This window comes from Triticum aestivum, chromosome 4B, assembly GCF_018294505.1.
Source record: "Triticum aestivum cultivar Chinese Spring chromosome 4B, IWGSC CS RefSeq v2.1, whole genome shotgun sequence".
In the NCBI taxonomy this organism is placed as follows: Eukaryota; Viridiplantae; Streptophyta; class Magnoliopsida; order Poales; family Poaceae; genus Triticum; species Triticum aestivum.
Window position 1 is genome coordinate 139697201 of NC_057804.1, and position 62910 is coordinate 139760110.

At 44.4% G+C, this 62910-nt stretch overlaps 2 protein-coding genes across 2 annotated transcripts; one reads left to right on the forward strand and one right to left on the reverse strand.

Annotated features, from left to right (window-relative positions):
* The first annotated feature begins 38014 nt into the window (after window positions 1–38014).
* On the forward strand, window positions 38015–42159 carry LOC123091497 (signal recognition particle 54 kDa protein, chloroplastic). Its single transcript, XM_044513031.1, has 15 exons — window positions 38015–38246; window positions 38337–38442; window positions 38524–38591; window positions 38682–38783; window positions 39160–39312; window positions 39402–39479; window positions 39663–39788; window positions 39896–39998; window positions 40326–40426; window positions 40875–41012; window positions 41091–41234; window positions 41319–41394; window positions 41488–41573; window positions 41678–41806; window positions 41921–42159. The coding sequence occupies exons 1-15, from the start codon at window positions 38085–38087 to the stop codon at window positions 42011–42013; spliced, it is 1665 nt and encodes a 554-aa protein (XP_044368966.1). The 5' UTR covers window positions 38015–38084; the 3' UTR covers window positions 42014–42159.
* A 1522-nt stretch (window positions 42160–43681) lies between these two features.
* LOC123091498 (signal recognition particle 54 kDa protein, chloroplastic) lies at window positions 43682–49205 on the reverse strand. Its single transcript, XM_044513032.1, has 15 exons — window positions 48929–49205; window positions 48709–48814; window positions 48254–48321; window positions 48057–48158; window positions 47679–47831; window positions 47520–47597; window positions 47225–47350; window positions 46637–46739; window positions 46130–46230; window positions 45537–45674; window positions 45301–45444; window positions 45093–45168; window positions 44397–44482; window positions 44182–44307; window positions 43682–43962 (listed from the first exon to the last, which is right to left on the reverse strand). The coding sequence occupies exons 1-15, from the start codon at window positions 49097–49099 to the stop codon at window positions 43876–43878; spliced, it is 1665 nt and encodes a 554-aa protein (XP_044368967.1). The 5' UTR covers window positions 49100–49205; the 3' UTR covers window positions 43682–43875.
* Between the last annotated feature and the right edge of the window lie 13705 nt (window positions 49206–62910).

A 62910-nucleotide genomic window follows, 5' to 3' on the forward strand; every position in this document is an offset into this window, starting at 1 on the left:
TACTCATGCGTACGTACGGCCAGGGCTCGTGTACATGGCTGGGTCGAAACAGAGAAACAGCATCATCGTCGTGTTCATGGGGAGCCAACCGGCTGGGTCGGAACGGAATGCGTCGTTGTGTTCATTGGGAGGGCTTGGACGGAACAGGCGATGGAAATAAGGCCTGGCGTACCGCAGAACGGAGGAAACGTCCTTGTGTTCGACCGGCCACGTTCAAAACGGGATCCTGTTCATGGGGAGGGGTCTGGCGTACCACAAAATAGAGGAAACGGACCTCCTACAGTCGAAACGGGGGTCCTGTTGATCGGAGGGGTCTGGCGTACCGCAAAACAGAGGAAACGGACCTCCTACGGTCGAAACGGGGGTCCTGTTGATCGGGAGGGGTGTGGCGTATGCAAAACGAATGAAACGGACTTGTGTTGGAGCGCTACGGTTGAAACGGGGGTCCTGTTCATCGGGAGGGGTGTGGTGTACCACAAAACAGGACTCCACGGGATACTGTTCATCTCCACCGTCGACCTCCTCCAGCCTCCACGGGCTACTGTCGACCTCCTCTAGCCTCCACGGGCTCCTGTTCATCCAGCCTCCACCGCGCGCTACTCCATCGGTTGCTGTTCAACCACCCCTCCGCTATCTACTGTTCATCCAGCCCTCCACGGGGTCGTTCTGTTCATCCAGAGGCAATGCCACGGCGTCCTGCATCCACCCCCACCGCTCACTGTTCATCCAACCCCCCCTCCCCCCCCACCCCCGCAACGCTCAATGTTCATCCAATCGATCAGCTTCAGTTAGCAGCAGTAGTGAAGGAATCGCTTGATCGGGTTCAGTTAACAGCCATCGATCGATCGCTCGGCTTCAGTAACGAGTAGCCTGCAGTGCAATCGCTCGGGTTCAGTTAGAGACCAACGCCCTCGCTCGAGTTCAGTTAGAGCCAATGCCTCACACACACGCGCGTACGTGTACGAGCGAAACGTGCATCGCTCGGCCCCCGACCTCCCACCGTAACCGGGAACTCCCCGAAATTTTCCTCACCCTCGCTTCTACCACGGTTTTTTCCGTCATGGACGGCCCAAAGAATGTCATGCAGCTGCGTCTCTGGCCCGCCCAGGACGAAAAGCCCATTTTCTGTCATGATTTTTTGTCATAGAAGTAGGAGCCAACCACATCTATGATGATACCGGGTTTTGTCACAATTATCGTCATAGAAGTGTCATATGTATGACAGAAAAAAGTTCCGTTGGCCCAAAATGTCACGGATGTGTCTTTTTTTGTAGTGTTAGAGCAAACACCTCAGGGCGTAAATAGGAGTGGATGACTCCCTCTGAATCCCCCTCTGAACAGTTATCTTCCTTTGGAATACAATCTGGAATGGCAGGAGGGGGGCCCACTTCGCCCACCACGGAGCGACGTCTGCATGACAATATATCCCACACAACGGTCTTCTCTTTTTCTCTACATGTCCAGTATGATTGTGTACAATAACTGACATGCATAATAAAAAAACATAGTTATATTATGTAAGGCCTAGGGGATGCATGCAGAAATCAAGATTGATGGTAGCAAACGAGTGGATAGATCCAACACTAATGATAGCAGGTATATTGTAGCTTCAGTTTAAAAAGATCGACGATGGATAATCTACTATTTGTTGCCCACCCAACATGAAGCACATAGAAGAGCCCAGATGAACCAGATAGTAGATAGATACTATTCATTTTTGCCTTGATATGTGCCCCACAGGCATTTTAAAACTCAAGTTTGAACATTAGTTCAGACCTGACTCAGAGTCTAAGAGGTGAGCAGGACAATCAATTAGTAGGTAATAATAACCGATGTATAACGTAAGCAGACATGAAAGAGTGCGACCTCTCTTCCAGAACTGTGTAGTCCTCAGGTTCATCTGCATAGTCGATGATGGTAATGCAGTTGGCATGGCTGCCGGCAACGGGGAAGATGATCTAAGGCGGTGAAAGAAAGTTTGCAGGGGGAATCTCTATTGCAGTGAACGCTTCCATCAATGGTGCACATCAGGTGGGGTGGATGACGGCACTGCAAGAGCAGGACATATGACACAGAATTTTCTTTGACACCTATCTGAAAATGAAGTAAATCTGTAAGGGCTTCTTAGAATTGGAGGATTATATAAATGCAGGGACAGGAAAAACACAGGAATAGGATAGGAATGCACGTGTAAAACAGAGCATTTGCAAACATAGGATTTCTGTCAACCTGGGTGTTTGGTTCACATGAATTGGAAGAACACAGGAATGGAGAAACATGGTCAAATTAAAGTCAAACCACGTGAAAATGGAAAATTAAGAATCTTATTATGCCAGTAATGCAATTAGTCCTGTTCTCCATGCATATTAATTTGAAAAGGACGTCCAAGCGGATATTAAAATTCCTACATTTTTTTCTTTGAAAGAGACACCAAAGGAAAAAAAAAATCCTCCAGTGTTGCTTTGCTCCATTCCTTCTAATCAAATGCATGAATAGTAGTACCAGAGTAAAGTTTCCAATTCCTATGTTTTCCTTCACTTTTTCTTTGAACCAGTGGCGATTCTAGTAGGCAGTCTTCAACAGGCTGAAGCCTGACCTCAAAATATTTTTTGAGCTTACGTTTGGTCCACATTAGTACCAAATAATGGCTATCTTGCTAAACCGATTAAAATCATGGTTCAAAAGAGCATTCAGTTTTCTCCATGTTAACTTTGTGACCACGATTCATTTATTTCTAGATTTGCAACTGCTTTGAACCAAAGGATCCCTAAGGGATCGACATGAATGCAGAGTAACAAAGTGATGCGATGAGTGTACAACCTATTTGGCATAGCCTTGTCGAGCTCAACATCATTGGGTTGGACGTGGAGGATGGTGATGCTGGTGTGACTGTCGGAGGCGGGGAAGAAGATCTGAGGCCTCTGGATACGATGCCGAGGGTACTGCTCCACTGTGATGGATGGTTCCGTCGTTGGAGCAGCTCCGGTGAGGTGTACGACGGTGAGGCTGAACCAAAACAAGACAGACAACGTTAATCTGAAGTGGGACTCTAACATCATCAGCAATAGATGATCTAAAATACATCAACAAAAAGTGCTAGATGTAAAATGCATCAGCCGCGCCACGGCCACTCCGACAGATGTTGTAAATACTGTTCACTCTAAACTTAACTGAAGAAACTGAACTTTACAGTCAAAATGGAATTTTACTGTCAAAATTGATTGAACTAGTAGCAGAGCATTGCAATAGATGTTTAGGGCGTTCGAGCACTAGTAGCAGAGAAGAGTGATCTAAATCAGCAGCCTCTCGAGCAGGGGAACGCACTAGAAGAGAGCAACTCGTGCAGCAGCACCGCGAGCGAGTGCTAAAGAAGCAACTCATGTAGCTGTCAGAGGTCATGCAGCAGTAGCAACGCAAGCGAGAGCAAGAGCATAGCAGCAGCACGAACGAGAGCAAGAGCGGAGCAGCAGCGTGACCGACAGCAATAGCAGAGCAGAGCAGCAGCACAAATGAAAGCAAGAGCAGTGCAGCAGCGCTACCGACAGCAAGAACGGAGCTGCATCATGAGCGAGAGCCGGAGCAGCAGCAACTAGTGCCGGTGTGGAAGTCGCCGCCGAGGAAGCAAGATCAAATAAAAGATAAAATGCATCAGTGAGTGCAGAACCTCCATGGTGGCGCCGAGTAGGCCTCGTCTTCATCGGAGGAATTGGTGAGGCTGTTGCGGTTCCGGTGGGGCAGGTCAAGACGGCGCTGTGGGGATGGAGGTGGCACGATAGACGAGGCGAGCATCGGGGCAGCTCCTTGGATGTGGAGGGCGGGGCAGCTGATCCGACGGGACGACGATATCGACAGCAGATCCTCATCTGGTGCGATGGATGAGGGACGACAAGATGTTGCGGTGGAGGGTGTCTTCCGGGAAGAGTCTCCGGCTGGGCGGCGGTCGGGAGGCTGACGGAGGAGCGTGGGGTTTCGCTGGTTTTGGCGGCCTTGGTGTATGAATGGGGGGTGAAGGGGAAGGTAGGGGGAGCCATGGCTTAGGGACGCGCTTGTCCGAAATGTAGGGTAAGTTATGAATGTACCCCCACCGGTTTTGACCACGCGACGTTGATACGGCATTTCCGGCTGAGGGGTAGAAGGGGGATTTCACGTGCTTGGGCCGCGAGACTGATTTTGGATGAGGAGGGAGTTTTCGCGTGCATCAAAATTTCAGGATAACAAGGCGCGACGCGGGTTGAAGAGGCGGGAGTTTCACAGCGTAAGAGACAAAATATACTCGAGCTTAAAATTTCGGGATACCAAGGCGTGGAACCCATGTTCGGCGGAATAAACTTAACATGTACAAAAAGACAATCCATACAAGACACAAGAGAGTCATGTCCCTTTTACTATATTGCTATAAATGCCATTGAAAGACTATAAGAAAAATGTAAAAAAAAATCGGCACAACAACATTACCCTGTACAGTACCAAATCAATTCGCACTTCCCTCAACAACAAGAGAAAACAAATCAATTCCCACCACAAGAAAGAGTCATGCCCCTTTTTATATGATTACAAATGCTCTAGTGCACCAATGTTTACATTTTGTTAAATTTTGGAATTATTCCTGGTTCGTTTGACCTTTTTTATACATTAATTGAGTTTCTGGACATTTAATGTGCATACTTCAAATTTGAACTGCAAGCACATGCTCTGGTGCACCAAAGTTGGTTGAAAAATCACATGTGTGTCCTTGGGTGAATTTCTAGGTCCCATGCAAGAAATGGGAATGAAATTCAAACATCTGGGCATCATGACTCGGCCGAGAACAATGAGTAACTTGGTTTTTAAATTCCTGTAAATCCAAAACTCGCCTGGAAACCATGAAACTTGGCATGGTGTCATGTCATGTCACAAACATGTTGTGGTAAAAAGACTTGGCCAAATTAGAACAAGTTTGGTATAAGCTTTTGCAAACCGAAGCTTCTCTCAAGAAGGCTTGTGATTCTGAGAGGGAACGTGTCACCTTTGTGTGTGAAACAATATACGTTGCCCCCCTGATTTTCTTTACAGAGGCAACATAGAACTATATGACTATCGTGTTACATTTTGGAATTAGTCCGGGTTCATTTGGCCTTGTTTATACATTAATTGAGTTTCTGGTCATTTAATGTGCATAATTAAATTTTGAACTACAAGCACATGCTCCAGTGCACCAAAGTTGGTTGAAAAATAACATGTGTGTCCTTGGGTGAATTTCTAGGTCCCATGCAAGAAATGGGAATGAACATCAAACATCTAGGCGTCATGGCTCGACCGAGAACATTGAGAAACTTGGTTTTAAAATTCTTGTAAATCCAAAACACGCCAGAAAATCATGAAACTTGGCATGGTGTCATGTCATGGTACTATCATGCAGTGGTAAAAAATTTGGCCGAATTGGAACAAGTTTTGGTATAAGCTTCTTGCAAACTGGTGCTTCTCTCAAGAAGGCTCGTGGTTCTGAGAGGGAACGTGCCACGTTTGTGTGCAAAACAATATACGTTGCCCCCCTTGATTTTCTTTACATATGCAACATAGAAATATATGAGTGTCCTGTTAAATTTTGGAATTATTCTGGGTTTGTTTGGCCTTTTTTATACATTAATTGAGTTTCTGGACATTTAATGTGCATAATTCAAATTTGAACTACAAGCACATGCTCCAGTGCACCAAAGTTGGTTGAAAAATCACATGTATGTCCTCGGGTCAAATTCTAGGTCCCATGCAAGAAATGGGAATGAAATTCAAACCTTTGGGCGTCATGGCTCGGCCGAAAACATTGAGAAACTTGGTTTTTTAATTCCTGTAAATCCAAAACTTGCCTGGAAATCATGAAACTTGGCATGGTGTCGTGACATGGCACTAACATGTTGTGGCCGAATTGGAACAAGTTTTGGTATAAGCTTCTTGCAAAACGGAGCTTCTCTCAAGAAGGCTCATGGTTCTGAGAGGGAACATGTCACCTTTGTGTGCAAAATGATATACACTGCCCCCCTTGATTTTCTTTACAGAGGCAACATAGAACTATATGACTATCGCGTGTTAAATTTTGGGATTAGTCCGGGTTCATTTGGCCTTGTTTATACATTAATTGAGTTTCTGGTCATTTAATGTGCATAATTCAATTTTTGAACTACAAGCACATGCTCCAGTGCACCAAAGTTGGTTGAAAAATTACATGTGTGTCCTCGGGTGAATTTCTAGGTCCCATGAAAGAAATGGGAATGAAAATCAAACATCTAGGCATCGTGGCTCGGTCGAGAACATTGGGAAACTTGGTTTTAAAATTCTTGTAAATCCAAAACACGCCCGAAAATCATGAAACTTGGTATGGTGTCATGTCATGGTACTATCATGTTGTGGTAAATTGGCTGAATTGGAACAAGTTTTGGTATAAGCTTCTTGCAAACCGGAGCTTCTCTCAAGAAGGCTCGTGGTTCTGAGAGGGAATGTGCCACCTTTGTGTGCAAAATGATATACACTGCCCCCCCCCCCTTGATTTTCTTTATAGAGGCAACATAGAACTATATAGAGTGTCGTGTTAAATTTTGGAATTATTCTGGGTTCGTTTGGCCTTTTTTATACATCAATTGAGTTTATGGTCATTTAATATGCATAATTAAAATTTGAACTACAAGAACATGCTCCAGTGCACCAAAGTTGGTTGAAAAATCACATGTGTGTCCTTGGGTAAAATTTTAGGTCCCATGCAAGAAATGTGAATGAAATTTAAACATCTGGGCGTCACGGCTCGGCCGGAAACATTGAGAAACTTGGTTTTTTAATTCCTGTAAATCCAAAACTTGCCTAGAAAACATGAAACTTGGCATGGTGTCGTGACATGGCACTAACATGTTGTGGCCGAATTGGAACAAGTTTTGGTATAAGCTTCTTGCAAAACGGAGCTTCTCTCAAGAAGGCTCGTGGTTCTGAGAGGGAACATGTCACCTTTGTGTGCGAAATGATATACACTGCCCCCCTTGATTTTCTTTACAGAGGCAACATAGAACTATATGACTATCGCATGTTAAATTTTGGGATTAGTCCGGGTTCATTTGGCCTTGTTTATACATTAATTGAGTTTCTGGTCATTTAATGTGCATAATTCAATTTTGAACTACAAGCACATGCTCCAGTGCACCAAAGTTGGTTGAAAAATTACATGTTTGTCCTCGGGTGAATTTCTAGGTCCCATGCAAGAAATGGGAATGAAAATCAAACATCTAGGCATCGTGTCTCGGTCGAGAACATTGGGAAACTTGGTTTTAAAATTCTTGTAAATCCAAAACACGCTCGAAAATCATGAAACTTGGTATGGTGTCATGTCATGGTACTGTCATGTTGTGGTAAATAATTTGGCCGAATTGGAACAAGGTTTGGTATAAGCTTCTTGCAAACCGGAGCTTCTCTCAAGAAGGCTAGTGGTTCTGAGAGGGAACGTGCCACCTTTGTGTGCAAAATGATATACGCTGCCCCCCCCCCCTTGATTTTATTTATAGAGGCAATATAGAACTATATAGAGTGTCGTGTTAAATTTTGGAATTATTCCGGGTTCGTTTGGCCTTTTTTATACATCAATTGAGTTTATGGTCATTTAATGTGCATAATTCAAATTTGAACTACAAGAACATGCTCTAGTGCACCAAAGTTGGTTGAAAAATCACATGTGTGACCTCGGCTAAATTTCTAGGTCCCATGCAAGAAATGTGAATGAAATTCAAACATCTGGGCGTCATGGCTCGGCCGAAAACATTGAGAAACTTGGTTTTTTAATTCCTGTAAATCCAAAACACACATGAAAATCATGTAACTTGGCTTGGTATCATGACATGGCACCAACATGATGTGGTAATTTTGTTGTCTGATTTGCGAAGGCGCACACATTAATAATCAACAAAGTTCTTTTGGAACAAGTATTGTCACGTTCAATCGAAAACACAAGTATTATTAAAACCGTGGGTGTTCTACTTACCATTTATGTACGGCCACGCGCCCCCTTTTCTTATTAGCTAGGAGGCGCCATGTAGGGTAGCTATTTAAGTACAGGAGGCATGCGATCAGACCCCTGCGCGTGCTTATCGTGAGGAGAGCCCTTTGACATCCATCTGCCGCCCACCTCTCTCCCAAGGTCTCCATTAATGGTGCCCGAGCCCCTGTTTAATGGCGTGGCTATGTCTCACTCGACTGAGATTTAAGAGAGAGAAAAGAAAATCTGAAAAGAAAATTTTGCACAAATCTTGATGTAAGATCCGACGGACCTATATAGCATCTACTACGACTTATAGCAAGACTGATGAATATATAAGGACGACGGTAGTGGATAATAATTGTCTTACATATCTAGGAAGATAATTAAAAAACCACATGTGTCTATGCCCAAAATACACAAGGGCAAAAGAAGAAGGAAGACGCATACAACGATCTGGCTCATTGATCACTACTTTCTTGATGCGCTGCAGGTTGCGAAGACTAGTTCTCGCGGCGAGCGGCGATGATTTCTTTCATCAGTTTCATGTCCTTAATATGCTGGTTGGCAGCAACCATGAATTCCTCCACCAGCCTTTCGCGCTTGATGCGGAGCATGGCATTCTCATCCATAAGTTTCTTGACGATGATGCCCGTCCTCTTCAACAAGGTAGTGGTCTCCTTTGTCTGCTTCACACTTCCGATGATCTTTGCCCACAACAGGTCGTGCTCAGCCCAGAGCTTTGCATTGCCCTCCCCTACTTGTCGGATGATTCCGGTAGCCTGTTCAAACGAGTCATTCAGCTCGTCCTGCAGCTTCATCCAGCCAGAGATCTGATCCGTCTAGCTATGGACGATCGCATGCATGTGCCTATAAGAGTCCTTGCCTGCCCGCGAGACATTTTTCCCAGGCCGCCGCGACGTGAGAGGACATCCCTGCTGCATTCGCGTCGCGGCAGGACATCTCTGCTGCTTCCGCGGCATGGTCGGACCAGTCTGCTGCATCGACGGCGCGGCGAGACCTACGTGCTGCTTCGGCGGCGCGGCTAGACCTCTGTGCTGCTACTGCCGTGCGGCGGGACAAGTCGGCTGCTTTCGCGGCTAGGCAGGACATCTCTCATGCTTCCGCTTCCATGCTCGCCTCTCCCTGGTAGTAATCTCTCGACCCAAAACTCACGCTGGCCATGGCAAATGCAAGAGAACGATGTTGAATGACTTGTTTGGTTTTGTGGATGAGCAGTTGAGGAGGAATGTGTAGTCATCTTGGCATAGTAGTATTTATAATTGAATACTACTACCTCCATCCGGGTTTATTAGGCCCTTGAGCAGTCTAAGTGTGTCCCTTCCTATTAGGCCCCGTAATTAAAGTTGCAATTAAGTCACATTGGAAAGTGTTGATTTCTCCTCGGAATCCCTCCCGTTGGTGTGCTGGATGGTTATTTAAGAGGAGAGAAATTGGTGGGATATAAATCTCTTGAGCATGCAGCCAATGCATGCCTAATATGCACGCCTAGGAGCAACTCTAGTATTAAACGTTGATCGTCCATGCAGTTCAATTGGATGCGAGGCGCGAGATATGTACGGGTGCTACCTCTTGAGCACTGCGTTGGTTTTCCCTTGTAAAGGAAAGGGTGATGCAGCAAAGTAGAGTAAGTATTTCCCTCAGTTTTGAGAACCAAGGTATCAATCTAGTAGGAGGCTACACGCAAGTCCCTCGTACCTACACAAACAAACAAGAACCTCGCAACCAACGCGATAAAGGGGTTGTCAATCCCTTCACGGCCACTTGCAAAAGTGAGATCTGATAGAGATAATAATAAGATAAATATTTTTGGTATTTTTATGATGTAGATTGGAAAGTAAAGATTGCAAAATAAAGTAGATCAGAAACTTATATGATAGAAAATAGACCGGGGGGGCATAGGTTTCACTAGTGGCTTCTCTCAAGGTAGCATAAGTATTACGGTGGGTGAACAAATTACTGTCGAGCAATTGATAGAAAAGTGCATAGTTATGAGAATATCTAGGCATGATCATGTATATAGGCATCACGCCCGCGACAAGTACATCGAAACGGTTCTGCATCTACTACTATTACTCCACACATCGACCGCTATCCAGCATGCATCTAGAGTATTAAGTTCATAAGAACAGAGTAACGCATTAGGCAAGATGACATGATGTAGAGGGATAAACTCAAGCAATATGATATAAACCCCATCTTTTTATCCTCGATGGCAACACTTGCTGCCCCTGCTGTCACTGGGAAAGGACACCGTAAGATTCAACCCAAAGCTAAGCACTTCTCCCATTGCAAGATAGATCAATCTAGTAGGCCAAACCAAACTGATAATTTGAAGAGACTTGCAAAGATAACCAATCATACATAAAAGAATTCAGAGGAGATTCAAATATTTCTCATAGATAAACTTGATCATAAACCCACAATTCATCGGATCTCGACAAACACATCGCAAAAAGAGTTACATCGAATAGATCTCCAAGAAGATCGACGAGAACTTTGTATTGAGATTCAAAGAGAGAGAAGAATCCATCTAGCTAATAAGTATGGACCCGAAGGTCTGTGGTAAACTACTCACAACTCATCGGAGAGGCTATGGTGTTGTTGTAGAAGCCCTCCGTGATCGATTCCCCCTCCGACAGAGCGCCAAAAAAGGATCTAAGATGGGATCTCACGGGTACAGAAAGTTGCGGCGGTGGAAATAGGGTTCCGTGGTGCTCCTGGATGTTTTCAGGGTATGGTGATATATATAGGCGAAAGAAGTCGGTCAGGGGAGCCACGAAGGGCCCATGAGGGTGGGGGCGCGCTCACCCCCCTAGGGTGCGCCTCCCTACCTCGTGGCTTCCTTGGTTTCTTCTTGACGTCCACTCCAAGTCTCCTGGATTGCATTTGTTCCACAAATAACTCTCCCGAAGGTTTCATTACGTTTGGACTCCGTTTGATATTCCTTTTCTTCGAAACACTGAAATAGGCAAAAAAACAGCAATTTGGGTTGGGCCTCCGGCTAATAGGTTAGTCCCAAAAATAATATAAAAGTGCTTAGTAAAGCCCATAAACATCCAAAACGGGTAATATAATAGCATGGAACAATAAAAAATTATAGATACATTCGAGACGTATCAAGCATCCCCAAGCTTAATTCCTGCTCGCCCTCGAGTAGGTAAATGATAAAAACAGAATTTTTGATGTGGAATACTACCTAGCATATTTCTCAATGTAATTTTCTTTATTGTGGCATGAATGTTCAGATCCAAATGATTCAAAATAAAAGTTCATATTAAAATAAAAATAGTAATACTTCAAGCATACTAACAAGTAATCATGTCTTATCAAAATAACATAGCCAAAGAAAGCTTATCCCTACAAAATCATATAGTTAGGCTATGCTTCATTTTTGTCACACAAAATACTCCCATCATGCACAACCCCGGTTTCAGCCAAGCAATTGGTTCATACTTTTTAAGCGCTTCAGCTATTTTTAACTCTCACACAATACATGAGCGTAAGCCATGGATATAGCACTATGGGTGAAATAGAATATGATGATGGAGGTTGTGTGGAGAAGACAAAAAAGGAGAAAGTCTCACATTGACTAGGCGTATCAACGGGCTATGGAGATGCCCATTAATAGATATCAATGCGAGGAGTAGGGATTGCTATGCAACGGATGCACTAGAGCTATAAATGTATGAAAGCTCAACAAAAGAAACTAAGTGGGTGTGCATCCAATTTGCTTGCTCACAAAGACCTAGGACATTTTTAGGAAGCCCATCATTGGAATATACAAGCCAAAATCTATAATGAAAAATTCCCACTAGTATATGAAAGTGACAACATAGGAGACTCTCTATCATGAAGATCATGGTGCTACTTTGAAGCACAAGTGTGGAAAAAGGATAGTAACATTGTCCCTTCTCTCTTTTTCTCTCATCATTTTTTTTGGTGGGCCTCTTTGGCCTCTTTTTTTTATTTGGGCTTCTTTGGCCTCTTTTATTTTTCATAAAGTCCGGAGTCTCATCCCGACTTGTGGGGGAATCATAGTCTCCATCATCCTTTCCTCACTTGGGACAATGCTCTAATAATGAAGATCATCACACTTTTATTGATTTACAACTCAAGAATTACAACTCAATACTTAGAACAAAATATGACTCTATGTGAATTCCTCCGGCGGTGTACCGGGATATGCAATGAATCAAGAGCGACATGTATGAAAGAATTATAAAGGTGGCTTTGCCTCAAATATGATGTCAACTACATGATCATGTAAAAGCAATATGACAATGATGGAGTGTGTCATAATAAACAGAACGGTGGAAAGTTGCATGGCAATATATCTCGGAATGGCTATGGAAATGCCATAATAGGTAGGTATGGTGGCTGTTTTGAGGAAGATATAAGGAGGTTTATGTGTGATAGAGCGTATCATATCACGGGGTTTGGATGCACCGGCGAAGTTTGCACCAACTCTCAAGGTGAGAAAGGGCAATGCACGGTACCGTAGAGGCTAGCAATGATGGAAGGCTAAGAGTGCGTATAATCCATGGACTCAGATTAGTCATAAAGAACTCATATACTTATTGAAAAAGTTTATTAGCCCTTGAAGCAAAGTACTACTATGCATGCTCCTAGGGGAAGGGTTGGTAGGAGTTAACCATCGCGCTATCCCAACCTCCACTCATAAGGAAGGCAATCAAAAGAGCACCCCATGCTACAAATTTATCACACAACTTTTACCATGCGTGCATGCTACGGGACTTGCCAACTTTAACACAAGTATTTCTCAATTTCATAATTACCCAACTAGCATGACTCTAACATTACCACCTTTATATCTCAAACAATTATCAAGTATCAAATTGGTCATAGTATTCAATGCACTTTATATGATAGTTTTTATTATACCCAACTTGGATGCCCATCATATTAGGACCAATTTTATAACCAAAGCAAATACCATGCTGTTCTAAAAGACTCTCAAAATAATATAAGTGAAGCATGAGAGATCAATAATTTCTACAAAATAAAACCACCGCCGTGCTCTAAAAAGATATAAGTGAAGCACTAGAGCAAAATTGTCTAGCTCAAAAGATATAAGTGAAGCACATAGAGTATTCTAATAAATTCCGATTCATGTGTGTCTCTCTCAAAAGATGTGTACAGTAAGGACGATTGTGGTAAACTAAAAAGCAAAGACTCAAATCATACAAGACCTTCCAAGCAAAACACATATCATGTGGTGAATAAAAATATAGCTCCAAGTAAAGTTACCGATAGACGAACACGAAAGAGGGGATGCCTTCTGGGGCATCCCCAAGATTAGGCTTTTGGTTGTCCTTGAATTTTACCTTGGGGTGCCTTGGGCATCCCCAAGCTTAGGCTCTTTCCACTCCTTATTCCATAATCCATCAAATCTTTACCCAAAACTTGAAAACTTCACAACACAAAACTCAACAAAAAATCTCATGAGCTCCGTTAGTGCAAGAAAGCAAACCACCACTTTAAGGTACTATAATGAACTCATTATTTATTTATATTGGTGTTAAACCTACTGTATTCCAACTTCTCTATGGTCCATACCCCCCCCCCCCGATACTAGCCATAGATTCATCAAAATAAGCAAACAACACACAAAAAACAAAATCTGTCAAAAACAGAACAGTCTGTAGAAATCTGTAACTTACAATACTTCTGAACTCTAAAAATCCTACCAAAATAGGAAGTCCTAGGAAATTTGTCTATTAATATTATGCAAAAATAATCAACTAAAGAGCACGTTTCTATGATTTACTAAAATTATTCTTGTGCATGCAAAAAGTTTTTGTTTTTCAGCAAGATCAAATTAACTATCACCCAAGATGATCCTATAGGTTCTACTTGGCACAAATACTAATTAAAACATAAAACCACATCTAACCAGAGGCTAGATGAATTATTTATTAAATAACAGCAAAGAAAAATATTGGGTTGTTTCCCAACAAGCGCTTTTCTTTAAAGCCTTCTAGCTAGGCATTGATAATTTTAATGATGCTCACATGAAAGACAAGAATTCAAGCGCAAACAGAGCATCATGAAACACGTGACAAACACATCTAAGTCTAACATACTTCCTATGCATAGGCATATTATAAGCAAACAAATTTTCAAGGTAAGCAAAAACTAGCATATGCAAGGAAGAAGAAAGAGACGGTAGCAATCTCAACATGACGAGAGGTAATTTAGTAAGAAAAAAATTTCTACGACCATATTTTCCTCTCTCATAATAATTACATGTAGGATCATAGGCAAATTCAACAAAATAGCTATCACATAACATATTCTCAACACGATCCACATGCATGTGAAGTTGACACTCTTCCAAAATAGTGGGATTATCATTAACTAAAGTCATGACCTCTCCAAACCCACTTTTATCAAAAATTCCATAAGATTGAACATTCACCAAATATGTGGGCTTCAGATCTAAAGTTGACACTCTTCCAAACCCACTTTCAATATTATTGCAAACATTATCAATCTCATATTCATCATGGGGCTTAAATAAATTTTCAAGATCATACAAAGAATCACCCCAATCATGATCATTGCAACAAGTAAAGGACATAGCAAAACTAGCATCCCCAAGCTTAGGATTTTGCATATTATTAGCACAATTTACATCAATATAATTTATAATAAAATCATTGCAATCATGCTTTTTATTCAAAGATCTATCGTGAATTGCTTCATAAAGTACGTCATCACAATTTTCAGATTCACGATTTTCAAGCAAAACCTCATAAAGATTATCTAGTGCACTCAACTCACTACCAATAGGTTCATCATAATTGGATCTCTTAAAGAGATTAGCAAATGGATGAGGATCCATAAACTTTTAGCAAGCGAAGATGCAAGCAAAAGGAAGGCACATGGTAACACAAGATTGGACGGAAGAAGGGCGAATAAAATGGCAAGGGTTAAGTGGGAGAGAGGAAAATGAGAGGCAAATGGCAAATAATGTAATGCGAGGGAGAAGAGTTTGTGATGGGTACTTGGTATGTCTTGACTTGTGCGAAGACCTCCCCGGCAGCGGCACCAGAAATCCTTCTTGCTACCTCTTGAGCACTGCGTTGGTTTTCCCTTGAAGAGGAAAGGGTGATGTAGCAAAGTAGCATAAGTATTTCCCTCAGTTTTGAGAACCAAGGTATCAATCCAGTAGGAGGCTACACGCAAGTCCCTCGTACCTACACAAACAAATAAGAACCTCGCAACCAACGTGATAAAGGGGTTGTAAATCCCTTCACGGCCACTTGCAAAAGTGAGATCTGATAGAGATAATAATAAGATAAATATCTTTAGTATTTTTATGATGTAGATTGGAAAGTAAAGATTGCAAAATAAAGTAGATCGAAAACTTATATGATGGAAAATAGACCCGGGGGCCATAGGTTTCACTAGTGGCTTCTCTCAAGATAGCATAAGTATTACGGTGGGTGAACAAATTACTGTTGAGCAATTGATAGAAAAGTGCATAGTTATGAGAATATCTAGGCATGATCATGTATATAGGCATCACATCCGCAACAAGTACATCGAAATGATTCTGCATCTAGTACTATTACTCCACACATCGTCCGCTATCCAGCATGCATCTAGTATTAAGTTCATAAGAACAGAGTAACGCATTAGGCAAGATGACATGATGTAGAGGGATAAACTCAAGCAATATGATATAAACCCCATCTTTTTATCCTCGATGGCAATAATACAATACGTGCCTTGCTACCCCTGATGTCACTGGGAAAGGACACCACAAGATTCAACCCAAAGCTAAGCACTTCTCCCATTGCAAGAAAGATCAATCTAGTAGGCCAAACCAAACTGATAATTCAAAGAGACTTGCAAAGATAACCAATCATACATAAAAGAATTCGGAGGAGATTCAAATATTTCTCATGGATAAACTTGATCATAAACCCACAATTCATCGAATCTCAACAAACACACCGCAAAAAGAGTTACATCGAATAGATCTCCAAGAAGATCAAGGAGAACTTTGAATTGAGATTCAAAGAGAGAGAAGAAGCCATCTAGCTAATAAGTATGGACACGAAGGTCTGTGGTAAACTACTCACAACTCATCGGAGAGGCTATGGTGTTGATGTATAAGCCCTCCGTGATCGATTCCCCCCTCTGGCGGAGCGCCGGAAAAGGCTCCAAGATGGGATCTCACGGGTACAGAAGGTTGTGGCGGTGGAAATAGGGTTTCGTGGTGCTCCTGGATGTTTTCAGGGTATGGTGATATATATAGGCGAAAGAAGTCGGTCAGGGAAGCCACGAGCAGCCCATGAGGGTGGGGGCGCGCCCACCCCCCTAGGGCGCACCTCCTTGCCTCGTGGCTTCCTCGGTTGCTTCTTGACGTCCACTCCAAGTCTCCTGGATTGTGTTTGTTCCAAAAATAACTCTCCCGAAGGTTTCATTCCATTTGGACTCTGTTTGATATTCCTTTTCTTCAAAACACTGAAATAGGCAAAAAAAACAGCAATTTGGGTTGGGCCTCCGGTTAATAGGTTAGTCCCAAAAATAATATAAAAGTGCTTAGTAAAGCCCATAAACATCCAAAACGGTTAATATAATAGCATGGAACAATCAAAAATTATAGATACGTTGGAGACGTATCAACGGGGAATACTCCACTGCCTTGGTCCTAGAGTGTGGTGGCTCGCAGGACTAGGAGAAGCTTTCGCTACACGCTCTCCCTCCCGCACGCGATGGACATGCAGCAGTTCATTCGGTGTCAGAGTAGTACCATCATTGTTTGACTTCCCGAAGAGGCGAAGAGCCAAGCGCAACCCGGACGCTCGTGTGGTAGTTTCATGTGTAGGGGAGGTAGTGTAGTGACGTAGTCTACGATAGCATGTACCGTGCCTCTAAGCTTAAAATCATTGGAGTCGGCTCCAGGCCATTTCAAAGCATTTTTTGATCAAAATAATCTTCTGGCCCTACCTGTCATCCTGGTGATTCTAGTTTGCACGCTCATCTAGTCAAGACAGGAATATATACTTTAATTTGTGGTGGGGTAAATGTTAGATGTTGCAGCAAATATATTGTACGCTGCAGGTCTTTTAGCCAAGTTTAGAGGCAAGCATGTGGGGCCAGTGCTATGATGTGTCGCGTCAACTCGTACAACGAGGAGTAGCTTGATTTTACTACTACATGCCCTCTCCCTCGCCCATGCACACGGTGGCTCGCGGAAGAGGACAGACTTTTGCTTACTACAACAAGCTATCCCTCCTCACGCGATGGACGGACATGCAGGAGTTGATTCGATATTGTAGAAGTAGTAACATCATTGTTCGTCTTCTCGAAGAGGCGAAGTGCCAAGCACAACCCAAACGCGGCAGTTGTGAATGCTCGCATGGTAGTCTTTGTGAAGGGGTGGGGCGTGGTGAGGAGCCTTCGAGCACATATAGCCAGGCTCTTGCATGAGACAAAATTGCCATGTAAGCAGGCTACACCTCATAGTACATATTTTTCCGAACCGCAGCTACACTTCATAGTACATATTTTTTCATGCATTTATCCTCCTTATGTACTCTTCTATTTCCACGTGCTCCCTTTCACCAACATGTGGGATATAGAGCATCTGGGTCATACTGCATGCATGACTCGAAGCATATGCAGCCATGCCGACATACTTTAAATTTCAGACCTCATGAATTACATGCAAACCCCCCACGGAAGAATAAATATATAAATGAATTACTACTTGCAAACCCAATTATTTTTATAGAAACCAGAGTGTGGACATACCACACTTATAAAAAACGACCGGACCTAAACCATTCTAAGGGCCTCTTTGATTCGCAGGGTACTGAAAACACAGGAATGGCGAAAGTATGATGGCGATGAACCTGAAGGAAATATGCCCTAGAGGCAATAATAAAGTTGTTATTTATATTTCCTCATATCATGATAAATGTTTATTATTCATGCTAGAATTGTATTAACTGGAAACTTAGTACATGTGTGAATACATAGACAATACATAGTGTCCCTAGTATGCCTCTACTAGACTAGCACGTTAATCAAAGATGGTTATGTTTTCTAACCATAGACACATGTTGTCATTTGATGAACGGGATCACATCATTTGGAGAATGATGTGATGGACAATACCCATCCGTTAGCTTAGCATTATGATCGTTACAGTTTTATTGCTACTGCTTTCTTCATGACTTATACATGTTCCTCAGACTATGAGATAATGCAACTCCCGAATATCGGATGAACACCTTGTGTGCTATCAAATGTCACAATATAACTGGGAGATTATAAAGATGCTCTACAGGTGTCTCCGAAGGTGTTTGTTGGGTTGGCATAGATCAATATTAGGATTTGTCACTCCGTGTATCGGAGAGGTATCTCTGAGCCCACTCGGTAATGTTCATCACTATAAGGCTTGCAATCAATGTGACCAATGAGTTGGTTACGGGATGAAGCATTACGGAACGAGTAAAGAGAGTTGCCGGTAATGACATTGAACTAGGTATGATGATACCGACGATCGAATCTCGGGTAAGTAACATACAGATGACAAAGGGAACACCGTATGTTGTTATGCGGTTTGACCGATAAAGATCTTCGTAGAATATGTAGGAACCAATATGAGCATCTAGGTTCTGCTATTGGTTATTGATCGGAGATGTGTCTCGATCATGTCTACGTAGTTCTCGAACCCGTAGGGTCCGCACGCTTAACGTTCGATGACGATTTGTATTATGGGTTATGTGATTTGATGACCGAAGTTTGTTCGGAGTCCTAAATGAGATCACGGACATGACGAGAAGTCTCGAAATGGTTTAGACATAAATGATGATATATTGGACGATGTTATTCGGACACCGGAAGAGTTCCGAGAGGTACCGCGTAAACACGGAGTGCCGGAGGGGTTACTGGAACCCCCTGGGGAAGCAATGGGCCATCATGGGCCATAGGGGAGAGAGAGGGCGGCCCACAAGGGGGAGACCCACCCCCATGGGGAGTCCAAATAGGACTAGGGGAGTGGGCGCGGCCCCCCTTTCCCTCTCCCTCTCCGTCTCCCTTCCTTCTTCCCCCTTTCCACCAAGGGGAATCCTACTAGGACTTGGAGTCCTAGTAGGACTCCTCCCTCTTGGCGTGCCCTACTGGGCCGGCCGGCCTCCCCCTATCCTCCTTTATATATGGGGGCAGGGGGCATCCCAAAGTACAATAGATAATCTCTTAGCCGTGTGCGGTGCCCCCCTCCACAGTTTAACACCTCGGTCATATTGTCGTAGTGCTTAGGCGAAGCCCTGCGCCGGTAACTTCATCATCACCGTCATGCTGACAGTACTCTCCCTCGTCCTCAACTAGATCAAGAGCACGAGGGACGACATCATGCTGAACTTGTGCTGAACATGGAGGTGTCGTACGTTCGGTACTTGGATCGGTTGGATCGTGAACATGTTCGACTACATCAACCTCGTTACTAAACGCTTCCGCTTTCGGTCTACAAGGGTACGTGGACGCACTCTCCCGTCTTGTTGCTATGCATCCCCTAGATAGATCTTGCGTGATCATCGGATTTTTTTTGAATTACTATGTTCCCCAACAGTGGCATCCAAGCCAGGTCTATGCATAGATGATATATGCACGAGTAGAACACAAAGAGTTGTGGGCGATAATAGTCATACTGCTTACCACCAACGTCTTACTTTGATTCAGCGGTATTGTTGGATGAAGCGGCTCGGACCGACATTACATGACCGCGTTCATGAGACTGGTTCTAGCGACGTGCTTTGCACACAGGTGGTTGGCGGGTGTCTGTTTATCCAACTTTAGTTGAATCGAGTTTGACTACGACCGGTCCTTGTTGAAGGTTAAAACAACACACTTGACGAAAAATCGTTGTGGTTTTGATGCGTAGGTACGAACGGTTCTTGCTAGAAGCCCGTAGCAACCACGTAAAACTTGCAACAACAAACAAGAGGACGTTTAACTTGTTTTTGCAGGGCTTCCTATGATGTGATATGGTCAAGACATGCTGATATATAGGTTGTTGTATGAGATGATCATGTTTTGTAACAGAGTTATCGGCAACTGGCAGGAGCCATATGGTTGTCGCTTTATTGTATGAAATGCAATCGCCATGTAATTGCTTTACTTTATCACTAAGCGGTACCGATAGTCATAATAGCAATAGTTGGCGAGACAACAACGATGCTACGATGGAGATCAAGGTGTCAAGCCGGTGATGATGGAGATCATGGCGATGCTTCGGTGATGGAGATCATGAGCACAAGATGATGATGGCCATATCATGTCACATATTTTGATTGCATGTGATGTTTATCTATTATGCATCTTATTTTTCTTAGTATGGCGGTAGCATTATAAGATGATCCCTCACTAAATTTCAAGGTATAAGTGTTCTCCCTGAGTATGCACTATTGCTACAGTTCATCGTGCCGAGACACCACGTGATGATCGGGTGTGATAAGCTCTACGTTCACATACAACGGGTGCAAGCCAGTTTTGCACGTGCAGAATACTCGGATTAAACTTGACGAGCCTAGCATATGCAGATATGGCGTCAGAACACTAAGACCAAAAGGTCGAACGTGAATCATATAGTAGATATGATCAACATAGATATGTTCACCATTGAAAACTACTCCATCTCACGTGATGATTGGACATGGTTTAGTTGATTTGGATCACGTGATCATTTAGATGACTAGAGGGATGTCTATCTAAGTGGGTGTTCTTAAGTAATATGATTAATTGAACTTTAATTTATCATGAACTTAGTCCTCATAGTTTTTGCATGTCTATGTTGTTGTAGAGCAATGGCACGTGCTACCGTTCCCTTTAATTTTAACGCGTTCCTAGAGAAAGCTAAGTTGAAAGATGATGGTAGCAATTACACGGACTGGTTCCGTAACTTGAGGATTATCCTCATTGTTGCATAGAAGAATTACGTCCTGGAAGCACCGCTAGGTGCAAGGCCTGCTGCAGGAGCAACTGCGGACGTTATGAACGTCTGGCAGAGCAAAGCTGATGACTACTTGATAGTTCAGTGTGCCATGCTTTACGGCTTAGAATTGGGACTTCAAAGACATTTTGAACATCATGGAGCATATGAGATGTTCCAACAGTTGAAGTTAATATTTCAAGCAAATGCCCGAGTTGAGAGATATGAAGTCTCCAACAAATTCTATAGCTGCAAAATGGAGGAGAATAGTTCTGTCAGTGAACACATACTCAGAATGTCTGGGTACCATAACCACTTGACTCAGCTGGGAGTTAATCTTCCTCATGATAGTGTCATTGACAGAGTTCTTCAATCATTGCCACCAAGCTATAAAGTCTTCGTGATGAACTATAATATGCAAGGGATGGCAAAAACGATTCCCGAGCTCTTCGCAATGCTAAAGGTTGCGGAGGTAGAAATCAAGAAGGAGCATCAAGTGTTGATGGTTAACAAGACCACTAGTTTCAAGAAAAGGGGCAAAGGGAAGAAGGGGAACTTCAAGAAGAATAGCAAGCAAGTTTCTACTCCCGGGTAGAAGCCCAAGTCTGGACCTAAGCCTGAAACTGAGTGCTTCTACTGCAAAGGGACTAGTCACTGGAAGCGGAACTGCCCCAAGTATTTGGCGGATAAGAATGATGGCAAAGTGAAAGGTATATTTGATATACATGTTATTGATGTGTACCTTACTAATGCTCGTAGTAGCGCCTGGGTATTTGATACTGGTTCTGCTGCTCATATTTGCAACTCAAAACATGGGCTACGGATTAAATTAAGATTGGCTAAGGATGAGGTAACGATCGTGGTGATACACATGTTCATAATATTGAAGCCAAAAGATGCAAAGTTGATAATGATAGTGCAACTTATTTGTGGCACTGCCGTTTAGGTCATATTGGTGTAAAGCGCATGAAGAAACTCCATGCTGATGGGCATTTGGAATCACTTGATAATGAATCACTTGGTGCTTGCGAACCATGCCTCATGGGCAAGATGACTAAAACTCCGTTCTCAGAAACAATGGAACGAGCTACTAACTTATTGGAAATAATACATACCTATGTATGAGGTCCAATGAGTATTGAGGCTCATGGCGGGTACGTTATTTTCTGACCTTCACAGATGATTTGAGCAGATATGGGTATATCTACTTAATGAAACATAAGTCTGAAATGTTTGAAAAGTTCAAAGAATTTCAGAGAGAAGTGGAAAATCATCGTAACGAGAAAATAAAGTTTCTACGATCTGAGCGTGGAGGCGAATATTTGAGCTACGAGCTTGGTCTTCATTTGAAACAATGCGGAATAGTTTCACAACTCACGCCACCTGGAACACCATAGTATAATGGTGTGTCCGAATGTCGTAACTGTACTTTATTAGATATGGTGCGATCTATGATGTCTCTTACTGATTTACCACTGTCGTTTTGGGGTTATGCTTTAGAGACGGTTGCATTCACATTAAATAGGGCACCATTGAAATCCGTTGAGACGACACCATATGAACCGTGGTTTGGCAAGAAACCCAAGTTGTCGTTTCTTAAAGTTTGGGGCTGCAATGTTTATGTGAAAAAGCTTCAACCTGATAAGCTCGAACCCAAATCGGAGAAGTGTGTCTTCATAGGATACCCAAAGGAAACTGTTGGGTACACCTTCTATCACAGATCCGAAGGCAAGATATTTGTTGCTAAGAATGGATCATTTCTAGAGAGGAGTTTCTCTCGAAAGAAGTGAGTGGGAGGAAAGTAGAACTTGATGAGGTAATTGTACCTTCTCCCAAATTGGAAAGTAGTTCATCACAAAAATTAGTTCCAGTGATTCATACACCAATTAGTGAGGAAGCTAATGATGATGATCATGAAACTTCAGATCAAGTTACTACCGAACCTCGTAGGTCATCCAGAGTACGGTCCGCACCAGAGTGGTATGGTAATCCTGTTCTGGAAGTCATGTTACTAGAACATGATGAACCTACGAACTATGCGGAAGCGATGATGAGCCCAGATTCCGCGAAATGGCTTGAGGCCATGAAATCTGAGATGGGATCCATGTATGAGAACAAAGTGTGGACTTTGGTGGACTTTCCCGATGATCGGCAAGCCATAGAAAATAAATGGATCTTCAAGAAGAAGAGTGACGCTGATGGTAATGTTATTGTCTACAAAGCTCGACTTGTTGCAAAAGGTTTTTGACAAGTTCAAGGAGTTGACTACGATGAGACCTTCTCACCGTAGCGATGCTTAAGTCTGTCCGAATCATGTTAGCAATTGCCGCAATTTATGATTATGAAATATGGCAAATGGATATCAAAACTGTATTCCTTAATGGATTTCTTAAGAAGAGTTGTATATGATGCAACCAGAAGGTTTTGTCGATCCAAAGGGTACTAACAAAGTGTGCAAGCTCCAGCTATCTATTTTATGGACTGGTGCAAGCTTCTCAGAGTTGGAATATGCGCTTTGATAGTGTGATCAAAGCATATGGTTTTATATAGAATTTTGGAGAAGCCTGTATTTACAAGAAAGTTAGTAGGAGCTCTGTAGCATTTCTAATATTATATGTGGATGACATATTGTTGATTGGAAATAATACACAATTTCTGGATAGCATAAAAGGATACTTGAATAAGAATTTTTCAATGAAAGACCTCGGTGAAGCTACTTACATATTGGGCATCAAGATCTATAGAGATAGATCAAGACGCTTAATTGGACTTTCACAAAGCAAATACCTTGATAAAATTTTGAAGAAGTTCAAAGTGGATCAGTCAAAGAAAGGGTTCTTGCCTTTGTTACAAGGTGTGAAGTTGAGTCATACTCAATGTCCGACCACTTCAGACGATAGAGAGAAAATGAAAGTCATTCCCTATGCTTCAGCCATAGGTTCTATCATGTATGCAATGCTGTGTACCAGACCTGATGTGCGCCCTAGAGGCAATAATAAAGTTGTTATTTATATTTCCTCATATCATGATAAATTTTTATTATTCATGCTAGAATTATATTAATCGGAAACTTAGTACATGTGTGAATACATAGACAATACATAGTGTCCCTAGTATGCCTCTACTTGGCTAGCTCGTTAATTAAAGATGGTTATGTTTCCTAACCATAGACATGTGTTGTCATTTGATGAACGAGATCACATCATTAGGAGAATGATGTGATGCAAGACCCATCCATTAGCTTAGCATTATGATCGTTACAGTTTTATTGGTACTGCTTTCTTCATGACTTATACATGTTCCTCAGACTATGAGATTATGCAACTCCCGAATACCAAGGAACACCTTGTGTGCTATGAAACGTCACAACGTAACTAGGTGATTATAAAGATGCTATATAGGTGTATCCGAAGGTGTTTGTTGGGTTGGCATAGATCAATATTAGGATTTGTCACTTCGTGTATCGAAGAGGTATCTCTGGGCCCTCTAGGTAATGTTCATCACTATAAGCCTTGCAAGCAATTTGACCAATGAGTTGGTTACGGGATGAAGCATTACGGAATGAGTAAAGATACTTGCCAGTAACAAGATTGAACTAGGTATGATGATACCGACGATTGAATCTCGGGCAAGTAACATACTGATGACAAAGGGAACATTGTATGTTGTTATGCGGTTTGACCGATAAAGATCTTCGTAGAATATGTAGGAACCAATATGAGCATCCAAGTTCCGCTATTGTTTATTGATCGGAGATGTGTCTCGATCATGTCTACATAGTTCTCGAACCCATAGTGTCCGCACGCTTAACGTTCGATGACGATTTGTATTATGAGTTATGTGATTTGATGACCGAAGTTTGTTTGGAGTCTCGGATGAGATCACGGACATGACGAGGAGTCTCGAAATGGTCGAGACTTAAAGAATGATATATTGGACAATGTTATTCAGACACCAGAAGAGTTTCGAGAGGTACCAGGTAAAAATGGACTGTCGGAGGGGTTATCGGAACCCCCCGGGGAAGCAATGGGCCATCATGTGCCATAGGGGACAGAGAGGACAGCGCACAAGGGGGAGGCGTCCCCCCCATGGGGAGTCCGAATAGGACTAGGGGAGGGGGCGTGGCCCCCCTTTCCCTCTACCTCTCCCTCTCCCTTCCTTCTTCCCCCTTTCCACCAAGGGGAATCCTACTAGGACTTGGAGTCCTAGTTGGACTCCTCCCTCTTGGCGCGCCCTACAGGGCCGGCCGACCTCCCCCTCTCCTCCTTTATATACGGGGACAGGGGCACCCCCAAAGCACAACAGACATTCTCTTAGCCGTGTGCGGTGCCCCCTCCACAGTTTAACACCTCGGTCATATCGTCGTAGTGCTTAGGCGAAGCCCTGTGCTGGTAACTTCATCATCACCATCGCCACACCTTCGTGCTGACGAAACTCTCCCTCGTCCTCAACTGGATCAAGAGCACGAGGGACGTCATCGTGCTGAACGTGTGCTAAACACGGAGGTGCCATATGTTCGGTACTTGGATCAGTTGGATCGTGACATCAACCGCGTTACTAAACGCTTCCGCTTTCGGTCTACGAGGATACGTGGACACACTCTCCCGTCTTGTTGCTATGCATCTCTGAGATAGATAGATCTTGCGTGATCGTAGGAATTTTTTTGAATTACTACGTTCCCCAACAGAACCGAGATGAGGAGGAAGAGGAGTAGTACTGTACATGCTACAGACTGGACTACAGCACATTGTTTTTATGGCCATATCACCACATTATTTTCTATGTCCTATTGCCTGCTGGTTCACTGGGTTGCTGTGGTTCGCACTCCTCTAACGTGAGTAGTATTACTAGTATATACACTATATATACCGCACGATTCTTTGCTCCTTCTTACGTACTTCTCCGATATGTAGGACAGCCAGCATCCGGGTCGACGTGTCATGCACCAGATTAGAATGGGGAACGGATGGGGGGCATCACCCCGGTCGTATCCCCAGTAATTCGTGACTATAGTGAGTAGTCATATCACAAGACATGTCTTTCCAGCAGTAACATGCCGCCAAATCACACAACCCTACCTTTCGAGTAGTAAGTTGAATCTGCTACTCCCTCACCCTCCTCGCCTCTCTGTCAAACCGCCTACGCGAAAACTGCCGCGTGTACTGCCTGGGAAAAGCCCCGCCCACAACTTTTAACTACTCATAGTATAATTTTGTATCAATGAATCCATGGAGCAGAAAACCAAAATAAAAATGTGGTACATGTAAACAAATAGTACAGTTCAAGCTCTAACTAGCGATTCAGAATGTGAACCATGCATATACGTATAGGTTACTTCAAAGTACTGAGTCCATTGATGCAATGTGGTCAAACTGTACCGTCCATATCTCAAAGCCAAAATAGTTCGAGCTTGTTCGTTCTATATAAATACTAGTACTGTATGTTTATTCAACCGTGGGGTTGTTCAATGAATGGAGGGCCGGGGAGCATAATGAAACAATACTACTACTGTACTAGTAAGTAGGAGTCATACAATTAGTCACGTTAAATAGAGAGTTTCTTTCCTTTAATGCCACGTACACAAATTGAAACACTTGTTGTGGAGAGAAAAAGATAATCACTCCACTATATATATAGGCAAGGGCCTGGGTGCTTGCTTTACTAGGACATGACAGCGGTAGCGACATTTTCTATCTGCTCACCGCTGGTCACAGATCCGGATGGATCCCTTCGGCCGGTGTGTGTAGAGGACTAGTGCATCGTTCACGTGGTCATCAGCGGTGAGGGAGTAAACCCACAGCTACCGGCGTGTCCCGATCCTCTACCTGTGTCGTTCTCTCCCACACAGCGCTGGCTCAGGAGGTCCTCCAACCCTTCTTCCTCCCTGTCATATTGTAGGCAGATCTGACCTGCCGCCGCCGACACCCCAACGACCCTCTGGTATAAGTTCTTCAAAAGCGGCCTTGCTCTACTGCCCCAGCTCCCCATGTGTCTGCATGTGCATCTTTTTGATTTAGCTACACTTCAGTCGAATGAATCGACTTTTGGGTCAATCAATTTTCAGGGGGGGAGTGGCTTGCCGGAGTTAAGGAAGAACCAGCCACAGTGGGGAGGGGGGCTTGGCCGGAGAGGTACCCCACTATCTATCTTAGGGTTCAGGGTGGGGCGGTGGTCGCCGGTGGTGGGGGTGCCGTGGTGGGGCGGTGGCGTGGGGATCGCCGGAGAAAAAGCTCGGCGCAGGGGGGGAGGGGGCTAGAGGGATGGCCGGAGCAGCGGCAGACCGGAGGTGGGGAGTAGTTTCGGGGAGGACGGGACGGTGAGGCGGCGGGAGCTACTTCATGCAGTGGAATCTAGGACTTGGTTCAAACAAAGAAGAAAGGGGTAAAGTCGTAGCATGAATCTAGGACTTGATTCAAAGAGGAAATAACAGGGGGAAAGTAAGGCTGGATACCAACCGATCTCTTGGTTGAAAAGAGAAATAAAGGGAAAAGGCAGTACAAACTGGATAAGGAACATATCTATTATTTGGCTGAAAAAAGGATAGAAAGTGGCGGCTAGTGGACAAGTCAACTGAGTATGTCCAGGATTAGATTTGCTGCCCTCACATAGTAAAAGGTCTCCAGGATTAGATTTGCTGCCCTCATAGAGTATGAATAATTCGGCGTCACCACTTTATGCCTCCTTGTAGGTACATTGTGCTGATGCGTCCATTGTCGCATGTCCTTATACCAACTTTTTGTTGTTGTTAATGTAAGGGCGCATGTAAAATGAAGCGATCACACTGTTACCTTAAGGACATGTCTAACTAGTGTAATTGTTAATCTAATGCCTCCAGTGATATGATGCAATTAAACTGTGTTACAAATGGTACTCCTACTGTTTTTCCCAGTATGATAAGTAAGTTGCTTCTTTACGCTGCTGAGTGTCCTGGTGTCCCCATGGTCCCATGCCCTTAAACCAACTCTTTAGCTGCTGTTGATCTACTATATCTGGTAAACAAGCAATGCCACCATTAAAGCAATCCCATATTTGATGAATGTCATTGTTGCTCGTAATGCTTCCGGTAACATGAAGCATTGCTAACGTTTTAAAATTTCTATTGTCCTTGCGTGATTGCCATGAACATAATAAAGATGCTTCTTTTCATTTCATGTATGTTTCGTATCTTGTTGTTGACCAGGAACTGTTTTCTTTCTATCTTTTTTTGCAGATAGGGATATCCATTTCACCTTGTTGCTATTGTTACCTTTTGGTAAACTGCACAAAACACTTTTTTTGGAATGAGCGTCTTGTGCAGTTCAACTAAAATGTCATGTGGGCAACATCTCTCAATTTTGGTGGCACTGCACAAAATGGTGTGATGGTGGAACTGCACAATAAAGTTTGCTTCAACCAGTGCCACTATTATAGTAATCATGCTCTTTCTTATCTGTGCAAACAGGAATACTCAATTACAGATGTTGTGATGGTCAAGAGCATTTGCCAAGTTCTTGGGTTATGTGACACGGCTAGCCAAGATGGATTTAATCCTGATATTTACTTTATCAAAAGGCTCTAATGGGTTGGTTCTGAGTCTTGCAAGCTGGGAATCAATGAGATGTGTAGGCATCTTTGTTGTACTTATTGTTTGAATCTTATTTGTTGGTTCTGAATCTTGCAAGCTGGGAATCAATGAGATGTGTAGGCATCTTTGTTGTACCTATTATTTGAATCTTATGTGTTGGTTCTGAATCTTGCAAGCTGGGAAACACGACATGATGATGCAGAGGAAAGCAACCATAAAAAATTGTTCAAATTTCTGGGCATAAGTTTTATATCATCTTGGAGTACACATTTTGTACTAATATTATGTTTTATGCTCAATGAAGAGTTTCTCCATGGATAGCCTATCAATGGTGCTAGATTCTATCAAGATCTTATATATCCAAATCAATAGTTCTGATTTGAGTAAGATTATTGGCTTGCTGCAATGCTTTCCATGTCTCAAGAAGTTGTATATAAAGGTGATAATTTCACACACATTGGAAGCCCGCATATAGTGTACTAGAATTAATCGTTCAGTTGTTTACTTGTGGTCATAATCCAGTAAATTTTACGACCTAGGATGTTCATTCTATGGACCTGACCGATCCATTTGACTGTGACTGCCAAAAACAATGCTGGAGTTAGATGTTGTTGCCCTTTTCAACTCGGCTGTGACTGTCATATTTTCTTTGAAACAAGGCAAATGGCTTGCCATTCCTTTAATTAAGAGTTAAATATTGTAACAAATCCCAATCAAGGGAAATAACATCACTCTCGTCGGCTGCTTGAGCTCACTATGCATTATAGAACCCAATTGATTAGCCCCCACCAGCACCTACAAACTTATTTCGAACTAGCACACCAAATGGGCTGTAAATTTTCATAAGAAAGGCTACATGACCGTGACAGATTTGGATTCTGACATTTGGGACCCACGAGGAAAAAGCCTATCCAAGGTGGTGTCGACTTACTAACTAGTCAACAAACGATTCTGCCTACCAGTCGTTGGATTGACATCCAACATCTGTCGTGTATCTTCTATCTCTTGTCTTCTTCCTCCAGCCGCCCAAACCAAACCACCCCGTTGGTTCCGCCTGCTCCTTCCTCCCATGGCTGGTTGCACCTCCGCCGCCCTGCGGTACCCTCCAACGTTGGCCAGTCCCTCCCTCTATTCCCCCACACGTCATGTTATTCTCCGGCGACGTCAGCCCCAACACGCACCCCACCCAAACCAACCAACCCTTGTACTCCCCTCCGCCTGCGAATGGACCGGCGCATCTTCCATGGCTCCTGTTCATTCTGTTCGAGGCCTCGCCATCGTCCTCCGCCTTGGTTCACTTGCCGTGCACGGTGCGCCACCCTCTTGCGTTGTCAACATCATCAACAACCGAGAGGAACAAGGAGATGACTATATGTGGAGAGGATGATAGTAGGGACCCACCAGGATCATGGCAGTACTCAAGTAAGTGCCTCGTTATTACAAGCCCAAAAATATGGTTCCTCCTAATAGTTGGACATCTAGGGCCCACGCCATTGTCAACATAGTCAATAAACGAGAGAATTACACAATGAGCGGCTGACACTAGGGACCCAGCAGGTCGCGCAGTTGTTATTTACTTTTTTTAGGAACAAGCAGTTGTTATTTATACTAGTTTTAGAGACGGATCAGGGTAACAACGGGGTTGTGTGGGGGTTGTGGCCCGTCTAGCCAGGGTTTTATTTATGTTTACCACATCATGAGCCCGGTTGTGTTTTTTTCTTGCTGAAAATGGCTAGCCCAGTTCTACTTTTTTAAACAAATGCCCAACTGAGGCCTCCTTGCTTTCTCAGCCCTGTTGGGCTGCAAATCTTTCAAGACGAGGAGAGTTTCATTTGGCTTGCCCAGAAAATGGGCTATCAGTAATGAGAAATGGGTTGTACATTTTTAAAACACATCAAACCAGGAATTAGTTTCATTCTTTTCATTTCAAGATTTTAAATTCCATTAATTTTTATGCGTAAGCAATTATTTGGATTTTATATTTATATAAAATTAGTTTTCAAATTAGTTTGAATGTGATTTGAAATTTCGGGATTAAAAACAATTGACCGCACCAAAATATGCGAAATTCCGTATAATTTTTAACCGTGGCCACAATATGGGCTGTAATGCTAACAAAAAGAAGATGAGCTCCAAAAAAATCCTTAAGAATTAGCAAATGGGATGTAAAATATTAGAAATAATGGCAGATGGGTTGTATGCTGTTTTCCACACATTTGAGGTTGACTTGTGCGCCTACTACTATAGGTTGACGCGTACGCTTTCCTAAAAAAAAGGTTGACACACACGCAACATCGTGTCCACTTAGTCAACACACAAGAATAGTGACTGTTGGATGTCCATCCAACGGTCGTCGTGCTTCTTCAATCCCTGCTATTCCTGCTCCAGCCGCTCAAACAAGCACCAGCGGGACTGTCTGCTCCCTCCTCCCGCGACCGGCTGTGCTGCCGCGCAGGCCTCACCGACCCATCGTACTCCCATCGCTGGCCTAGCCATCCCTCTACTCACCCACACATGCTGTTATTCTCCAGCGATGGCAGACGAACCAGTAAACCCTCGTACTCCCCTCCACATGGGAAACAACCGTCGAGTCTTCCCTGGCTCCGTGTTGTTCCCTTCCTAGGCCTTGTCGTCATCCATCGCCCTGGTGCTCTCGTCGCGGCGTGGTCAACATGGAGAGGCTGACAGCTGGGTCCACGGCCGCATGCAAAGAAATGCCTCCTTATTACCTACAAAATAATGATTCCTCTACCTGAGAGCTGGGACCCACCGGAAGGGTCTCTGTATTTCGCAAAAAAATGTTTCCCTCGCTGACAGCTCGGACCCACCAGCTATATCTTTGCACGCAAGGAAGTGCCTCCTTATTACGCACAAAAAATGAATACTTCCCCTGCTAGCTGGGACCCACCATAGTGGGAGGCTGACTTGTGGGCCTACTAAGTTGACCCGGATGGAGGGCTTTGTCAACTTAGTCAATATGAACGATTCTAGCTCTAGTGATCGTATGATGTCCATCCAACGGTCGTAGTGCTTCTTCAACCTCTGGTCTTCTTGCTCCAGCCGCCCAAACCAGCGTCGGTTGTGCCGGCTGCTCCTGCCTCCGGTGGCCGGCTCTGTTGTCGCGCAGGCCTCAGCGCCCCACCCTACTCCAACCTCTGGCCAGGCCATCCCTCTACTCACCCACACCCTTGTTATTCTGCAGCAACGACAGCCTCACACCGCAACCGAACCAGTCAACCCCCGTACTTCTCTCTGTGTGGGAATCCAATGCCGCATCTTCCCTGGCTCCATGTCATCCCCTTCCTAGGCCTCGCCGTCGTCCACCGCCTTGGTGCTCTCGGCGCGACGTGGTCAATGTGGTCAAGGAACGACTTCCATCGGAAGAGTACTGTACATGGAGAGGCTGACAGCTGGGTCCACGACCGCAGCAAGGAAGTGCAACCTTATTACACGTAAAAAAAGTATTCCTCCACCTGATAGCAGGGACCCACTGGAAGGGCCTCTGTATTTCACGAAAAAATTGTTCCCCCCGTTGACAGCTTGGACCCACCAGTTGTATCTGCGCATGCAAGGAAGTGCCTCCTTATTACGCAAAAGAATTAAGACTCCCCCTGCTAGCTGGGACCCACCATAGTGGGAGGCTGACTTGTGGGCCTACTAAGTTGACGCGGACGGAGGGCTTTGTCAACGTAGTCAATATGAACGATCCTAGCTTCGGTGACCGTACGATGTCCATCCAACGACCGTAGTGCTTCTTCAACCTCTGGTCTTCTTGCTCCAGCCACCCAAACGAGCTTCGGTCGTGCCACCTGCTCCTGCCTCCGGTGGCCGGCTCTGCTGCCGCGCAGGCCTGACCGCCCCTCCCTACTCCAATCTCTGGCCAGGCCATCCCTCTACTCACCCACAACCCCTGTTATTCTGAGGCGACAGCATCCTCACACCGCAGCCGAACCCGTCAACCCTCGTACTCCTCTTCGCATGGGCATTCACTGTCGCGTCTTCCCCGGCTCCGCATCGTCCCCTTCCTAGGCCTCGCCGTCATCCACCACCTTGGTGCTCTTAGCGCGGCGTGGTCAATGTGATCAAGGAACGACTTTCATCAGAAGAGTACTATACGTGGAGAGGCTGACAGCTGGGTCCACGGCCACAGCAAGGAAGTGCAACCTTATTACGCGTAAAAAAATTATTCCTCCACCTGACAGCGGGGACCCATCAGATGGGCCGCCGTATTTCGTGAAAAAAAATGTTTCCCACCTGACTATTGGGACCCACCGGCTACATCTTCGCATGTAAGGAAGTGCGGCCATATTATTAGCAAAAAAATGATTCTCCCCCTAACAACTGGGACCCACCAGCAATAACTTCGCACGCAAGGTACTGCCTTCTTATCGTCCCTGACAGTCGGGACCCACCTGGTCGAAGCGTACGCAGCGTTGTCATTCTGGTCGCGAACGTGTACGTACATACTGGTCGATCAGTCTGTCTACAGGCTGCAGCGATGAACCATGGCCCAAGGAAGGGCACGTGTCGTAGTAGAGGCGCGAACGTAGCATGTCACACAGTCCCGTCAATATCGTGTACACGTACATACAACCAGGGTGCAAGAAAGTAAATACGGCCACGTACGTACATACGGGTGGGGTCTCGGACACCTACTAGTGCATACGTACGACTAGGGCTCGTGTACATGAAGAGGCAGCGGAGAGCAGCGACGGCGTCCTGTTCATCGGCAGCCAACTGGCTGGGTCGGAACGGAGAAACTACGTCGTCGTGTTCATCAGGAGGCAACGGAATGCGTCGTGTTCATCGGGAGCCAACCGGCTTGGACGGAACAGCCGAAACGAGACCTGGCGTACCGCAGAATGGAGGAAACAGCCTTTTGTTCGACCGCCTACGGTCGAAATGGGATCCTTTTCAGCAGGAGGGGTCTGGCGTACCGCAAAACGAAGGAAACGGACTTCTTTTCGACCTCCTACGGTTGAAACGGGGTCCTGTTGATTGGGAGGGGTGTGGCGTACCACAAAACGAAGGAAATGTACTTCTCTTCGACCTCCTATGGTCGAAACGGGGTCCTGTTCATCGGGAGGGGTGTGGCATACCGCAAAATGGGACTCCACCGGCTACTATTCATCCACCATCTACTGCTTCGTTCCAGCCTCCACGGGCTACTGTTCATCCACCATCGACCTCCTCCAGCCTCCACCTGCACTGTTCATCCACGGCGTCTCCCTCCTGCCTCCACCAGCTACTGTTCATCCACGGGCTCCTGTTCATCCAGCCTCCACCGGCTACTGTTCAACCACCTCTCCATGGGCTACTGTTCATCCAACCCTCCACTGTCTACTGTTCAACCAGCCCTCTATGGGGTCCAGTTCATTCACCCCCAACCGACTCGATCGGGGTCATGTTCACCCAGCGGCAACGACCTATACACCCCCACGGGGTCCTGTTCATCCAACCCCTACCAGGAACTATTCATCCGAACCCCAACAACGCTCACTGTTCATCAAGAGGCAGCAGGTTCAATCGGCTTCAGTTAGCAACAGTAGCGAAGGAATCACTCTATCGGGTTCAGTTAACAACCAAGGATCGATCGATCGCTCAGGTTCAGTAACGCGTAGCCAGTGCAATCGCTCGGGTTCAGTAGGCGAACACCTCGCTCGGGTTCAGTTAGAGCCCAACGCCTCGCACCCACGCACGTACATGTATGAGAGAAATGCGCAATCCATCCGTGCATCGCTCGGCCCCAACCATCCATTGTAACCGGGAACTCCCTGATATTTTCCTCGCCCTCGCTTCTACCACGGTTTTCTCCATCATGGACGGCCCAAAGAATGTCATGCAGCTGCGTCTCCGGCCCGCCCAGGACGAAAATCCCATTTTCTATCATGAATTTTTGTCATAGAAGTAGGAGCCCACCACATCTATGATGATACCAGGTTTTGTCACAATTATCGTCATAGAAGTGCCATAAGCATGACACAAAAAAATTCTGTTTGGCCCAAAATGTTATGGATGTGTCTTTTTTTGTAGCGTATTTATATTGAATGGTGGAGCTATCAGTTGATGCAGTTCCAAGCAGAGCGTCGTGGCGGGATCTACGTGTGAGGTGGAGTACATAGCTACCTCGGAAGCAGCAAATGAAGGAGTCTGGATGAAGGAGTTCATATCCGATCTAGGAGTAATACCTAGTGCATCGGGTCCAATGAAAATCTTTTGTGACAATACTGGAGCAATTGCCTTGGCGAAGTAATCCAGATTTCACAAAAAGACCAAACACATCAAGAGACGCTCCAACTCCATCCGAGATTTGGTCAAGGAGGGAGACATAGAGATTTGCAAAATACATACGGATCTGAATGTTGTAGACCCGTTGACTAAGCCTCTTCCACGAGCAAAACATGATCATCACCAAGACTCCATGGGTGTTAGATTCATTACAATGTAATCTAGATTATTGACTCTAGTGCAAGTGGGAGGCTGAAGGAAATATGCCCTAGAGGCAATAATAAAGTTGTTATTTTATATTTTCTTATTCATGATAAATGTTTATTATTCATTCTAGAATTGTATTAATCGGAAACTTGATACATGTGTGAATACATAGACAAAACACCGTGTCCCTAGTATGCCTCTACGAGACTAGCTCGTTGATCAAAGATGGTTGGGTTTCCTAGACATGGACATGAGTTGTCATTTGATAAATGGGATCACATCATTAGTGGAATGATGTGATGGACAAGACCCATCCGTTAGCCTAGCATAATGATCATTCAATTTTATTGCTACCGCTTTCTTCGTGTCAAATACATATTCCTCCGACTATGAGATTATGCAACTCTCGGATACCGGAGGAATGCCTTGTGTGCCATCAAACATCACAACGTAACTAGGTCATTCTAAAGATGCTCTACAGGTATCTCCGAAGGTGTTTGTTGGGTTGGCATAGATCAAGATTAGGATTTGTCACTCTGAGTATCGGAGAGGTATCTCTGGGCCCTCTCGGTAATGCACATCATAAGAAGCCTTGCAAGTAATGTGATTAATGAGTTAGTTGCGGGATTATGCATTACAGAACGAGTAAAGAAACTTGCCGGTAACGAGATTGAACTAGGTATGAAGATACCGACGATCGAATCTCGGGCAAGTAACATACCGATGACAAAGGGAATAACGTATGTTGTCATAACGGTTCGACCGATAAAGATCTTCGTAGAATATGTGGCAGCCATTAAGAGCATCTAGGTTCCGCTATTGGTTATTGACTGGAGAGGTGTCTCGGCCATGTCTACATAGTTCTCGAACCCGTAGGGTCCGCACGCTTAACGTTCGATGACGATTTGTATTATATGAGTTATGCGATTTGGTGACCGAATGTTGTTCGGAGTCCCGGATGAGATCACGGACATGACGAGGAGTCTCGAAATGGTCGAGAGGTAAAGATTGATATATTGGATGATAGTATTCGGACACCGGAAGTGTTCCGGAATGTATCGGGTACATATCAGAGTACCGGGGGGGGTTACCGGAACCCCCCGGGGGAAGATATGGTCCATATGGGCCATAGGAGGGAGGCAGACCAGCCCACAAGGGGTGGCGCACCCCCTAGGGAAGGAGGCCGAATAGGACTAGGAGGAGGGGCGGCGCCCCCCTCTTTCCTTCTCCCCATCTCTCTTCCCTTCCCCTCTTTCCCCCTCCGGTAAAAGGAAGGGGGGAATCCTACTAGGAGCCCAAGTAGGATTCCTCCTACTTGTGTGCGCCTAGGGTTGGCTCCCTCCCCTCCCTCCTTTATATACGTGGGGAGGGGGCGCCTAGAACACACATCAATTATTTCTAGCCGTGTGCAGCGTCCCCCTCCATAGTTTACGCCTCCGGTCATATTCTCGCAGTGCTTAGGTGAAGCTCTGCGCGGATCACATCACCATCACCGTCACAACGCCGTCATGCTGATGGAACTCATCTACTTCCTCGACCCTCTGTTGGATCAAGAGCTCGAGGGACGGCATCACGCTGAACGTGTGCAGAACTCGGAGGTACCGTGTGTTCAGTACTTGATCGGTCAGAACGAGAAGAAGTTCGAATACATCAACCGCGTTAAGCAAACGCTTCCGCTTTCGGTCTACGAGGGTACGTGGCGCATTCCCCCCCCCCCCCCCCCCCCTCGTTGCTATGCATCTCCTAGATAGATCTTGCGTGAGCGTAGAAGTTTTTTTTTTAAATTGCATGCTACGTTTCCTAACACATAGGTTGAGGAAGTTTGGGCCGGCAAGGGTGAGCGGATTGGACCGGGCACACTGGTGGCGGTGGTGATAGGGAGTCATGGGTGGGGTAACCTGTAACTGCATGCATAGGTCTCGGTTTGATTTTGGGTTTTACTCACTATCTTTTTTTTGTACGAAGATATTTTTGCATGAGAGGAAGCAAGACAGAAGTCGGGATTGAGTGGGACATGCCTAGGTAAGAGTAGGTGGAACCATCGTGATGATAGCAGATCCCTTTTAATAATAGAGATGTTTGGCTCATGGAGTAACGTTTCTATGAACCTTCTTGAGCAATGAAAATTACGTTGTTTCCCTAAAAAAATCCTATTATAACTTTTTTACAAGATGAGGAAAACGTTGTTAAAATTAGGACAACGCTAACATTCACAAGTGTGGTGGGAGCCAAACCCGTCCACACGCCCTGTAACACATAGACTGTGCCACATCACTGCATGCATGCATGTGGGATTTTTTTTTGAATTTTTAGTTTTTAAAATGTTTTATCTCTTAATGAAAGATCCGATTGAAGATCCGTTTTCACCATTAAATCCCTCGCGACAAGATCTTCGAAACTATCTCATATCATTATATTTTGACGAATTTTTTTTAGGTTAAAAGTTTCCATATCTATTACATATGAATTGCCATGATGTTTACACTGAAGTTGCCATGATATGTTTTAACTATTTTCTTTTGCATTTAAAAGTAAATTTTGACATATTATAAAACGCGGAATTAAAAAACTAGACTTGTCATAAACCATAAACTAAAATTGTCATGATACATGCACTTAAATTGCCATGGTTCTTACAAAAAATAATTTACATGATCAAACTACCGGAATTGTCATCATCAAAAAACTAAAAATTGCCATGCTCTACAAACTAAAATTGTCATATGACAACTTTAGTTTAAACACTATGACAGCTACAGTATAAACATCATGACAACTTTTGGGCAAAAAAAAGTCAAAACTTTTTAACATGGGGTCTAGTTTTGAAGATCTCATCGAGACGGATTTAATGGTGAAAATGGATTTTTAATTAGAAGCTAAATATTTTTAAGCCGAAAATCAAAAAGATTCCTGCTGATGTCATCTGTTCATACATGGTAAAAATAAGTGGTGATAAAGACGTGTGGCGATGTGCAAAATGCCAGGACGTTAGTTTTTCGTAAAATTAAAATAAACAGAGGCCCACCTGCAGCCTCCAGAACACGGGCAACCAAAATGGCCACCTCTCCTCTTATCCTCCCCGGCGGTTCCCTCACTCCCCGGAAATGGAGGCCACCACTACACTCACGCTCTCCTCGTCCCCTGCCGCCGCGGCCCGCCGCTCGCCGACGAGGGCGACCATCTCCCACCCCCACCTCCGGCATTACCCCGTCCGCACTTCCCGCCTCAGCGTTGCCCAGAGCCTGGCCTCACGTCCCCTATCCTCGGTCCGCCCCGCTTTCTTGGTTCTTCCAACGGAATCGTAAGTGGTCGCCTTATTGTTTGTTTCGCTCACCTTCTCTCTGTTGGGAATTTAGGGTTGGAGGCGGCGCCGGAGGGGGAGCGGGCTGGTGGTGCGGGCAGAGACGTTCGGGCAGCTCACCACCGGGCTCGAGTCCGCGTGGAACAAGCTGCGTGGCGTCGGTGAGTGACCACTAGCTCTCTCCCAGCGTACTGCAGTGTACAGAAACAGATTTGATGGTCGCAATGCTCTTGTGATTTAAGATGTGCTGACGAAGGAAACCATTGTGGAGCCGATGCGGGACATCAGAAGAGCACTTCTGGAAGCAGATGTAGGTGTAGTTTTGCGTCAGTGTTCATTTCTGTCTTTGAATATGAGCACTTCGTGTAATGCTGTTACTTTTGCTCTCTGCACTCTGCAGGTTAGTTTGCCGGTTGTCAGACGGTTCGTGTCGTCTGTGGGCGAGAAGGCTTTAGGTTCAGATGTTATCCGAGGAATCCGACCGGAGCAGCAATTAGTCAAGGTATTTTGTGTGTTCGTCTAACAAAGCATTATGTTGTCTACACTAGTAAACGCATGCTGGATACTTTGTTAACTAAAAAACTGAAAAGGTATATCATGCGATGCCGTTAAGGAGTTAAATGAACCACCGGAGTTCGTTTGCAAATTGCAATAATGATTTCATATATTTGACTTTGCTTCTATCTACAGTTAAGTAACTGCATAATTTCTCAACTGAAAGGTTCTTTCCTCTCCTGAGGGATAAAGGAACACACTAGCATGTAAAATGCTGTAACACGCTTAAAGAATTTCACTATAATGAGAATGGGACGATAGTATCTTATGCTTCATTGATATGGTGAGTTCTTTTCAAACTAACTTATTAATCGGTTTGCTAGATTGTGCATGATGAACTTGTTCAACTGATGGGTGGAGAGGAATCAGACTTGGTGTTCGCAAAAACTGGCCCCACAGTCATCCTACTGGCAGGTCTGCAAGGTGTTGGGAAGACTACTGTTTGTGCAAAACTTGCATTCTATCTGAAAAAACTGGTGCTTTCCTTGGCCTTTATTTTCGACAATCTTAATAGGGCGTCAATACACGATAACCTGTAGATACTTATACCAGAGTTAGGTTACAGGGGAAGAGTTGTATGCTGGTCGCTGCAGATGTTTACAGGCCTGCTGCCATTGATCAACTCACTGTACTGGGTGAACAGGTACTTCTTTGATGAACTTACCTTTTATGTAAGATGTAGTGTGTGCAGCTGCAACACTTAACTGCTTATGAAATCAATGTGTGTTCGGGTTGTTTTGAAACTGAAAGGTTAAAGCTACCAAGTTGCATTTGCTTTCTGAATGCAATACTACAGTTTGGGCCTGGCTAAAAAAGGCATTCACAGGTGGGTGTGCCAGTTTACTCAGAAGGAACCGCGGCCAAACCTGCAGAAATAACCAAGAATGCCGTGGAAGAGGCGAAAAGAAATAATATTGATGCGATCGTAGTGGATACTGCTGGCAGACTGCAGGTCAGACTTCTCTATATTTCCTTTACATTTTCAGTTTACTTATTGTAAACTACTGCCTGATAGAACTGTCACCATTGGTGGTACCTGATCATCTTTCTGACATTTAGATTGATAAAACAATGATGGTTGAATTGAAAGAAGTAAAGAAGGCAGTTAATCCTACAGAGATTTTGCTTGTTGTTGATGCCATGACTGGCCAGGAAGCTGCAGGTATCTGTCTGTTTCTTGTTGTTACTATTCCAGTGTCATTCATAAACATTTAGGAAATCAGCTACAGGTCTGAAATTTGACTATCTGACAAATTCTATAATACTGTTGTTATTCCTAATGTGTTCATAGAGCTGGAAGTTTTCTGCTAATTCTATATAATTTTGGATGCTTTAAAGAGCACTTTCCTGCAAAGCATCTGGCTTTAAAGAGCACTTTCAACTCTAATGCTGCACAAAATAATGTCTTCATAATTGTTACACTTTTTCCTTTTTTTTTGTGCAGCATTAGAGTTGTAACAACTTACACTACTTCCTTTATTTTGTGCAGCATTGGTCACAACCTTCAATATTGAAATTGGTATATCCGGTGCTATATTGACTAAATTGGATGGTGATTCCAGGGGTGGAGCAGCACTTAGTGTGAAAGAGGTTATACATGCCAGAAACTTTTCTCGCCATCATATACGCAAATGTTTAGGATCTCCCACATCACGCTTTTACTATAAGTTGATATTTGGAGCGGATTATTGTCTATATATATTGACCCGAGCTGTGAATTCCTTTTGAAATAGACTTATTGGTTTAATGGATTTGCCTGCTCCTTTCACTAATTGTCGATCAGTACATGGCTGGTTCGGCAGTTGCAGATGCTAGATTTATTACTGGCCTAACTTTTGCTCTGTGTGCATCAGTGTTCCACTGTATATATTATTATCTTCTTGACTTGTCACCAGACTGCCTATCTGCAAACATATTTCACTCAATCCGAAAACCTTAGTAATACCTGTGAGGTGCAAGTATTGTGATAATTTTTTTTCCCTTTCTTCTGCTGGTATATGTAACACCATCACTACCTATCGCTTAATCCTCTATGCAGGTGTCTGGAAAGCCCATCAAGTTTGTTGGGCGAGGAGAGCGAATGGAGGACCTTGAGCTTTTCTATCCCGACCGCATGGCACAACGTGTTTTGGGAATGGGAGATGTCCTTTCATTTGTTGAAAAAGCACAAGAAGTCGTAAGTAGTTTCCTGTAAGACTGCTCTTCTGGTCTTGTCTGAAGCAATACTTTGATGGTTTCTATACGCTGCAAATAGGTTCGCCAAGAGGATACCATGGAACTGCAGAAGAAGATCATGAGTGCGAAATTTGACTTCAATGACTTTTTAAAGCAGACACAAAATGTTGCGAAAATGGGATCCATGAGCCGTGTAATCGGAATGATTCCAGGCATGAACAAGGTACATGAACCTGTGGGATTGATTCATTCCTTCGAACTGATGAAATAATTGCCAGAGCATGACAACACTTCTCGTTCTAAATAGGTTACTCCTGCACAAATCCGGGAAGCTGAGAAAAGACTTGCATTCGTAGAGTCGATGATCAATGCAATGACAGCCGGTACATTCCTCCTGAACTACTGCTAAACATATGAAGATTGTAGTAATGGTGATGGCTCCTTATGTCCTTGCATCTAACCCTTACACTTTGCAGAGGAAAGGGAAAAACCCGAGTTACTGGCCGAATCACGCGAGAGGAGGATTAGGGTAGCAGAGGAGTCCGAGAAGACAGAACAAGAGGTTTGGTCCTACTGTTATCATCGTATCACAATGTTTCACTTATTCAGCATATTTGGCATTCCCCTCCATGGAGCTTAACAGGCTCTGCCATTTTCCACTATTAGGCGAGCCAACTGGTTGCGCAGCTCTTCCAAATGCGCGCGCAGATGAAGAAATTGATGGGTATGATGCAAGGGCAAGAAGCAATTGCAGGAATGGGAGATCTCATGGACTCGCTTAATGCTGACGAGAAGGTAAGGACGATGCCTCTGGCAGGGTGAATGAGCTTCCTCCTGCCAGTTTTTTTTTCTTCTTTTTTTGCCTGGACGACTTACAGTTGCCTGGATTTTTTGGTGTATATTGTTCAGGCACCTCCTGGCACTGCACGGCGGAGGAGACGGCGGAGCGAGCCGCCACGGCAGAGGGAGCTGGATGCAGTGGGTGGCGCCAGTAGGCCTTGAGTTGATGTGCACTGGAGCTGGAATTTTTCACTGAAAGAGTTGTGGATTGGCATGTAGATACGGGTCCTGCTGCATGATGTAATATTTCCTGTACATTTTGGCATACCGACTTTACAATTCGTGGGAAATGTGTTTAGTGGACGGAACATGGAGTTTGAGGGTGGAGGGAATTAATTACCGGTCTTAATATAAAGTACATCATTAAGTTGAAAAACATATTCGAAAAAAAAAACTTTAAGCACGCCAAGACTATATATGTTCAGGAAAGAAGGGAAAAGGGTTCTACCGCCGACCACAAAGACATTGGCCACACAACGATAGACATCTTCATAGTGAGTTGGGGGTGACCTAAGAGTTGTGAGCTTAACAAAGTTACTCGAAAAACTTTAGCTTTCATGTAGCATCTGGCAGGCGATTCTACGCATGCTATCGTTGTTTAATTTAGTTTCTACTTGCAAAAACACTAACATGTTTTGTACTCTATGTCCAGGGTCAACCAAAGATAAATTCAGTGTGCATTTTGAGTTCCTGATGATAGATAGTACTTAGATCCCGAACCTGCAAAGAACTTTTTATTCTGTCTTTAAGAAGTACGCATTTTTTTTTCGAAGGAAAGGCTAGCCGCCGCCTCCTCCTTCCTTCATAAAAAAGTTAGGGTTTCTGCCTCCCGCCGTCGCCGTTGCAGGTCCGCCTCCTCTCCGGTGGCCCTAGGGTCATGGGGGCGCGGTGGATCTCGGCAAAGGCCGGCGGGAGGGCTCCGTTTTTAGTCGTTTCTTTCAGTTTTGCTAGGGTTTGTATCCTGCTTAGGAAGACGAGACGGGTGCGGCTCCCTGAAGATGGAATAAAGGTCTCCCCGCCTAGTCCCCGTTCCGGCGGCGCGTCTAGCACCGTTGGTGGGCGTGTGGAGGTGTGTCTCCGGCAGATCTATCTTTGATGGATTTGCTCGGATCTCGTCATTGTTCGTCTACGTTCGCGTGTCTTCGGATTGGATCTTTCTGGTCTACATTATTCTTCATCTGCGGCGGTTACTGTTATGGTGCGCTGGTCCTACGGGGCCTTAGCACGACGACTTCCCGACTATCTACTACAACAAGTTGTGCCCAACTCCGACGATGGAGGGGCGATGACGGCGGCGCGCCTTCGGCTCGCTTCAGTGCTGGTAGTCGCCGCTAGGTGGTCTATGGATCTGGATGTAATTTTTATTATTTTTGGTACTCGTTGTACTGCCATGATTGAAGATGAATAGATTGGAAATTTTCTCGAAAAAAAAAGAAGTACACATTTTTTTCCCATGCGGCTTGAGAAATTCTCACATGTGATACTGTTTGCTTTATACAAGATGCCGCGGCAATGCATGGGGTATCTTCTACTTACAAATCATTTGGACTCCACAATAAAGCAACAACAATACAGATGTAACAACAATGGACCTTTTGGTTAGCTATTCTGTTCTACTCCCTCCTTAAAGAAATATAAGAGCATTTAGATCACTACTTAAGAAATATAAGAGCGTTTAGATCACTAAAGTAATGATTTAAACGCTTTTATATTTCTTTACGGAAGGAGATTCTTATGTAGTGATCTAAACGCTCTTATATTTCTTTACGGAGGGAGTAAATGATAAGCGTTTGGAAGAGCAGAAATGAGAATTGCTAAACCATCAAGACGGAAGGGAAAACGCAAGCCGTGATCACAAAAATACTCGCTCCCGGTTCATTGGAACTTACACAGAAAATATACATCTGATACACAGAGCAAGGCCGTATACACGTATGTTGTCACTACTTGCAAGCTGCAGCTAGAGATCTCAAATATGTCCGTACTGGGTTCAAGTGGCAGTGTCCCCCATGGCCAGCCACATCTCATCTGCGGTAACCGCGCATCGAGTCCAGATCCCGCTGCCTCAGGTTGCCGTACTTCCTCCTGCGCTTACCAGTAGCCACGGCAGCCTGAATGATCACAGTTGCGCAAAGTATAAAAACTCATATACAAGACACAATAACGACATACTCCCTCCGTCCGGAAATACTCGTCGGAAAAATGGATGTATCTAGACATATTTTAGTTCTAGATACATCCACTTTTATCAATTTCTCCGACAAGTATTTTGGGACGGAGGGAGTACTATGTAATATGCCCCTGGTCTGTTGACCGGGTGGTGCCTTGACCTGTTCTTCCGCTTTGATGGACTCCGCGAGATTTTCCATGTCGGGTGTATCTTTTCCTTGCATGCCAGCCATCATCTTCTGCATTCGAGTGCGCATTTGGAAAAGCTGCGATACTAGTTGGCTCACCTGAGAGCAAGAAAATGTTCAGTTCAGCTCCATGAAGTTCTGTGGTTTATATACTACTAGATCGAATGGCGACGAAATGACAACTGAACCTGCTGTTCTGTCTTTCCAGCGTCCTTAGCCACTCTTCTCCTTCTCTCGCGTGACTCAGCAAGTAACTCTGGTCTTTCCCTTTCATCTGAACATAGTCAGGATAATTAGTGCTGGGCAAATGTTCATGACAACACTTCGTCGAAATTATGCTCCAAAAAATTAGAACTGGTACGTCTTTTCATCGATGAACTTGGCACGCACAACTGGCATTGTCCCAGCTATGGCAACTGCAAAATGTTTATTTTGATGGTGGCCCTCGATTCTCACCACACCAAGTTATATGCCACATGAATGATTCCCTCGTCAGACTATTTTTTTTAAGCATAAAAATTTCATGAAAAAATAAAAGAAGGAAAACCATGCTTGTTTCCCAAAGCAGGATAATTTCAAACTACAGCAACTTAAGATACTACCTGTGGACATCAGAACACCAACCAAACAGATAGTTGATTGGCAATGAACTTCAGTCTATATATTCACATCATTTCATATTTTGTAAGAAAGCAAGTACGAACTACTGGCAAGCTACTGAATCCACAGATCAATATTAATCAGAATTGATCCCAACCTGTTATTAAAGGCTTACACATGATATGTAAGAAAATAAAAATCACTCTCCCTAATATAGCAAGTGTTTGGAAAGAACATGCAAGACCATATCTTCATGATGTGAACTGAGTGTAGATTATACATACCAGCAGTCATCACATTGATCATTGACTCCATAAACTTAACGTTTTTCTCAGCTTCACGGATTTGCGCTGGAGTAACCTAGTAAAAACACGGCAAGAGTTGTGGTCTTAATAAGTAATAACATAAAATTTATATCTTGGGGCAAAAAGTCAATTAGAAGACTGGTTCCAAGGAAATGTAATAAATTAGGTACAGAATTCATATTCGCACCTTGTTCATGCCTGGAATCATGCCAATTATACGACTGAACGAACCCATTTGCGCGATAGCTTTTGTTTGCTTCAAGAAATCATTGAAGTTAAACTTTGCACTCATAATCTTCTTCTGTAATTCCTCAGCATCTTCTTGATTCATCTACTTGCAGCAGTATGTTACACCATATAAATATGACATTATTGTTTAATGAAAGACACAAGGAAAATTGCATTTCACAGAAAGATACTTACCACTTGCTGTGCTTGCTCAACAAATGAAAGTACATCTCCCATTCCCAAGATACGCTGCGCCATACGATCTGGATAGAAAGGCTCAAGATCCTCAACACGTTCTCCACGGCCTATGAACTTGATGGGCTTTCCAGACACCTGCAGAGTTCTTCATTGTCATATTTTTCATATGCATGCTAACAAAAGGAACAAAGACAGAAAGCTTGCTAATATAGCCATAACACACGTAAACACTGAACATTTATTATTTAACCTTGCTCAATCGTGTACTTTTCTGTTATACTGTACAAAATTGACGACGAAAAACCTATACAGGAGGAAAAGGTAAATCCTGAGAATAAGTAAAATTAACTTATGTAACCCCTCCATGACATACATTATTTCATTGAATTTATGGGTATATCAACTCTTGTGTCATAATGCCTTTTTGCCAGTTATTGAGAATTGAGAAGTCTAGAAAGATCAAATAAAACCAAAATGTATGGACACAAATAGTGCCTTCTATGCATTACTAGAAATCAGTAGTTCGTTTAGACAGAACTAAGAATCTGGATGGTCACACCAAATGGATAAAGTTTTTCAAGTCGAGAGACCTCTTTGATACTTAGTGCTGCCCCACCTCTGGAGTCACCATCCAGTTTTGTCAGTATAGCACCAGTTATACCAATTTCAACATTGAAGGCACCGACCAATGCTGATAAAAAAATCAGCAAGGGTAAGTAACATTCTAGCAGATGACGAAGAGTTTAAACAGATGAAGAGTTTCAGAATAACAAGTTCTGCTACTACAGGGAGCGTGCTCCTGCTCCTTTGAAAAGAACACAATAAATTGTAAGGAAAACTGAACGAAGAGAATTGGACCAAACATGGCTCTTATATACATGTAGACGAAACATGACTAATATGGGACCCCCAAATCCAAATACATGGCATGTATACATGTATACATTAATATGTGCTGCAATAGTCAAAGTTGAAAATGCAAATTTCTTTTTCTGCATGCCAAGCAGTGCATTAGGTAAGTTACTTACACCCGACCAAGTATAAAATGATGAGTCTAGAGCCCTAAACTACTCATAGAACAACAAGCAACAACAAACCTGCAGCTTCTTGGCCAGTCATAGCATCAACCACAAGAAGAATTTCTGTAGGCTTCACTGCCTTCTTTACTTCTTTCAACTCATTCATCATAGCTTTATCTACCTAATGATAGAAAGATTAGCTGGTATCGGTTGTGCTGGGTAAACACAGTTGAAGTAACAGAAAGACACACTAGCTCCGCCATTTAAGGCTAAATAGAGTACCTATCAAAAAGTATCATATCTCATTTTTCACACCAACTCGTCTCATAACAGATTATCTTTACATTTAAGTTTAAATATACTATACTAGAATGAACATTTTTGGTTGAAGCACTAGACTGAGTTTAAAACAAACATACACATTTAATCCAAAATAAACATTTTAAAGAGATTTTGACCTTTTACAGACTTAAAAATTACTAGTAAGAACTAGTGCAGTTCGATCATATATCTAAAATTCCATACTTCGGCATGATTATGATCTGGTGCCCAAGATCTGTGTACAAAATTAAGTCAGCTGGTTAAAACTGGTACAGGACTGACGTACAGTTTTTTAGAACCATGATTGTAGCAAACCGAGGAACATAATTAGATGATAAGAGTTACCTGCAATCTTCCAGCAGTATCCACTATAACTACATCGGTCTTCTTGCTCTTTGCTTCTTTCAAACCATTCTTGGCAATCTCTGAAGGTTTTGCTTCCGTTCCTTCTGAGTAAACTGGTACACCAACCTATCAACATTCAAAAGTAACTGTAGTTTTAATTTCAAAATTTGAAAAAAAACAGATATGCATTACTGGTAGCTCTACAGTCATTTGAATCGAAGGTAGCCACAGTTATTAGCGAGAAAACGTTTCCAACTGAATACGACTGTGAAAAGATCAATTTCATTACGTGTACCTTTTTACCCAGAATAGTGAGTTGGTCAATAGCAGCAGGCCTGTAAACATCTGCAGCAACCAGCATACAACTCTTCCCCTGTAACCTGAATCTGGTTTATAAGTACTGATGGCCTGGGCTCTTAGGAAAATGCTTAAAGAAGAAAGCTCAGGAATGCACCATCTTTTTCAGATAGAAGGCAAGCTTAGCACAGACGGTAGTTTTCCCAACACCTTGCAGACCTGCCAATAGGATAACCGTTGGGCCAGTTTTTGCGAATACTAAATCTGATACCTCTCCACCCATCAGTTGTACAAGTTCATCATTTACAACCTACATCATTTAACTCTTGTTAGTCCTCTAGGGCTAGAAGTACATATAGTATTACATTGGGAAGACCACATTCAGTTAGTCCAAAATAATCAATGAATTCCTCAATTAAGGTCACTTGTGTGCACAATAATATGCACCCGTCAATAATGGCTGTGCAAACTATACATAGAAAATTTGTCACATATGCAATTTATAATTTTCTAGGATCCTCGGATCTGAGTATACCTTCACTAACTGCTGCTCAGGTTGGACACCCCGGATCACATCAGTGCCTATAGCCTTTTCAGTAACAGACTCGATAAAACTTCTTGCTACTGGCACACTTACCTGCAAAGTAGGGCGCGCATTAGATTGTGAAGACAAAAAATATATAGAAATATAGCCCCACAAGAAAGCCATGTACTGAAAGAGATGAGACATACATCTGCCTCCAAAAGTGCTCTTCTAATATCCCGCATCGGTTCAGCAATATTCTCCTTTGTCAGTCGATCTTGAACCACAAAAGGCATTTCCTTCATTATTTACAATCATGATTTATAGCAAAGCTACAGAGGGTGCAGTCAGCGTCGCTGATCAAGCATGAAAAATGCATACTGCATTGAATTGTTTGGACAAAAACGATCCACACATTACAAAGTTACGCAAAAGAAAAGTTATCACTTCATAGATAGCCAATCTAGAACTTCACAGTTGCATATAATACTCTGTCAACCTGATACACGATTCGACACATCACACATATTTTTGGGAGGAGAACTGAGTGTGACTCTGTTCAACACATTGCAACCAGAGCATTACGTATGACAGCAACAAAATCCACACATGAGGCGAGAAGCAAACGTGTAGTGTATGGGTAAACTATCAGAAGCGAACTCACCGACGCCTCGCAGCTTGTTCCACGCGGACTCCAGCCCGGTGGTGAGCTGCCCGAACATCTCCGCCCTCACAACCATCCCGCTTCCCCGCCTCCTCCTCCTGCATCCCTGAGGGCGTCCCAAACCGTAACAAGGTAAGAAAACCATCCGTTCAAAAAGAGATAAGGTCGAGATCTTTCTCGGAGGGAAGAAGCTAGGAAGTTGCAGATGCTCAGAGCGAACCGGGAACGGGGAAGAGAGGGCGCGGAAGGCAGCGGGACTTTGGGCCCCGCGGAGGTGGAATGAGAGAGTGGGCACGCGGCGGAGGTGAAGGGAGGCCACGGTGGGCCTGGCCGGCGAGCGCCGGGCGCCGGCGGGAGACGAAGAGAGCGTGAGTGTGGCAGTGGCCTCCATTGGAGAGGGCGGAGCGTTCTGCGGAGGCGAGGCGAGCCAAGCAACGAGGAGGATAAGAGGAAGTTGCTCTAACTGGGCCTTTCTGGGCACGACGGTATCAGAGAAAAAATGCTGACCATGATAGCCCATGAAACGGCCCCGTCATCAAGTCGAGGGCCGTAGCCGATAGGGGGATTCTAAAAAAAAGTCGATAGGGGTAATTCTCAAAAAACACACACACACACACACACACAATAGTAGTGGAGGGGGAAATATCAGGTGCTCAGTGCTTCTGCTTCCCATGCTTGCCCGATTTTAAAACTTTAATTTTAAATGTTTAAAATATTTTTTAAAAAATATGAATGTTCACAAGGAATGTGACTACAACCCCTAAAAGATCCAAGTCAAAAATCAAAATGTACATCGAGAAACAAAAAAGACAAATTCAGATGTGAATAGCGTCAAATGGTGTTTTTGTCTTTTTATGACACTATTCATGATAGATTTCATATCTTTGTTTCTCAATGTTCATTTAGAGTTTGGACCTGGAATTTTTAGGAGTTGTAGTCATATTCCTTGTGAATATTCATATTTTTTTGATTTTTTTGACATTTAAAATTGTTTTTTTTAAGTTAGAGGATGGGGAACACCCAAGGATGGGAGCATCTGATATTTCCCCGTGGTGGACGTACAAATACAATCAATTATTGGTGAGATCAAACACTCATGCAGCAACTTTGAAGCTCATAATTGAGCTAAATTTTCTTTATCTTTACAAACTCATCGTCGCTTGTGGATGGGAGTGTGAGTGCCACATGATGTGATCATGTAAAGTACCTGTGAACAGGCGAAATGACTTCCGTTATTTGCGCTGTGAGTCTGGGGGCGATACAGTGACGATCTCGCAGAGGAGAAAATCCCACCACATCGATGATCGAACGGAGGAGATCAGCGAATGAGGGAGAGATCTGTGTAGATCAGAGAGAAGGAGGTGGATGTGAAGATCCCCTGGGAATAGATTCAAGGATCAAGACAAGAAGAGCAGTCTGCAAAATAGCAGAGAGGTGAATACGCAGAGTCAAATTGAAAAAGGGGAACATAATGGATCTGAAGGCAACCATTGATGCAAGTTTGGAAAGAATCAGGGGACAATAGCAGATGAGGATCCAAATCATATGTTTGTAGAAAGAGATCAGTCATAAAGAGGGGGTGTTCACGAAATATCACATACTCGAGATCCTCCAGACCCTAGCAGAGGAGAGGAATCGGGTATAGCTGATATGACATCATTACACTGGTACACCAAGGTGCTATACAAACGGTTTTTAACCCCTTTCCGCGACGATATTTGGAACCATCGCCAAGTGAGTGACCGCGATAGGGAGGTCCTTCCCACACGACCCAAAACCCGTCGGGGATAGGGAACCATGATGGATACAGTTGTCCATATAAAACTATTTCTGATATCTCGAACGTCCCAAACGCTCCATCCTTGCAACTCGTTTGTGCTCGCATTGCAACCGCAGTCGGTTTTCTATGGTGCTACGTTTATGATGCGCGGCCCATCACAAACAGTTCACGATTATAGAGCGTGTATGATAAGCAGACAATCACACACATTCACTTTTCCCGAACCGTATGCGATAACTAATTAAGAAGATTAGTTAATCATCGTACGAGTGTCGGATAGGATTACGAAACGTTGGACCGTCGTAGCTGTTGGGAAACGTAGCATGCAATTTCAAAAAAATTCCTACGCTCACGCGAGACCTATCTAGGAGATACATAGCAACGAGAGAGGGAGAGCGTGTCCACATACCCTCGTAGACCGAAAGCGGAAGCGTTTGACAACGCGATTGATGTAGTCAAACTTCTTCTCGTTCCGACCGATCAAGCACCGAACTGAAGGAAATATGCCCGGAGGCAATAATAAAGTTGTTATTTATGTTTCCTTATATCATTGTAAATGTTTATTATTCGTGCTAGAATTGTATTAACCGGAAACTTGATAGATGTGTGAAACATAGACAAAACACAGTGTCCCTGGTAAGCCTCTACTAGACTAGCTCGTTAATCAAACATGGTTAAGTTTCCTAACCATAGACATGTGTTGTCATTTGATGAACGGGATCACATCATTAGGAGAATGATGTGATGGACAAGACCCATCCATTAGCTTAGCATAATGATCGTTAAGTTTTATTGCTATTACTTTATTCATGACTTATACATATTCCTTTGACTATGAGATTATGCAACTCCCGGATACCGGAGGAATACCTTGTGTGCTATCAAACGTCACAATGTAACTGGGTGATTATAAAGATGCTCTACAAGTATCTCCTAAGGTGTTTATTGGTTTGGCTGTTGGTAATATGCCCTAGAGGCAATAATAAAAGTGTTATTATTATATTTCTTTGTTCATGATAATAGTCTTTTATTCATGCTATAACTGTATTATCCGGAAATCGTAAATACACGTGTGAATACATAGACCACAATATGTCCCTAGTAAGCCTCTAGTTGACTAGCTCGTTGTGATCAACAGATAGTCATGGTTTCCTGGCTATGGACATTGGATGTCGTTGATAACGGGATCACATCATTAGGAGAATGATGTGATGGACAAGACCCAATCCTAAGCATAGCACAAAGGTCGGTTAGTTCGTTTGCTAGAGCTTTTCCAATGTCAAGTATCTCTTCCTTCGACCATGAGATCGTGTAACTCCTGGATACCGTAGGAATGCTTTGGGTGTATCAAACGTCACAACGTAACTGGGTGACTATAAAGGTGCACTACATGTATCTCCGAAAGTGTCTATTGGGTTGACACGGATCGAGACTGGGATTTGTCACTTCGTATGACGGAGAGGTATCTCTGGGCCCACTCGGTAATGCATCATCATAATGAGCTCAAGGTGACCAAGGTGTTGGCCACGGGATCATGCATTACGGTACGAGTAAAGTGACTTGCTAGTAACGAGACTGAACAAGGTATTGGGATACCGACGATCGAGTCTCGGGCAAGTAACGTACCGATTGACAAAGGGAATTGTATATGGGGTTTGATCGAATCCTCGACATCGTGGTTCATCCGATGACTTCATCGAGGAGCATGTGGGAGCCAACATGGGTATCCAGATCCCGCTGTTGGTTATTGACCGGAGAGTCTCGGTCATGTCTGCATGTCTCCCGAACCCGTAGGGTCTACACACTTAAGGTTCGGTGACGCTAGGGTTATCAGGAAGACAAGTATGTGATTACCGAATGTTGTTCGGAGTCCCGGATGAGATCCCGGACGTCACGAGGAGTTCCGGAATGGTCCGGAGGTAAAGTTTTATATATGGGAACTTGTTAAACGGGCACCGGAAAGTTTCGGGGTCATACCGGTATTGTACCGGGACCACCGGAAAGGTTCCGGGGGTCCACCGGGAGGGACCACCCCTCCCGGGGGGCCACTTGGGCTGCATAGGGATAGCAGCCATCCCCTAGTGGGCTTGGCGCGCCCCCCCCCTTGGGCCCATGCGCCTAGGGTTGGGGGGGAAACCCTAAAGGGGGCGCACCCCCCTTGCTTGGGGGGCAAGCCCCCCACCCCTTGGCCGCCGCCCCCCTAGGGTTTTCCCTAGAGGGCCGGCCCCCCTTGCCCCTTCCCCTATATATAGAGGGGTGAGGGGAGGGCTGCAACACACCACAAGCCAAGGCGCAGCCCCTCCCCTCCCCAACACCTCTCCTCCTCCGTACGTGCTTGGCGAAGCCCTGTCGGAGTACTGCTGCACCAACTACACCACGCCGTCGTGCTGCCGTTGGAGCAATCTTCCTCAACCTCTCCTTCCCCCTTGCTGGATCAAGAAGGAGGAGACGTCCCCGTCCCGTACGTGTGTTGAACGCGGAGGTGCTGTCCGTTCAGCACTTGGACATCGGTGATCCGAATCACGTTCGAGTACGACTCCATCATCACCATCCCCTTGGCAAGCTTCCGCTCGTGATCTACAAGTGGTATGTAGATGCAAACTCTCTCCCTTGACTTGTTGCTTAGATGAACTCATAGATGGATCTTGGTGAAACCGTAGGAATTTTTTTAATTTTTTCAACGTTCCCCAACAGTGGCATCATGAGCTAGGTCTATGCGTAGTTCTCTTTGCACGAGTAGAACACAATTTTGTTGTGGGCATAGATCTTGTCAACTTGCTTGCCTCTACTAGTCTTTTCTTGCTTCAGCGGTATTGTGGGATGAAGTGGCCCGGACCAACCTTACATGTACGCTTACGTGAGACCGGTTCCACCGATTAACATGCACTAGTTGCATAAGGTGGCTGGCGGGTGTCTGTCTCTCCCACTTTAGTTGGAGCGGATTCGATGAAAAGGGCCCTTATGAAGGGTAAATAGAAGTTGACAAAATCACGTTGTGGTTATTCGTAGGTAAGAAAACATTCTTGCTAGAACCCAATTGCAGCCACGTAAAAGATGCAACAACAATTAGAGGACGTCTAACTTGTTTTTGCAGCGATTGATCATGTGATGTGATATGGCCAGAAGTTGTGATGAATGATGAATTGTGATGTATGAGATCATGTTCTTGTAATAGGATTCACGACTTGCATGTCGATGAGTATGACAACCGGCAGGAGCCATAGGAGTTGTCTTTATTTTTGTATGACCTGCGTGTCATTGAAGAACGCCATGTAACTTACTTTACTTTATTGCTAAACGCGTTAGTCATAGAAGTAGAAGTAGTCGTTGGCGTGACAACTTCATGAAGACACGATGATGGAGATCATGATGATGGAGATCATGGTGTCATGCCGGTGACAAGATGATCATGGAGCCCCGAAGATGGAGATCAAAGGAGCTATATGATATTGGCCATATCATGTCACTACTTTATATAATTGCATGTGATGTTTATTATGTTTTATGCATCTTGTTTACTTAGGACGACGGTAGTAAATAAGATGATCCCTTACAAAATTTCAAGAAGTGTTCTCCCCTAACTGTGCACCGTTGCTACAGTTCGTCGCTTCTAAGCACCACGTGATGATCGGGTGTGATGGATTCTTATGTTCACATACAACGGGTGTAAGACAGTTTTACACAGCGAAAACACTTAGGGTTAACTTGACGAGCCTAGCATGTGCAGACATGGCCTCGGAACATGGAGACCGAAAGGTCGAACACGAGTCGTATGGAAGATACGATCAACATGAAGATGTTCACCGATGATGACTAGTCCGTCTCACGTGATGATCGGACACGGGCTAGTCGACTCGGATCGTGTAACACTTAGATGACTAGAGGGATGTCTAATCTAAGTGGGAGTTCATAATTTGATTAGAACTTAATTATCATGAACTTAGTCTAAAACCTTTGCAAATATGTCTTGTAGATCAAATGGCCAACGCTCATGTCAACATGAACTTCAACGCGTTCCTAGAGAAAACCAAGCTGAAAGATGATGGCAGCAACTATACGGACTGGGTCCGGAACCTGAGGATCATCCTCATAGCTGCCAGGAAACAATATGTCCTAGAAGGACCGCTAGGTGACGCTCCCGTCCCAGAGAACCAAGACATTATGAATGCTTGGCAGTCTCGTGCTGATGATTACTCCCTCGTTCAGTGCGGCATGCTTTACAACTTAGAACCGGGGCTCCAAAAGCGTTTTGAGCATCACGGAGCATATGAGATGTTCGAAGAGCTGAAACTAGTTTTTCAAGCTCACGCCCGGGTCGAGAGATATGACATTTCCGACAAGTTCTATAGTTGTAAGATGGAGGAAAATAGTTCTGTCAGTGAGCACATACTCAAGATGTCTGGGTTGCACAACCGTATGACCCAGCTGAATATTAACCTCCCTGATGAGGCAGTCATTGACAGAATCCTTCAGTCGCTCCCACCAAGCTACAAGAGCTTTGTGATGAACTACAATATGCAGGGGATGGTAAAGACCATTCCTGAAGTATTTTCTATGCTGAAGTCAGCAGAGGTTGAAATCAAGAAAGAACATCAAGTGTTGATGGTCAATAAGACCACTAAGTTCAAGAAGGGCAAGGGTAAAAAGAACTTCAAGAAGGACGGCAAAGAGGTTGCCGCGCCCGGTAAGCCAGTTGCCGGGAAGAAGTCAAAGAATGGACCCAAGCCTGAGACTGAGTGCTTTTATTGCAAGGGGAAGGGTCACTGGAAGCGGAACTGCCCCAAATACTTAGCGGATAAGAAGGCCGGCAACACCAAAGGTATATTTGATATACATGTAATTGATGTGTACCTTACCAGTACTCGTAGTAACTCCTGGGTATTCGATACCGGTGCCGTTGCTCATATTTGTAACTCACAGCAGGAGCTGCGGAATAAACAGAGACTGGCGAAGGACAAGGTGACGATGCGCGTCGGGAATGGTTCCAGAGTCGATGTGATCGCCGTCGGCACGCTGCCTCTACATTTACCTACGGGATTAGTTTTGAACCTTAATAATTGTTATTTAGTGCCAAGTTTGAGCATGAACATTGTATCTGGATCTCGTTTAATACGAGATGGCTACTCATTTAAGTCTGAGAATAATGGTTGTTTGATTTATATGAGAGATATGTTTTATGGTCATGCTCCGATGGTCAATGGTTTATTCTTAATGAATCTCGAGCATAATATTACACATGTTCATAGTGTAGATGCCAAAAGATATAAAGTTGATAACGATAGTCCCACATACTTGTGGCACTGCCGCCTTGGTCACATTGGTGTGAAGCGCATGAAGAAGCTCCATGCTGATGGACTTTTAGAGTCTCTTGATTATGAATCATTTGACACATGCGAACCATGCCTCATGGGAAAAATGACCAAGACTCCGTTCTCCGGAACAATGGAGCGAGCAACCAACTTGTTGGAAATCATACATACCGATGTGTGCGGTCCAATGAGCGTTGAGGCTCGCGGAGGATATCGTTATGTTCTCACTCTCACTGATGACTTAAGTAGATATGGGTATGTCTACTTAATGAAACACAAGTCTGAGACCTTTGAAAAGTTCAAGGAATTTCAGAATAAAGTGGAGAATCAACGTGACCGAAAGATAAAGTTCCTACGATCAGATCGTGGAGGAGAATATTTAAGTCACGAATTTGGCACACACTTAAGGAAATGTGGAATCGTTTCACAACTCACGCCGCCTGGAACACCTCAGCGAAACGGTGTGTCCGAACGTCGTAATCGCACTCTATTGGATATGGTGCGGTCTATGATGTCTCTTACCGATTTACCGCTATCATTTTGGGGATACGCTCTAGAGAAAACTACATTCACTTTAAATAGGGCACCGTCTAAATCCGTTGAGACGACACCGTATGAATTATGGTTTGGGAAGAAACCTAAGCTGTCATTTCTAAAAGTTTGGGGATGCGATGCTTATGTCAAGAAACTTCAACCTGAAAAGCTCGAACCCAAGTCGGAAAAATGCGTCTTCATAGGATACCCTAAGGAAACTGTAGGGTATACCTTCTACTTAAGATCCGAAGGCAAGATCTTTGTTGCCAAAAACGGATGCTTTCTGGAAAAAGAATTTCTCTCGAAAGAAGTAAGTGGGAGGAAAGTAGAACTCGATGAAGTACTACCTCTCGAACGGGAAAGTGGTGCAGCTCAGGAAAATGTTCCTGTGATGCCCACACCAACTGAAGAGGAAACCAATGATGATGATCAAGGTACTTCGGATCAAGTTGCTACTGAACTTCGAAGGTCCACAAGGACACGTTCCGCACCAGAGTGGTACGGCAACCTTGTCCTGGAAATCATGTTGTTAGACAATGGTGAACCTTCGGACTATGAAGAAGCGATGGCGGGCCCAGATTCCTACAAATGGCTAGAAGCCATGAAATCCGAGATAGAATCCATGTATGAAAACAAAGTATGGACTTTGACTGACTTGCCCGATGATCGGCGAGCGATAGAAAACAAATGGATCTTTAAGAAGAAGACGGACGCGGATGGTAATGTCACCATCTATAAAGCTCGACTTGTCGCTAAGGGTTATCGACAAGTTCAAGGGATTGACTACGACGAGACATTCTCTCCCGTAGCGAAGCTTAAGTCCGTCCGAATCATGTTAGCAATTGCCGCATACTATGATTATGAGATATGGCAGATGGACGTCAAAACAGCATTCCTTAACGGGCATCTTAAGGAAGAGCTGTATATGATGCAGCCGGAAGGTTTTGTCGATCCTAAGAACGCTAACAAAGTATGCAAGCTCCAGCGATCCATTTATGGGCTGGTGCAAGCATCTCGGAGTTGGAATATTCGCTTTGATGAGATGATCAAAGCGTTTGAGTTTATGCAGACTTATGGAGAAGCCTGCGTTTACAAGAAAGTGAGTGGGAGCTCTGTAGCATTTCTCATATTATATGTGGATGACATACTCTTGATGGGAAATAATATAGAATTTCTGGACAGCATTAAGGCCTACTTGAACAAATGTTTTTCAATGAAGGACCTTGGAGAAGCTGCTTATATATTAGGCATCAAGATCTATAGAGATAGATCGAGACGCCTCATAGGTCTTTCACAAAGCACATACCTTGATAAGATTTTGAAAAAGTTCAAAATGGATGAGTCCAAGAAAGGGTTCTTGCCTATGTTACAAGGTGTGAGATTGAGCTCAGCTCAGTCACCGACCAATGCAAAAGATAAAGAAGAGATGAGTGTCATCCCCTATGCTTCAGCCATAGGATCTATTATGTATGCCATGCTGTGTACCAGACCTGATGTAAACCTTGCCATAAGTTTGGTAGCAAGATACCAGAGTAATCCCGGCAAGGAACACTAGACAGCGGTCAAGAATATCCTGAAGTACCTGAAAAGGACAAAGGACATGTTTCTCGTTTATGGAGGTGACGAAGAGCTCGTCGTAAAGGGTTACGTCGACGCTAGCTTCGACACAGATCTGGATGACTCTAAGTCACAAACCGGATACGTGTATATGTTGAATGGTGGAGCAGTAAGCTGGTGCAACTGCAAGCAGAGCGTCGTGGCGGGATCTACATGTGAAGCGGAGTACATGGCAGCCTCGGAGGCAGTGCATGAAGCTATTTGGGTGAAGGAGTTCATCACCGACCTAGGAGTCATACCCAATGCGTCGGGGCCAATCAAACTCTTTTGTGACAACACTAGAGCTATTGCCCTTGCCAAGGAGCCCAGGTTTCACAAGAAGACCAGGCACATCAAGCGTCGTTTCAACTCCATCCGTGAAAATGTTCAAGATGGAGACATAGAAATTTGCAAAGTACATACGGATCTGAATGTCGCAGATCCGTTGACTAAACCTCTCTCGCGAGCAAAACATGATCAACACCAGAACTCTATGGGTGTTCGATTCATCACAATGTAACTAGATTAGTGACTCTAGTGCAAGTGGGAGACTATTGGAAATATGCCCTAGAGGCAATAATAAAAGTGTTATTATTATATTTCTTTGTTCATGATAATTGTCTTTTATTCATGCTATAACTGTATTATCCGGAAATCGTAAATACACGTGTGAATACATAGACCACAATATGTCCCTAGTAAGCCTCTAGTTGACTAGCTCGTTGTGATCAACAGATAGTCATGGTTTCCTGGCTATGGACATTGGATGTCGTTGATAACGGGATCACATCATTAGGAGAATGATGTGATGGACAAGACCCAATCCTAAGCATAGCACAAAGGTCGGTTAGTTCGTTTGCTAGAGCTTTTCCAATGTCAAGTATCTCTTCCTTCGACCATGAGATCGTGTAACTCCTGGATACCGTAGGAATGCTTTGGGTGTATCAAACGTCACAACGTAACTGGGTGACTATAAAGGTGCACTACAGGTATCTCCGAAAGTGTCTATTGGGTTGACACGGATCGAGACTGGGATTTGTCACTCCGTATGACGGAGAGGTATCTCTGGGCCCACTCGGTAATGCATCATCATAATGAGCTCAAGGTGACCAAGGTGTTGGCCACGGGATCATGCATTACGGTACGAGTAAAGTGACTTGCCAGTAACGAGACTGAACAAGGTATTGGGATACCGACGATCGAGTCTCGGGCAAGTAACGTACCGATTGACAAAGGGAATTGTATACGGGGTTTGATCGAATCCTCGACATCGTGGTTCATCCGATGACTTCATCGAGGAGCATGTGGGAGCCAACATGGGTATCCAGATCCCGCTGTTGGTTATTGACCGGAGAGTCTCGGTCATGTCTGCATGTCTCCCGAACCCGTAGGGTCTACACACTTAAGGTTCAGTGTCGCTAGGGTTATCAGGAAGACAAGTATGTGATTACCGAATGTTGTTCGGAGTCCCGGATGAGATCTTGGACGTCACGAGGAGTTCCGGAATGGTTCGGAGGTAAAGTTTTATATATGGGAAGTTGTTAAACGGGCACCGGAAAGTTTCGGGGTCATACCGGTATTGTACCTGGACCACCGGAAAGGTTCCGGGGGTCCACCGGGAGGGACCACCCCTCCCGGGGGGCCACTTGGGCTGCGTAGGGATAGCATCCATCCCCTAGTGGGCTTGGCGCCCCCCTTGGGCCCATGCGCCTAGGGTTAGGGGGGAAACCCTAAAGGGGGCGCACCCCCCTTGCTTGGGGGGCAAGCCCCCCACCCCTTGGCCGCCGCCCCCCCTAGGGTTTTCCCTAGAGGGCCGGCCCCCCTTGCCCCTTCCCCTATATATAGAGGGGTGAGGGGAGGGCTGCAACACACCACAAGCCAAGGCGCAGCCCCTCCCCTCCCCAACACCTCTCCTCCTCCGTACGTGCTTGGCGAAGCCCTGTCGGAGTACTGCTGCACCAACTACACCATGCCGTCGTGCTGCCGTTGGAGCAATCTTCCTCAACCTCTCCTTCCCCCTTGCTGGATCAAGAAGGAGGAGACGTCCCCGTCCCGTACGTGTGTTGAACGCGGAGGTGCTGTCCATTCACACTTGGACATCGGTGATCCGAATCACGTTCGAGTACGACTCCATCATCACCATCCCCTTGGCAAGCTTCCGCTCGTGATCTACAAGTGGTATGTAGATGCAAACTCTCTCCCTTGACTCGTTGCTTAGATGAACTCATAGATGGATCTTGGTGAAACCGTAGGAAAAATTTTAATTTTCTGCAACGTTCCCCAACATTGGCATAGATGGAGATTAGGATTTGTCACTCCGAGTATCGGAGAGGTGTCTCTGGGCCCGCTCGGTAATGCACATCATAATAAGCCTTGCAAGCAATGTGACTAATGAGTTAGTTATGGGATGATGCATTACGGAATGAGTAAAGAGACTTGCCGGTAACGAGATAGAACTAGGTATGGAGATATCGACGATCGAATCTCGGGCAAGTAACATATCAATGACAAAGGGAATAACATATGTTGTCATAATGGTTCGACCGATAAAGATTTTCGTAGAATATGTGGGAGCCAATATGAGCATCCAGGTTCCGCTATTGGTTATTGACCAGAGAGGAGTCTCGGTCATGTTTACATAGTTCTCGAACCTATAGGGTCCGCACGTTTAACGTTCGCTGATGATTTGTATTATATGAGTATGTGATTTGGTGACCGAATGTTGTTTGGAGTCCCGGATGAGATCACGGACATGACGAGGAGTCTCAAAATGGTTGAGAGATAAGATTGATATATTGGATGATAGTATTCGGACACCGGAAGTGTTCCGGAATGTATTGGGTACATATCGGAGTACCGGGGGTTACCGGAACCCCCCGGGGGAAGATATGGGCCGTATGGGCCTTAGGAGGGAGCACACCAGCCCACATAGGGGTGGTGCACCCCCGAGGAAGGAGGCCGAATTGGTGTAGGAGGAGGGGACGGCGCCCCCCTCTTTCCCTCCTTCCCCTTCTGGTAAAAGGAAGGGGGGGCGAATCCTACTAGGAGCCCAAGTATTACTCCTACTTGGGGTGCGCCTAGGGCTGGCTCCCCCTCCCTCCTTTATATACATGGGGAGGGGGCGCCTAGAACACATATGAACTATTCCTAGCCGTGTGCGGCGCCCCCCTCCACAGTTTACGCCTCCGGTCATATTTACGTAGTGCTTATGTGAAGGCCTGAGCGGATCACTTCACCATCACCGTCACCACGCTGTTGTGCTGACGGAACTCTCCCTCAACACTTTGCTGGATCAAGAGTTCGAGGGACGCCATCGAGCTGAACGTGTGCGGAACTCGGAGGTGTCATACATTCGGTACTTGTTCGGTCAGAACGGGAAGAAGTTCGACTACATCAACTGTGTTAACAAATGCTTCCGCTTTCGGTCTATGAGGGTACATGGACACACTCGCCCCCTCTCATTGCTATGCATCTCCTAGATAGATCTTGCGTGAGCGTAGGATTTTTTTTGAAACTGCATGCTACGTTTCTCAACAGTGGCATCCGAGCCAGGTCTATGCGTAGATTATATGCACGAGTAGAACACAAAGAGTTGTGGGCGGTGATAGTCATACTGCTTACCACCAACGTATTTTTTTGATTCGGCGGTATTGTTGGATGTAGCGGCCCGGACCAACCTTACATGACCACGTTCATGAGACCGGTTCCACCGACAGACATGCAACTAGTTTTGCATAAAGGTGGCTGGCGGGTGTCTTTTTCTCCAACTTTGGTTGAATCGAATTTGACTGCGGCCGGTCCTTGTTGAAGGTTAAAACAATAAACTTGATGAAACACCGTGGTGGTTTTGATGTGTAGGTAAGAACGGTTCTTACTAGAAGCCCATAGCAGCCACGTAAAACTTGCAACAACAAAGTAGAGGACGTCTAACTTATTTTTGCAGGGCATGTTGTGATGTGATATGGTGAAAACATGATGTGATATAAGTTTTTGTATGAGATGATCATGTTTTGTAAAAGTTATCTGCAACTAGCACGAGCCTTATGGTTGTCGCTTTATTGTATGAAATGCAAACGCCATGTAATTGCTTTACTTTATCACTATGCGTTAGCGTTAGTTGTAGAAGCAATAGTTGGCGAGACAACCACAATGCTACGATGGAGATCAAGGTGGCAGGCCGGTGACGATGGAGATCATGATGGTGCTTTGGAGATGGAGATCAAAGGCACAAGATGATGATGGCCATATCATGTCACATATTTTGATTGCATGTGATGTTTATCTTTTATGCATCTTATTTTGCTTAGTACGACTAGCATTATAAGATGATCCATCACTAAAATTTCAAGGTATAAGTGTTCTCCCTGAGTATGCACCATTGCGACAGTACATCGTGCCGAGACACCACGTGATGATCATGTGTGATAAGCTCTACGTTCACATAAAACGGATGCAAGACAGTTTTGCACATGTGGAATCACTATAAAAAAAGACACGTCCATGACATTTTGGGCCCAATGAATTTTTTTGTCATACTTATGACACTTCTATGACGATAATTGTGACAAAACCCGATATCATCATAGATGTGGTGGGCTCCTACTTCTATGACAAAAAATCATGACAGAAAATGGGCTTTTCGTCTTGGGCGGGCCGGAGACGCAGCTGCATGACATTCTTTGGGCCGTCCATGACAGAAAAAACTGAGGTAGAAGCAAGGGCGAGGAAAATTTCAGGGAGTTCCCGGTTACGGTGGGTGGTCGGGGGCCGAGTGATGCGCGTTTCTCTCGTACACGTACACGTGTGTGTGCGAGGCGTTGGCTCTAACTGAACCCGAGCGAGGCGTTGGGCTCAAGCTGAACCCGAGCGATTGCACTGCAGGCTACGCGTTACTGAACCCGAGCGGTCGATCGATGGCTGTTAACTGAACCCGATCGAGCGATTCCTTCGCTACTGCTGCTAACTGAAGCAGATCGATGCTGC

Excerpts from the sequence above, each read along its gene's own strand:
- LOC123091497 (XM_044513031.1), top strand. The coding sequence starts at position 38,085 with ATGGAGGCCACCACTACACTCACGCTCTCCTCGTCCCCTGCCGCCGCG. Across the intron at positions 41,013-41,090 it reads TTGAAAAAGCACAAGAAGTC|GTTCGCCAAGAGGATACCAT; the intron begins GTAAGTAGTTTC and ends CGCTGCAAATAG. Across the intron at positions 41,395-41,487 it reads GATCAATGCAATGACAGCCG|AGGAAAGGGAAAAACCCGAG; the intron begins GTACATTCCTCC and ends TACACTTTGCAG.
- LOC123091498 (XM_044513032.1), bottom strand. The coding sequence starts at position 49,099 with ATGGAGGCCACTGCCACACTCACGCTCTCTTCGTCTCCCGCCGGCGCC. Across the intron at positions 47,832-48,056 it reads CTGAGCAGCAGTTAGTGAAG|GTTGTAAATGATGAACTTGT; the intron begins GTATACTCAGAT and ends TAAATGATGTAG. Across the intron at positions 47,598-47,678 it reads CCTTCTATCTGAAAAAGATG|GGGAAGAGTTGTATGCTGGT; the intron begins GTGCATTCCTGA and ends TTCAGGTTACAG.